This window comes from Alnus glutinosa, chromosome 6 (assembly GCF_958979055.1).
Source record: "Alnus glutinosa chromosome 6, dhAlnGlut1.1, whole genome shotgun sequence".
Classification (NCBI taxonomy): domain Eukaryota; kingdom Viridiplantae; phylum Streptophyta; class Magnoliopsida; order Fagales; family Betulaceae; genus Alnus; species Alnus glutinosa.
Window position 1 is genome coordinate 9,795,486 of NC_084891.1, and position 71,931 is coordinate 9,867,416.

The following is a 71,931-nucleotide window of genomic DNA, read 5'->3' on the forward strand; positions in this document are numbered from 1 at the left end:
AATGCTCGACGAGGTCTGATTGAAGTTGAGAATGGATTTCTTGGTCTTTAATACGGTGATGATTCTGTATGAAGTCCAGTGCTTCAGCTGTATGCTCGTGTGACAGTGGTTTGAGGGGAGTGTCATTGATCTGTTCATAATCAAAGTCATCTGCTCCATGGTATAAATCTCGCTCATCTTCAATGATCATGTTGTGCAATATTATACATGCTATCATAATCTCGTTAAGCATTTCAGGTTGGTGTAGACGTGCAGGTCCACGTACAATACTAAATCACGCTTGAAGCACTCCAAATGCCCACTCTACATCCTTCCTTGTTGACTCTTGAGTTGCAGCAAAATTTTTTATCTTATTTCCTTGTGGAGCATGAATTGTTTTTACAAATGTTGCCCACGGAGGATATATACCATCGGCGAGATAGTATCGCATCGTATAGTTGTGACCATTGACTGAGTAGTTGACTGGAGGTGCACGCCCTGCAACTAGATTGGTAAATACAGAAGACCAGTCTAACACATTGATGTCACTGTCAGACCCTGGTAACCCAAAAAACGTATGTCAAATCCAAAGATCGTAGGATGCCACAGCTTCCAAAATAATGGTTGGTTCATGAATATGACCAGAATACATACCTTCCAAGCATTTGGACAATTCTTCCACTTCCAATGCATGCAATTGATGCTTCCCAACATCCCTGGAAATCCACGGCTTTCGCCAATTGCTAGCAGTCTAGCAATGTCATCCTCGTTTGGTGACCTCAAGTACTGGACGGAAAAAATCGAAATTATCGCTTTAACAAATAGTTTAAAACTATCCATTATGGTAGCTTCTCCAATACGTAAATATTCGTCCATAAAATCTGTCGTTACTCCATAAGCAAGCATCTTAATTGCTGCAGTCATCTTCTGTAGGGAAGAGTGCCCAAGCTTTCTAGTAACATTTCTTCTTTGGACAAAATTTGGCTCATGATCTACTATTGCGTCATGAATGCGGATAAAAAGTTCACGGCGCTTTCGAAACCTCCTCCGAAATTTCTTTGGAGGATAAACTGGCGATGCAGCAAAATAGTCATGCAAAATGTTTTCTTCGCCTTGTAAAGAATTGCGGAAGATAGCAAAAGCTGAAATTATTTCCTACTCATCGTCTGAGGAAGAGTCATATATAAGGTCATCAAGTTTAAGAATATGATCCATATAGGAAAAATGAAAGAAATAAAAGAGAAATTTGGGTTAAAAGATCGATGAAAATGAGAAAGAATGGTTCTATATCTTCTCACCCAGCACTAGAATATATAACAACAGGCCCTTGAGTAGGTTTTATTTTTTTTTCTAAAAAAAAAAGAAAAGAAAAGTAGCTATTGGACTATTTTTTTTTTCTTCCACTCAAACATCCATGCTTTGGACTATTCTCTTTGTTCTATTTAGATAGCCGTTAAAAAATAGCTGTTGCACATCAAACATGAGAGTCAGATATAGACTTTAATAAGTCTTGCATGTGATATTTGAAAACAGTGAAAAGTAATGATAAAATAATAAAGAATAAAAAAGTATAAATAAAAAGTAAGGAAATAATATTTAATTGATATAGGGAAAGGTAAAGAGAAGCTGTTGTGGAGTGTTTTTTCATAAGGAAGCGAAAAGTAGTTTTGTTCTTTATATTTAGGGAAAATGGATGGGAAGGGAAGGGAAGCTGCTAGAAATGCTCTTAGCTTGGTTGTTGATCTTCGAGTTGCAAGTGAATCTTTTCAGATTGATGATGTTTTTCAGTTGGTAAACAAGTTTTATCTATATGACTTTACAAATCTTGAAAAAGAACAATTGAAAATAGAACCTCACCATTATGAGCATAATGTAGTTCGAAATTTAAACCTCCAAGGATTGACAAATATTTCTAAATTGTGCCAATGATTGTCAGCACCAGAAGATCAGCAGTCTATCAACTTATTTTTCAAGCTGTTGTACTTGTGATTACTCTTCCCATTTCTACCACACCCCGATGACAGTTCCACACGACCTTGATGGCGTGGGTTGCGAAGTCGATGGGGGTGTAAGTGTTGTAGCAGGGCATACATAAAATGTGCCCTCTTTGGTGCAATGGGATCGATGTTGGCTACTGGATAAAGGTTGGCTGCAACGGCTCGAAAAATAAGGAGAATGTCTGTTAGGAGATCCTTGGAAGCACAACGGGTATCCGTCTCGGACTGTCTAATCTCCAAACAGTCGATGATCTCGCAATGTAATGGGGCCCGCTCCTTTGTCCAAGGGTACGGAGAGTCGAGAACCTCAGGTGTGCCTATGAGATTTCGAATAAGCGGAAGTGACTCTAAAAATCCTCCATTGGAGCATCGTCTCGAATGTACCGACATAGTAGCTCCTCATTTCACGTAGAACTTGTGCACCAAGGTGGGCGACACCTTGACAACCTCGAATATGTCCACCCTTGTTGGACGAACACCTCCCTGATCTGCGGGTGGGACTCCGTGAAGTCGCTAAGTATCAACCTCCTTTTAGTGAAGATCATACATTTTAATAGTGAATTTGTATATAATGCTAAACCGTGGAAGAGGTTAAATAATAAGTTACCGTCGTTATCCTATTTATTTTATTATTTAAATATGGGTATTAATTATGGGCGCTATTACATTAACCCAAAGGTTTCTTTCTTTTCTTTTCTTTTTTTTTTTTTTTTTTTTTGTAACTTAGTTTGAAAATTGGATTTCACTTTTCCTTATAATGTATTTTATTCTAGTCTAATTTACTTTATTAACGTTTCCAAAATCTTTTAATAAAATAATTAAATTAGGATTAATATTGGAATTTCCTTTAAAAATTATTTAGCTTTTTCTTCCGAAAATCTAAAAATTATTTTTATAGGAGCGTGGGGTAAGAAATGAGCTATTTGGACTTCCTTCTAACTAGTTTAATCATCTCAAGTCTACAACTCACTAAATGGATCTAAATTAGTGTACTGCACTTAGTTAACTTGGCCCAAAACACATCTAAGACTTATTACTTAATAAAATTTGGATTAAACAAGTTCTAAACATTTTCTGGACAGAAACTTTCCAAGTCTAGTAAAAGTTTTTTCTTGATGCAATTTATAAGAAATCACTTATGCTCTGTTTGTTTCAACGTAAAATGATTTCCGTCGTAAAATGGTTTCAGGGAAGTCATTTTTCAGGAAACCATTTTCCGTCGAAAGCATTTTTCGGTGTTTGGCTCGTACGGAAAATCGCAAATATTTTTTTATATTTTTATTCAATCATATTAACTTATAAAAATCAATTTTTATTCACAACATAAAAATATTAATGTAAAATAATATAAAAATCATCGATGACGAGATTTGGTCACTGATTGACAAGATTCTAAGGCAGTTTCGCCGGAATCTGGCACAAAAGGCCAGATTCCGGCCATCTGGCCGAATCCTGGCAGGCTAGCCGGATCTGGCCAGATCCGTCTGGCCAGCCGGCCGTTCTAGCCAGAGCCGGTCGGGAACCGGCCTCTCTGGCCAGGGCTGGCCGGTCTAGCTAGATGGCCGGATTCCGGTCAGATTGGTCGCCGGAATCTGGCTGACCGGATTCCGGCGAAGGTGGCCGGATTCCGTCGCCAGATTCCGGCGACATTAACTAGATGTTGTCGGATTCCGATACCGACAATATTTCGATGGTGGTCGGCTGCTTGAACGTAAAGGTCGACTGTGCCGTTTAAAATAGATCGACTGCGTCTGGCGTCTTCGGAAAACGATTTACGCTTTTAAAAAGCGTAAATCATTTTCCGAAATTTACTAAGCATTTTTGGTCAAACAGAAATCATTTTCCGGTTGACTATTATTTTCGCCCCTATCAAACACTGAAAAATGCAGAAATCATTTTACGCCGAAACAAGCAGAGCATTAATTTCTTGGAAAAGCACCATTTAAATAGTGAGGTTTTTGGCCATAAAAGTTTCTGACCTAACCTAAAATTTATGCTCAAGACTCGTTTTAAAACCACTCTTCGTATCATTGAACAAATATGAGCTTTAGGTATGAGATTCTAAAGTCATTTCCATGAAAGATTCTTATTAAAGAGACCATTATGAAGTTCTTATTTTTAAAGGACAAATAGTGTCAATGAAAAGAAACATATCTTGTAAACAAAGATTTAAATGTTTTTTAGGTCATAGAACTACCTCCTTAGAAAATTATGCATTTTGGCTACTAAATGACTTTACAAGTTTTCATTAAATATAGTGGTGTTCATATATTCATACACTTAGTTATTTACAAAACCAATAGTCTTCTAAGATAAAACTAAAAGTGATTTAAGAAGATGATGTATATGTTAGGTAGGTTTAGCTAACTATTATACATATTTTTATGAAATTTCTTGACATGTGTTTTAATGGATAAGAAAAGATTTAACACTATATGGACTTGGTTAACTAGTAAAGCAATATAGTCGCATTTTCATGGCTCAAATAAAATTTTCACTAGTAAGCAAAACCTTCACATATATAGGTTTAAGCATAACATAACATGTTTTTCAATATTTAAGCAAAACTATCACATATAGGTTCAAGTATAACATAAATGATAACTTTGAAAGACGGATAAACTACAACAATGATGTGATTAATTAGAACACTATGAGAATTTAAAGAGAATTTTCCTTGTTTGGTGTCTTATGAGTTAGTGAAGTATATGATGTGGTTTGAGCTCTTAAGGGTAAAAGTGTACGTTTGAAGGGGTTGAAATGAGACTTGAGAGAGGTGAATAGGAGAAGTAGGAAATGAAAGAATTAATGGGGGGAGAAATGCAAGTAGTGGCTATGTGTCTCTAAGGTGGGAGCGGGGCACCGTCGAATCACTAAGGTCGACTTTTGTCCCTGTTTGACGTCAGATGTGATTCTCTCATTCTCTTACTCGATCAAGATATCCTCTTTGCAAGCCACCAAAAGTTGAGCTTGAAGTCCAATAAAGTTTGTTAGCTTCTATCCCCAGAAGTAGGAGGTCACCTCCTTTTGCTTAGGTTCTATCATGAAAATGAATTTTTTTTCTTTCTCAAAACACTAAATGTTCTCTTGCATGAATGATTTTTTATCCCTCAAGTTAAATTTTTAGTTCCGTCAATGACTAACGTCACATGAAACAGACATGAACACAGATTATGAGCTTTCTCGATCTACACATGTATACATTATAAGGGAAGCTTTCCATCTCCCAAAACCCATTCTCTTTCAAATTTCTTACACCAACTTGATATATTTCTCAAAAGAACCATCTCCTGCTTGGAGAATTGGTTCCAGATGAAATAGTCCAATTAAAAACAAAATTATGGGATTGCTGCTTAATTTCTTTTCTTATGGACATTCTAAGCAACATTGGAGCCCTCTGTTAAATGATGAACATTTGGGATATGGAAGCTTCAGAATTTCTCAAGGTGCTAAATAATTATCATATACTCTTATGAAATTTGTAGTTTTACTTTCTCATTCTTACATGTTTCCCCTTTTTCCCTTTCTCATTTGTAATTTTTTGAGCCTCTCACCTTTAAATTATCCTTTGGGAAAATGATTTGTGTGGGGGACAGAAAACCGTCCCCCATGTATCAGCCCTCTATCCTTTGATCTTCTTGTTTTCAAAAGCTTTGAACTCCCATTTTTATACTTGTTAAATAAAATATTCTCTATTAAATATCTTACTCGAACACCCAAAAGCTGCCTCAACAATATATATATATATATATATATATATATATATATATATATATATATATATATATATATATATATATATATATATATATATATAATAATAATAATACATTCATGTTGATAATGCATTAATGGTGCTTTACGTGGATGTTATTCAAGGAATATCTAGATAAGGCATCCCAAATCCACGGAGAGACCTATAGGATTGCTTAAACGTACCGTTTATGTTTTTTGACGAAATAGCGTCCAGATTCATTGAACCAGACTACCTTCACCTGTTTTTGACTGCAATCTGAAAATTGGAATCACACGTTTTGTGGTTCCCGTTATTTGCTCTGTCAAGACGCGAAAAACGACGGCATTAATTACTTAATATGTCCAGGTTCAATGAACCTTCTTTACCCGTTTCCACACTTCAACCAGCTAGTCTAGTCTGTGGTCTATGACTACTTCATGGCATATTGGCATGTATGCATGCAGGCTGTACCTAAATTTAAGGACTACTACTATTTAATTAGAAAAGTATACAACCAAATGAATATATGATTTTTTTTTTTTTTTTTTCTGAAAACTATATGAGATAGAAAATTAAATTGGAGATTTGTTGGCCTTTTTAAGACAATTAAATGCAAACATAAATAAAGGACAGGAATCAAGAAATAACCTTTAGTGCTTTATTTCAATTTTTTGTCTATCAATTTGATTATGTGAAACCCAAATGTACTTAAATATATTAATTTAAAGAGCAATGCATGTAAAATTTTCTACACCTTCAAAATTTTGAGATGGATCTGTTCATTAAAGGGAGCAGCTCCTCTTCGGTTAAAATGCTTACAATTAGGGATAAAACTAGTATTTTAAGTTTGGGGTGGGTTAAAAAAAACAATAACAAAAAAAAAAAAAACACAGTTAAATATCTGACAAAATTACAAATTGACTTTTAAAATTATAAATTATCTTTTAAAATTATGTATTTTCAAAAAAGTAACAATTTGCACGTAATTTAAAAAAAATATTTTTTTACGTATTTAAATCATAATTTTTAAACGAATTATTTTATATCATTTGGTTTAAAATTATATTTTTATCTACAAAATTGCAACCATAAATGCATCCTATGGCTGCACTTGGTTGCCCCTTTACCTAACGTTCTTTTAGTAAGGAAAATGTTTGATTAAATTTGTTCAAATATAATAAATTAGTCAACGGACCACCTTTCTACTCACTAAAGTTGGCCGCCACTAATACAGTTTGTACAATATGCAATGAATATTAATTTTGGCCTGACCACTACTTTTTTAGGGGGGGGGGGGGAGGGCAGACCTGACCACTACTTTGTTAGTTTATAAACGCTTTTTGTTCATTAATTTTTTTTTTAACAAAAAAATAAAAAATAACTCAAAACATTCATTAAACAAAAAAAAAATATTCAAAACTATTTTAATATAACACTTTTTTAATAAGACGAAAACAAAATGTTCCATCTAAAAAGTTTTGCCGCTACTATTGACTGTGCCTTTTTCGGTAGCAAAAATCTCAATCTTAGAATTGTCAATAGCATTGGCTATATTTGGTAACCCTTCTCCACCTCACTTTTTTTTTTTTTAAAAAAAAAAGTCAATTTTAAAACATTATATCTTTTTTTCATTTTTTAAACTCATTGGATTCCGGCCTCTTTTGGATCTCTTTTTTTATATGTAGGTCCTACATATCTAATAATTGATTTTTAAAAAAATTATTAGAGTTGCACAAAAATTATATAGAAACCGTAAACATATCATATTTCTTTTATATTACATCAATCACTTTTTAAACAAAAAAATCAACTACAATTTTTTATTTTTTATTTTTTTTTTAACTTTTTCTTTAAAAACTTATTTATACTTTATATCACATTAATCACTTCTTACTGCTACTGAAAAAAAAAAAAAAAAAAAAAAAAAAATTCCTAATTTTTTTTTTACCAAATACACCCATTATCTTTAAATTAACATCCCAATGTTATTCTTTTATTAGATGCGATACTTATTGATTTATTACTATTTTTATTTTGTTTGACCTAATTCGTTTTTTATATTTTAATGATGAGTTATTATTAACACAATTATTATTTTTTCCACGTCGCATGAAGCATGCTATGGCTCATCGATTTTAAATTAAAAGCATGTATGAGGCAGGACACTTATCTTTCATGGGTCGCGTAAGAATATATAATTATTTCATTGAATATACAAAGAGAAGAAGAAGAAAAAAAACAGTTAAAAAAGGAGAAAGGATGTCATCCAATCCACGTATGTAAACATGAATTTTACATACATACACATACATGGGCAATTGGGCATCTTCCTCACGCGTTGGTTTTCAATTATAAATTGCCCCCTTCCTTCAAACCTCTATCTATCTCCCTTGGAAACCAGAAGAGAGAGAGAAAGAGAGAGAGAGAGAGAGAGAGAGTAGAGAGAGAAACAAAGGTAAACCCTAATTGCTGAAGCTAAACCATATCGTGTTTGGCTTTGTTTCTCTCTTTGCCGTCACATATTTCACAATACTATACGATCTTCATATTTATCGCTTTCTCGTTCTGGTTCAGATCACAAGAGAGTTTCTGTGGACTTTCTCTCTCATTTTCTCCGGAAAATTCGAAGATCTTTTCGTAAGAACTTATTCCTTCGTTTGATTGCTTTTGTTCTGCATGTTATAATGTTTTTGTTGGGTTAATTAGTTGTTTTCTCCTTTGATCCGCTGAGCAATGTCGCTGATTTTGTTTTGGTGCTTTTGTGAATGTGGATTGTGGTTGGGCATTATGATCTGTGCGCTTTGTTTGGTTGCTGAGAAAAACATGGAGAAGAAAAAAATATGAAACTCTCTCGCATTGTTTTAGTTTTTAGATAATTAAAGCTCGACTCCCAGCTCGCATGTTCTCTCCATTTTGGATGTGATAGGGAATATCTCTGAATGTTGATCAGTACCGTAAAGGGGGAAAGAAAATAAATTGGGGTTTTTTTCTGTTTTCTATTTTGCCTGAATTTGATTGTGTAGAAAGAAGTCAATGAATAATTTGTCTCATTGTTCCAAAATTGTTATGCAAATAATAAAAGAAATTAGCTTATGTAAGCAGTTGTATTTAGCCTTTTTTGAATTGACTTGGACTAGGTCAACTTGGTGGGGGAAATGTACACATCTGAGGTTCGTGTGTAAACTAGACGAAGATCGGTCAAAATTACCCAAAATGGATACATGTCGTTCAGGTTGATTGTTTTTGCAAATTTATATATAGATGGGGTAATTTAAGTCAAGAATTTAAAGGATTAGCGGTCAAAACTTCTAGTTGATCTTCCAGGAGTATTTGCTTGACCTAGTTTTGGGCGATTTTATGTTTCTATGGGGTGGGGGAAGTGCCGATATGGAACTGAAATGAATTGCGATTTGGTTGCAAACTTTAAAAAAAAAAAAAAAATTGCTTAAAAATCTAGAGATACAGCCAGATTGAGGACCTTAACTTGGTTAATATGAACCTCTGATTTCAAGTTCTTTTCCTGACTATTTCTTGAGTATATTTGGTATTCATCAAAAAATAAAATTATTGAGTAGATATGTTAGTAATTAAACTTCTTTTGCCAGGAGTCATACAACCATGGTATTTTGGGTTTTCGGCTATGGTTCACTGGTGTGGAACCCAGGATTTGAATACGATGAGAAAGTGATAGGCTTCATCAAGGACTATAGGCGTGTATTTGATCTTGGTAAGTTTCTTCTCAGTATACAAGTGTTCATAGACGTAATATTCATGAAGTCATTAGTCCGTTTATACCTGAACACTCAATTATAACTGTTTCTGCTTGTTCCATTTGCTCTTCGCCAGCTTGCATTGATCACAGAGGTACACCTGAACACCCTGCACGAACTTGCACATTGGAATACGAAGAAGGAGCTGTATGCGTAAGTAGAACTTAACAATGATTATAACGTATGTTAGTATATACTGTAGTTGTGAGGATGGAGGCATGTGTGTGCCATTCCTTACAATAAAGATTTTGAATTTTGGTTGATTTTCTGACGTTAAAATTATTTTGTCAGTGGGGTGCTGCTTATTGTGTTCGGGGAAGCCCTGAGAGGGAAAGATTGGCAATGGAGGTATGTCTTTTGAAATGTAGCTTGTTTAGATGTGGAGTGTGCTAGTTGTACTTGGTATTGTAATTTGTTTTTGGGTTAGTTTACTTGCTTTGTTGATACAAGCGACAACCCAGGCAGAGATAATTGTGGGGTGTTTTCATTTTAAAAGAAACTGAGCACTCAGAAGGCCTTTTACCTGCTTCATGTCAATTGCAAAAATTGTCTCATTCTATACTGGGAATTTCTTTACCCCACCTCCAATACCCTCTTGCTCCTGTCCTTTTGGTTTTTATTTTTATTTTTTGGGTTGCTTGGTAATTCACTCGCACACCAGACAAGTGAACCATACGTACCAGCCCATACTAACGGGGGATGGAAGTCCCATTAGGTTCAAAGGCCATTGGCAACATGTCATCTCTCCTCTATTTGAATAAGTTGGTTAACAATTGTCATTTTTTATTCAGACTAATGTTTATTGTATAAATAAACTAAGTGATCTTTTCAATACAGTATTTGGAGCGGAGGGAATGTGAATATGATGAAAAGACTCTCGTAAACTTCTACAAGGTTAGATTTTGATTTTACTCGTGTCTCTTGCCGGGAGTTGTCAAGTTCATACTTTCTTGTTGTTCACACTTCTGTTTTTGTTCTTATTTCCATTGCATGTTTTCTCTTTTAATCCAGGAAGTGGATTCCTTTGAGCCTGCTTTAACAGGAGTCATAGTGTAAGTAATCTTGTTGTGTATCTCTTTACTTTCTCTCCTCTTTGTTTCGTATCATTTAACAAAAACAAAGAGCAATGGATGGAATCTGGAACGGTTCTTTTTTTCTCCTCTCCCTTTAAAATACAAATTGATATCATTCGGTGAAGCTAGAGATGGTTTGTATATGTATCTTCCTAACAGAACTTCCGTTTTTTTTTCTTTCTCAGATTCACATCCACTCCAGACAAAGAATCAAACAAGTACTACCTGGGGCCTGCTCCATTGGAAGAAATGGCCAGGTAAAGCAGTCAACATTTTGTTTTTCCCTTTTTTTTTTTTCTTTTTTTTTTGTTGTTGAATGTTTCACACTGATTTTTCATTTACTTGTTCAGCCAAATTGCAACTGCATTTGGGCCCTGCGGGAACAATAGAGACTACCTTTTCCTGTTAGAGAAGGCCATGTCTGATATTGGTGAGTTTCCTTTTCTGACACCAAGCACAAGAATATCAGAAACCTTTATGTTTGCCTTTTAAATATAAATAAAACAAAGGGACTAGGTTTTATTATAGTTATGATATTTGATCATTTGTGAACAGGCCATGAAGATGACATGGTGATAGAACTTGCAAATGAGGTGCGGAAGGTTCTTGGAATCGTAGGGAAAGGAATTCCAAAGGAGAGGAAGTTGGTCGGGCCATCCCACATCCCACTCAAGTCCCATATTCCCACTCTTAAAGTCCACCCACTTCCAGAAGCCATTGCCATGGACTCTTAACAAGAAGATGTCAAACTATAGGAGGAATTGGATACGTTGCGGAGCCTGCTAACCCCACCACACCATTGATTACTATCTTGTTTTTTACCTCTTATTTAAGATTTTCCCTACTAGAAATCAGTTTTTCTGTTGTTTTTAGCAGCCTACTTTGACCTTAGACACTTTTTGCCCTTTTACCCTTTTACCCGTGGTTTGGACTTAGAAAGAGTGACTTAAACAATTTTCAACACGAAATACAGGATGTAGAACACGCAGATGATGTTAGTTTCAGTTTCAATTTTCAAACCAAGAGAAAATCCGTCATTACCTTGCAGGCCGCCAATTACTGTTGAATGGTAACAGAGACCTGTTTTTTTTTTTCTCTCCATAAAGTTGATACAAATGTCCTGCGGATGGAATATAATGTTTACTTATATGCCAACTATGGTTATACTCATGTCTTCGATTGTTGCATTTTAATTTGATTCGAGTTCCTGCAAATGAGTTTTTTAATTGCGGTGAATGGTTAAATGCTTTATCAGTCCTTCGATTTTAACTTTTTTTTTTTTTCACTCAGGTTTCATTTTGTATCATAGTACCTTGCTTAGTTATGGGTAAATACAGAAATACTACTTCCTTCCATCTTCCGTAAAAAAAAATCTAGCGGATTTTTATATCAAACCAATCAAAACTTACCATGTGTCATATGTTTCATTAAAAATATAGCTTAATTTTTTTTAAAAAAAAATAAAAAAATATTAAAAAATAAAAATGAGAGTGGCCATGTGGGGCTACCCTTTTGGGCATATGGGAGTGGCCTCAAGGCCCTTGGGGCGGTTCGGCTGCCTACAAATGGCAAAATGAGAGTGGCCAAAACCAAACTTAATGGGAACATAGATTCAAGATCTGATTTATTTCCATCCTTGGGCTGCTGTGCAATTAGTGCAAGATGTGATTCTTTCCTCAGCTAGACCACCAAGAAAGTACCAAAAAGACCTTGCAAGCTCTTTAAATATCATGCTTTGTTCTTCCGAAAAAGAGCAGAGGAGCGAAGGAGCACAGAAGAACATAGAGACGCCAAGTTGAAACTTTATTTTCTTTGTTTTTAATTTATGTTTTGTACTTTGATTATGGAATTTATTTTCATAACCATGAGTGGCTAAACCTCTAGCTAGGGTTAGAGGTGAAGCCTAATATTTTTATTATGTATTCTTGAGACCATGTTGTTTGTTCTTCATAGATGAATGATTAAATTGTGGGGTTGATTTTTTATTTGAAGGTAATTTAATGGGACAAGTTTATTTTGATTCCTTATTATTTTTGTTTATATCAAATGCTTACTTTGTTTGATTTGTTATAATTCGAAAATATATTGAATGCTTAATTTATTGTTTCATGTTTTTGAAATCAAATACTCAATCAACCCATGTTTAATCTATTTTATATTTTGTGTCTCATGAATATATAATAAAATACTAGGTGAATCCTTGAAACCCTAGTCTTTTTTAATATCATCTTCAAAATCAAATTTATTTATTTTAGTTTTATAGTTTACTTTTTAATTTAAATTATATTCCTCTGCTCCACTTTCGAGTGGAAACCAAAAGCAAAATTCCTATTTTTTTTTTTTTCTTTTCTGCAAAATAGTAAAAATTATTCTCTAGTGTTTAATCATTCCTTGTGGATCGACCTCGGACTTACCGTGATTTATTACTTGCGAAAACCTACACTTGGGTTTGCACCCTTTGTGGTCCAACAATGTTAAATAATGATTACGTAGTATTAGTGCCGCATGTGACACATATGTTATCATATAGTGTGTATTTATTATGTAAGAACATGTTGTTCATATTTATTTATATTGAGGTATTTTAGACAAGCTCTAATGTGTTATAAGAAAATTGTACCTCTCGTTCAAAAAAAAATATATACATATTTTTTCACTGCGAGATTTATCATATCTGATGTAGTAATGTCACATGATCATTTAGATATAATCACTTACGTCTTTTTGTAAAAAATGGGGCATTACAATCTCTTTCTCGGTGTTCAATAAATTAAAAGACCGAGAGTTATTTCTCTGCATACGTTGACATACCCAGTGTTGGGACAAGCTTTTCCTCGACATAAAGGCAAATGCTAAGATTTTTTTTTTTTTTTTTTTTAACATTCTCGGCATTCATTTTGCAACATTTCTTATACATTGATAAACATTTTCGGCGTTTTGATATATGCCAAGAAATCTTGAAGACAATTCTCTGTATTTTTATATTTGCAGAGAAATTTATCTATGTACTGGTGGATATTAAATGCCAATAAATGTGATTTATGGGCATTAACAAGTGAAAACATTGAGAAATTTGCATTTAAATTTATCGGCGTTTTCTAAAGAATCTCTCTCTCTCTCTCTCTCAAGAAATGGGGTGGGTATGTAGCACTGCAGATTATTAATAAGATTAAGTAAGGTCTTAATTGAAAATTAGACTTGTGACTTTTTTTCGTTGACCGAACGTTCGCTTAGAATCTTGAACAATCGATTGCGAACGATCGATTTTCTCATTGAGAACTTTTTCCACCATGAAAACGTTAGATGACGCGGTGAATTACGTGTTAGAAGGTAGATCCCATGCCTTTGGTATATACGACAAATCGTACATCCAACGATCTTTTCGTGCCACGAACATTCGCAACAGTACACGAACGTTCGATAGGTGGCAAAGTAACTCATCATTTATTCTCTACAACTTCTCCCCTATAAATACCCCACCTCCCCTTTGTTTTATTTTGCTATTTTCCGCCCTTAGAGTTGGTGTTACTTTAGTGAGAGTATGTGAGAGTGTTTTGGTGTGAGGAAGGCGTTTTTGCACTAAGAAAGTAATGCCCTTAACTTAAACTCGTTATTTTGTAGCCGTTATGCTATCGAATTATCTTTATAGCTTTTAATTATAGGTTTAATCCTCTAGTCGTTACTATGATCTTAATTTAGGTGTAACGTTTTGATGTTTTAGACATTGTGATTATTGCATGATGGGTTGATAAGGCTTAGAACTGTATTAAGAGCGTTGTTATGATCCTAAGTCTTGCTTAGAAGTAGTTCAATTTTGTTTGGAATTAGGTTTCTACTAGGAGCAAATGTTTGATCTCCCTGGTCGAATGTTCGATCCTCATGCTTCAAACGATCATTCCTCATTAGTCGAACATTTGACCATCATATGCCGAACGTTCGAACATGTGTCCTGAACGTTCGTGGGTTAGACATAATACTTATTTTGAACTTGTTATAGCTTATAATTAGTTTTAATCGAGATTATGACTAATGGTAGGTTTTTCTCAAATTACGAGGTTGTGGAGCCTCATGAGGACTTTACGAAGGAGCCCACGACACAAGTGCATGGATATTTGTTATTATTTTCCCACATAGCATGATTATTTTGTGTACCAAACATGCATGTTTACAACTCACATGAAATGCATTTTGATTACTGTGAACTCCATTTATGTAAATGAATGGTGATTAACGGAATAATAAGACGAATGAAATTATAAGAATATGCATGTAAAATACAGTGAAAATTAAATTGCATCGTATGACATGGTACACCATCTCGTGCGGGATAATGACTATGAGCTTACTATTATATGGGTTTTTCTTTATGGTGACAAATTTATGATAATATTATGATGTGCCTTGGATCCAATGGTTGTTTTGTGGCCAGTGTTCCATGCTTGAATGAAGGCCACGATTATAGCTTTGCTAGTAGCATGGGCCACCTGAGGTCGGACTTGGTCGAATTGCTAGTGTATGACGATATGCTTACATATCTAGAGTACCGGTGTTGTATTACAGGTCTCAGGGGACAGCGCCAACCCTACTGGGAGGGGTTAATATCCTGGATAAACCATGTGGAATTGGACTATGATATGATCCATTTGCTATAAGCATGTAATATATCTATACTGCATCCATGATCATCTTAAACTGAGTTCGCCATATGATAACAGGTATATCATGCATATTATTACTAATTAAGTCGTGGACTTACGCTTGTATCTTTCCACCTATGAAACATGTATTATTTTATATATATAACCCTGGAGAGATACTTGATCCTGTTAGAGGGAGTGCTCAGGATAATTTTTTAGGAGTTAGATCTCGTTTGGTTGGCCGGATGCGGAAAGGAGGCAATGATTCTCGCCTTGATATGATAGATATCATCTTTATGCTTTATCTTCTTAAGTGTAGAAATTGACTTTTGATGTTGTTATGACTATGAGATTTTGGGTTCTGGATCTGTATTATATTTAATGACTGGTCTTTTGACCGTACGTTGAGAGATTCGACTATCTGTATTATAGTGTCTTAGTTTTACTCTAGTTAATCTTATTGTGATTGTGGATTTTAAATTGCTATATTTTTTTTGAGTGAAAGTCTTCTGCTGCAGATTCTTTTCGGAGAGGATGAGATCCTTGTGGTCTTATTCTTCCTAGAATAAGACTGGGAGACGAACCATGGAGTTAGCTACTAATTAGTTAATTTTACTTGGGCTTTTTAGGGTAGGTTGCATAGGGAGGAATGGTGCATGAAAAACGTAGGGGATGAGAAGTATTTATAGGGGAAGGGGAGTGGATAAGATTGAATGAGTATAATTTTATACTTCGGACACGTTTGAGTGTTTGTGACGTACTTCAAATGTTCCCAGAAACGACACGTCAAACGTTTTTCAGGAGCATCGAACGTTCCCAAAGAGGATAATGATAAGGGTTGCATCAGCTAGGGTGACCATCGAACGTTCTGGTGAGGGTTATGAAACGTTCGTGCTAAGGTTTCTTCGAACCTTCCAAGGAGAATGGCGAACGTTCGAAGTGACTAAAATTAAAAGATTATATATTTTTTTGTTGGAATTTAAGTGAGAGTAATTGGGTTAATTCATTTTAATTTTTATAAATATTGTTGTTTAATTTATGCGGGGCACTACACTCTTACAGCTCACTACTCATCATCAACTAAACTGCAACCTAAAACCAATTTTTAAAGCCCAAAATGTAACACCAAAGAGAAAAATAATGATTTATGAAATTATTAAACTTAAGAGGAAAGCAATAAAATGTAGGCCTATAATATGTCATGAGTGATAGTAAGTTAAGTGCGGATAGGTCTGCATGCTAATGGGTGGCTAGGGATGAAATATAGGCTTAAAGACTTAGAAAGTTTTGGAAATCCATAATGCCCCGTTTGAACAGAAAGGTAGTCCTTTTCAAATGAGACACAATGCGACATGTCGATAGCAGTAGCAAGCGCGGAAAAACGAACGACAGAGATTAAATCTTGGATGAGTGCGTTCGATTGGAGGAAATTGTCTTTCGGATGACAGAGCATCTCCTCGTGTAAAGTTTAGGATAAAAAAGTGTACTCTGTATAAAAGAAAAATTGGTAGAGAATAATGATTCATAGTGACATCAACAAGCTCCAAAGAGCTTTCATATTTTAATGGTATAGATTTTTTTTTTATCATAACCTCGATAACAATTTACAGAAAACTACAACTTCAATATACATTAAAAAAAAAAAAAAAAAGCATTTAGCCACACCACCCCTCCCCCCCCCCCCCCCCAAAAAAAAAGTTTCCCTACTTTTTCACTTTTGCTTCAATGTTTAAAAGGTAGCAATGTCCACTCCCTAAGTTTCTGAAATTGTCATATGGGGGGCTACCCCAAACGATTTTTTTTTTTTAATTGTTTTTAAGGGGTATTTTGAGGATATTTCTCCTTAAAAACCCATGTGCAACGCACGTGAGTTGGTTTTCATTAGAAAAGATGGGCTTGGCTAACATATGCGTTATATTGACAATTTCAGAAATTTAGTAGGTAAACATTGCCAATTTTTAAATGTTAGAGGTAAAGTGAAAAAGTTGCGAAACTTTTAGGAGTAAAATGTATTTTTCTCAAAAATAAATTAGAACGAAACTCAAATAGAAAACTTGCAAAAAAATAAAAAGAAAAAGGAAAAATTAAGAGATCAAAGAAAGGTTTAGATTAGTTACATCAAAGAGAAAAATTCTCAAATGGCACGAACAAAAAAATGTAACAAACAAAGAGAAAGGAGTGACTGTAAAGCCAGAGAAATGCTAGAAAAGGTTTCTATTTTAGGAGCTTAAATAGAGAGAAAGAGAAGTTGAGGAGAGGGATTGGTTTTGTTTTCTCAATGTTGAGGGTCTTTTGTTGGAAAGACTAACCAACGTGTTATTTCAACTAGAGAGGAAGAGCTATTCCTCTGGGTAATAACTTCTATGGACAAACTAAGTCTTTTGTACCCTCCATTGCTCCAATACCCGTAGGTCATGGAATACCAAAACAATTTAAGATGAAAACCCGGATCACACATACCATCAACCAAAAGAACAAGAAATATGAAAACCAGAGAACACCGCCCACCGCCTCCATTCTTCCTCCCCACGGAACTCCATTAAAAAAAAAAAAAAAAATTGTTCATTTTCACTTCCTCGAGCATCCTTAGAAAAAATAAATAAATAAATAAAATTATCAAGGCCCATACGCAAAGAACTAAAGCTGTACTGGCCAATGTTCCGACCTCAACAGGCTTTTTCAAGCCCAATTACCTATCCATCACCCCTTTATTTCTTACCAATGGACCCACTAAATAGCCCACCATCCTCTTTTGCCCAATCCCACACCCATGGGCCATGAACCCACCAGGCCCATATCAATTTCTACCTTCATCCATCATCTCTGAAAGAACACCTCGACAGCTCCCTCCCCTGAAAAGAAAAGAACTTGCGCAAGAAGTCAGTACTACATATAACTCAAACCAAAGCCCCTCTCCCCCCACTCTCTCTCGGGTCTTTGATTTCTCTGCATTTCTTGGAGCCCATACTTTCATCGATCTTCACATTATTAGGGTTTGTTTTTTCACTAATTTTTGAGGACATGGATCTTATAGAAGCCGATCTAAGCGCCCCTCACTCCATGGGCACGACCATCATCGGCGTCACTTACAACGGGGGCGTTGTTCTCGGAGCCGACTCTCGGACGAGCACTGGTATTTTCGCTTTTCTTCTTTTTCTGTTTGGTTACCGAGAAATCAATTTTTTCTTGTCTTTTTCCGAAAAGCAAAACCTAGCTTAGTTGTTTCTGCATCACCCGCGATGGGGAGAAGACGAGAGAATACGCTATCCGAATCTCCTCGTCGTCTTTATCTGTAACTAAAAAAAAAAAAGGGACCCCGATACTTGCTTTAAGGAGTCTCGCAGGGCGTCCGATTTTTCGGTGACCTGGCCCGGTTAATGGCCGATTACGGTCAACGCCGTTTTGGCTGACTCAGCAAGCCTCTGTTTGCTTCCTGAGAAAATGTAGGACTAGGAAATTATTTATTTATTTGACATTTTTAGGGATCTGAGATACGAAAAGTATTTGGCTGATTTTGTGATGTCCTTCTTTCTTTTCATTGCTGGGGTTTCTCGTGTACTCTTGTGGTGGTCACTGGTGTATGCAAGAATATTTAAAATATGAGTGCTGCTATAACAATATAATAAAAGAATAATGAAAAATAATAGTTAAAAGAAAGTAGAGAAGAGAATAAAAATGTAGCTAAATTTGAGAATTGCACTTTTTGGTTAGGTATTTTAGATAATACTGTTGGAGAATTACAACGCTTTTTTCTATAATTTTTTTAAGTATTGTTACAGAAATATACCATGGAGGTCAATAGATTGATTGAATTTTAGAAAAACTAAGGAATTTTCTCTTAGTGTAACGGTGGTGATTTATGGTTGATTCGATCTCATTGTTGTTTTGGTAGGAGTGTATGTTGCTAACCGCGCTTCTGACAAGATTACGCAGCTAACTGACAATGTCTATGTTTGTCGCTCCGGATCGGTATTGTACTTTCTCACAACTCACATTCCTTGTGGTTCATGAGCTTTTTATTATTTTGGTTGCCATCCTTTCATGTGTTGATGGTTATAATGCTCTAATTCTAATAACCATTCTTGATTGGTGAGTTGTTATTCATAATCATCATTTGGTTATGAGTTGGTTTCGATGTTGTACTTTTCTCTTATCTTGTTGTCCAGACATTTTGATGACTGATGAGCATATGAAGGCTTTGATTACTTTGTGACTGTGTTTGTGTTGGACTACTTTGGGTTTTACATGTTTAATAAACTAAGGATTGTGTACATCTGGTTAACTATAAATGCTAAGCCACTGGCAGATACTCTTAACAGTGTTTTGGTGACTTAAATGACAAATTATCCCAAAAGTTTAAGCTTGTAGGAAATTTGAATTTAATTATTTAATTAATATTTAACACTCATGTATGTGGCTATGTGCTCAAATTCTCTCTCTCAATAAGTGAGTCCAACATATGAAATATTTAACTGAAATGAGAGATAAACTAGGGAATCAAGATTTGAACTCGGGGCCTCTTTTCTAATACCATGTTAAAACATCAATTGTCCAAAACATTGAAGTGATAGGAAATGAAGAATTTCATCATTTAATTAATACTTTACCAGTGACATAAGAGATAAGTGCTAAGCCTCTAATGCATGATTACTTTTTTGCTTCCATGTATTATTAACATGTCTTCCTTTTCAGGCTGCGGATTCACAGATTGTTTCTGACTATGTGCGCTACTTCCTTCATCAACACACGTAAGTGCTTTTGTTCCTGGTTGTTTCCTTGACCATTTTGATTGTATGATTAGTTTGGCATTTTGGATCTCTTGGATTGTGATACTTTAAACAAATGGCTGTGATTTTTTTACTTGTCCTACTTGTTGGAGTTTGTTACCTTCTGTGTTTCTTTTAATTTATTTTTATTCTTTTGTTTTTCATAAGTTTAGTTAACCCTTCCATCATTAGGAGTGTCTGCTCTTGTGGTGCTTTCTTTGTGTTTAATTTTCTTCTGTTAAGTGGTGTTGGTTCTAAATCATGTTATTAATTTTATTTCTAGGAGTCAACCATAATTCACTTTATAAATTATTGACATAGTTGTATTGAAATTATGAGCTTAATAAAGTTGGGGAGTCTTTTAACCTCATTTGAAATTGAAATCATTGCCAAACAATCATTAGTTTGTTTGGTTGATGTCATTGCCATGTTAGTCAATTTTCTCAAGTTTCAATGTACTGACATCTTTTTGATCAATTATCTTTGTTTACAGGATACAGTTAGGGCAGCCTGCAACTGTCAAGGTTGCTGCAAACCTTGTCAGGCTACTATCCTATAGTAACAAGGTCTGGGGTTACTGCTTTAGTTTGCTTTGTTCGACATGATTGCTTTCTTGCTTTGGACAGATTAATATAAAAAAATTTGCTTGCCCGTAGTTGACTATTTTGGTTTTCTTCTTGTACCTAATGCATTTAATCATGTTTTACACTACATTGAGGATCTAAATAGAGTTGATTTTGACGTTTTTTCAGTTTTAAAAACCAAGTTGGGGAAGAAGAGGGTATAAAATCAATGGTAGAATGGAATTTTTTTTTTTCCATAATTAAAATATGCTGCTACGTATCAGAAAAAAAAAAAAAAAAAAAAAAAAATTATGCTAGTATTCTGCTTTCAAATGATTTTATTTTGCAAATAGAAACATAGATAGGACCATGATAGTGCTACAAGAAATTTCTATACATGCACACGTATAGAAGTATTTGCATCCTTATACATGCTCTGTCTTGGATCCTTATACATGCTCTGTATGGTCAACAAGCATTCCTACTCCAGGTTTAACTTGCTAAAGGCCTTCTTTCCCTTGGGCTTCTGAGCACTATTTGGAGAGCTCTTATTTAGTATGTGCTATGCCAAATTATTCATTTAAAAAAAAAAAATCTATATCAAAATAAGCCATTTGTGGCTTCTTCATATCACTTACGGCAAACGAAAGAACTTTAATTGTGAAGGTTGAAACAGTATGTCTCTGTGTTTGTGTTTGTGTTTTTGTTTTTGTTTTTAGCCCAGTTCGTTTTTTTGTTTCTTTGTATTAAAGTACTTATCAAAAAGTTGTATTAAAGTATTTTTAGTGTACTTATGTACTTGGCTTTATCATGATATTTGGACTTGGCAGAACATGTTACAAACTGGCATGATCGTTGGTGGGTGGGATAAGTACGAAGGTGGTAAAATTTATGGAATTCCTCTTGGTGGAACACTAATAGAGCAGCCTTTTGCCATTGGAGGTATGGTTTACTTCTGTTTGTCTAAATGATTAGTAAATATACCCTTCCACGCTAATGGCTTGTTTGGGATTGTCTTCTGTTTTTTTTTTTTCAAAACTTGTTTTTAAGACAAATATAGAAAAATGGCTGCTTTTTTTTTTCTTAAAACAATGTGTTTGATAAACTTTATTGAAAATGTTTTTTAAATAAAAATCACAGTTGATTAGATATTAACTTCATTTTTTTAAAACACTTTCTTTTTTTTGCAATTTTACATATCGTAAGATTCAGGCATGCATTTTTTGTTGTATGTTACATTCAACATCCTTGTGTAGTAAGGGCCACATAAGATTTTGCATTAACTGCCACCTGGCAATCCTTTACTAGTATATGTATTTTCAATAGAGCTGAGTCATATGGAGTTCTTTTCTTCTTTATACTTGTCCAGACAAATACTGGACTAAACTATGATTTAATAGGAAATTGCACGCACTGTATCTTGGATTATACATGCAAAGAAACAAAACAAAGATGTTGTCCACACTAACATTTATTATTTATAGAGATTACAATACAAAGATTAACATTAGCTAGCCATATCTATCAACAAGATAAAGCTAATCACAACTCCTATATAAGATAGATTAGTAAAACAACCGAATAAGATAAAATTACTCTTAACAATACACGTGACATGAAATTTTACAGCTTAACCACATGACTTCATTGTATATTTTCATGTTTCTCAAGGCATCCAAACTTACGATATTGGGATAGAAGGGAAGCTACAATAGCTAGTCATGTAAGCTGGGCTCGTGAGGCTATTTATTGATGTTCTAGATTTGTTAGAAACTTAGAACAAGACAAGATTTGGAAATGACATCAATACCAAGTTCTGAGCTGATATAAGAGGGAAACAGTGAGTAGCGTTATTGAGGATTTATCAAACGGATGCATACTGGTTATGAAATTTGAGGTCTGCTTGTACCATAAGGTACTTAAGGTCTGGTGGGAGACATTTTTCTTTGAATGAGATTTTGGCATACCTGTTTCCTAATAAAGGTGGCTTTCCCTTTCATCAAAATAGATGGTTTTTCTTAACCATGTATATTTTAATTGATTGTGGTACAAACCTTTATTTATATGCGGAAATGGGAATCAGTGAATCATCTTTTGTTGCATTTTTGGTTGCCTCAGAGCTTTGGTCTTTAGATTTTGCTTTATTTGGAGTATAGGTGCTTACTAAACCTGGTTTGAAGGTGTGGGACTGAGGAGTCTATTGATAGAATTAGAAGATTGGCTTAGAAAACTAGATCATATGCATGATGAGTGGTAGAAAGGAAACATTCGGTCTTTGTAAGGAGTATGCGGCCTTTGCAAGGGGTTTAGTGCACTGTATGCTTTCCACCGTGGGCAGGCATGGTCTGATGGTTTTGTTATATTGCAACTTGTAAATCTAAATGCTCTCTGGCTCCTTATCGTTTGTTTCTTTTGTATAATTCCCTTGTACTTGGAATGCATTCACTATTGGCACTTTATACTAATTACTTATATAAAAATTTCAAATTATCCAATTCGATTGGATTTAGCTTGTATCTTAGCTGGCCCAATTGTTGTTCGCCAATTACATGCTAAAAGCATTCAAATGTGCAGTGCTTTTATACGGTGTATTTGAGAAGTTTTCTTTATGATGTAATCTCCACTAGCAACTTCAGTGCAATATATTTGCTTGAGTATGGCATTCAGAGTTTGAGATGCTTTGTGTTCCACAGGATCTGGCTCTAGTTACTTGTATGGTTTCTTCGATCAAGCATGGAAAGAAGGAATGACCAAGGATGAAGCTGAGGTATGTAGTAGCTCTTGATGTTTTTGCAAATGCAAAATCTGTTGCTGCCTTGTAATAAATCAACCTTTTTTTTTTTGCTTTACTGCAGCAATTGGTGGTGAAGGCAGTTTCCCTTGCCATTGCACGAGATGGTGCTAGTGGTGGTGTTGTTCGCACCGTGATTGTAAGATTTATATTGGATACTAGTAGTAACTTAGAAAATTCCAAGTAGATTTCTAACACTGTGGCACATGCTCATAAATTGACTGAAAACTTTTGGTGCAGATAAATTCTGAGGGAGTGACAAGAAACTTCTATCCTGGGGACAAACTTCCATTGTGGCATGAGGAATTGGAGCCGCAGAATTCACTGTTGGACATACTCAACACTTCCAGTCCTGAGCCAATGAACATTTGATCTCAACGTTGATAGGCCTCTCTCTGGCTACACCGTTTATTTCTCGTTTTGCTACAATCTATGTTTCAGGAACAGGATTTTAATCTTTTTATCTTGGATACATATGTTGGTGGATATATTTATGATTCAGTCTAAATGGGTTTAAGTTGGTTGCTATTTATTCTCTCTCCTTTGGAGTTTGGGCCAATTAGTGCTCAGTCATAGCGCTATAGATATATATATATTTGCACATTCAATCTTTTGGGTTTGATTCCTATATTCATCTGGGAATACTAGGAAAATAAAAATAAAAATTATGTGCATGCACTAGGAAGGAAAATAAGTCTGAACGAATCACTGTACCTTTTTAATTGATTGTGAAAAGGTTATATATGGTCTAGTGGGTAAATTGCTAAGTTTTTATTGCAAAACAGCAAAAAGAAGAAATGGGGAAAAAAAAAAAAAATTGGCATATTAACTATACTTTTAACTTTTAAGATATTTACATATTGAAAAATAGGTCTGGTTTCGGTGCTGTAGTTTTACATTTGCTGTGAAAAAATGGAGAGTCCAGATATATTTTTTCAAAACACTGTCATTTAACTTATGTAAGAATATTAAAAAATAAAACCGGTTGACGTTTTCTACTTAACGCCGTTTGAGGAAGGAGGAACGACGGTGTTGCTTGACTGCAGTACTATGATTGGAAGCATAATATTTTTGGAGTGCCTCGCATTGTTCTCTTCTTAATTGAAATTTGCAGCAAAACAAACTCATCCTTTTTCCCATCAAACTATTTTGCAATATCAAACTCATCAGCAGCCGTCAGCACTCAATGTGAATCCAATCACACATACCCAATATCAAATAGCACAAAAACTAACATAAAGTTCCTCATTTTAGCTCACACCCATTTGGGAAACTCACAAGAAACCACGACTCCTTGCATGCCTGACTTTGACAAATACAAATTTCACATAACCCTCATTGATAATTCCTCACTATAATTCCCATTCACAATTTCAAAAAAGCATCGAAAAAACTAAGGGAAATTAAACTGCAAACCTTTTTTCTCCCTCATATTTTCCTGCATTTTCTCCGTAACCAAACAAACCCTCAAAGAAACAGAAAAAGCAACGGTGTAAAGCTTTCAGCAAATTCCTCCACAACAAAATGCCGACGCCAAAGCTCTCCTCCTGGGACTGAGCGTAGTGCCCCTTGGATTGCAGTCACCACCTGCACTGGGACCTACTTGTGTGACGGCGAGCGACGGACTTGGCCTCGGCGACCTGCTGTTTCTTGTTTCCGTTAGCCCTGGTTTGAAAGCTAGATCTATCTTCCTCAAATGGTGCATGGATGCTGTTCAAGAAACGGACGTTTTATTTTTCAAAAAACAGATGTTTATTTTTCAATTTTGTTACATAAGTTAAACGACTGTGTTTTGGAAAAATAGATCTAACCCTCCATTTTTTTTTACAGCAAATGTGCCGTAGTTTTAAAGTACATCACTGAATCCAGATTTTTTACAGCAGATGTGCCGTAGTTTTAAAGTACATCACTGAATCCAGATCCTTGAAAAATGACACATGTACATAATAAAATCTAGTTTATGAATCTTTTAAAATTTATTAGCTTATTTGAATAAATAATTGATCTTTGGCAACTCTTATTATTAAAATCGAAATGCTATAATTGTCGCAAACCATGCGGGCTGGGAAACTTCTTTTTCCTTTTTCTTTTTTTCTTCAATTTTTTTTTTTATACGAAATTAATTTAAGCCATATATATGTAAATAAAGAAATTAACAAAGTGTCGTTACTCGATTTCGTTATATATATATATATATATATATATGATATTATCAACTATTGACCATACAAGATACATTTTAACCCTAAGAAAAAAAACATATTTGAAATAATAAGTTTTTTATATCAACATAATACAACCAGATACCAATCCGTATGTTACAAAGAGCTAAAATGTCAAGCTATATAGGAAGCTAATAACGATAGGAGAAAAAATTGATAATTTCACTATATTAACTTCAAATCAATTTATACTTTAAAAAGTAATATTTTGACAGCATCATCACCTCCTACAATTACAAAATTTTAAATCAATTGCAAAATTTGAACTAACTGAAAAAGAAAATCACAATATTTTGACAGCATCAACACCTCCTACAATTACAAAATTTTGTGAGCCAGTAAGAGTCGACTGCCTTAAGCTTAACATAAACTCTCTTCAGGGGAGAATTTACTTCAATAGTTTAGCCATTCCACCAGCATTGCCAACATCATGTCCGCCTAGCAATTGCACAGCTTCCTTATCTTTATGCACACACTCTCTCCTTGATGTTTTGGTGAAACTCTATATGGGCAATAGAGGTAAAAGGGGAATAAGCAAATCAAATGAATAACTATTCCCAGATCATCTTACACTAAAAAGAAGTGACCCAGAGGAAGTCACTCGGCTACGGCAGTCCTTTTCTCCATCAACGATTCCAAAAACGCCGAACACAATCTGGTAAGGGGTGGAAGATTATGCGAGGACCCACTGAATATGGTCTCCCAAGGCCTCTCTGAAGGAGCAGATCGGATCAACGAAGTCTGGTTTCTTTTTAAGTTCAACTCTGGTAACTCCCCATAAATAGATGTGTATCCAAATTTCCCTGTTATAAAAATATAATAACGAGCAAAATATGAGAGAGAGAGAGAGAAGAAAAGGGCACAATGTATAGATATTTATTAGGTAGTGAACCAAACTCAAACAGAAGTGTTAATTGTAATCATGCGCCACCCATAAAGCAGAAAACGCAACTGCAGTACTCGATAGTTTAATGAAAGCAGGAACTTGACATGAAACATGGATGACTCAATCAACATGTAAGCATGGCAAAAATAGAATTAAAAAAAAAAAAATGATTTTACGAATTACAAATTATAAAAACCCAACTACTTTTTCTCTGACATAAACAACTAATATTACTCATATTTAGTGATGGAATAAGCTCATAATTGGCCATACTCGTTTTATTGTATATGTTTCTCTGATTCTACTACCCAGAAATTTTATCATAATGCAACAAGGGCGAGTGATATTGAAATGTCACCATAGAGTAATCATCCTTACAACATGTATGCTGAGCAGAACAAGAATGCATCATAAACTTCCAAAAAAAAAATGCGGTATAATGGGCAGTTCAAGTAGTGATTCAATCTACAGACGAGTTTTCAAGCAAACAGAGAGTATCCATATAAACTGGACATCTAATTGTCTTAACTAAAATAGTGGATGTTTTAGTAAAGGAAGCCCCACCTGTCTCTTCAAGCTCAACGAGACCCTCCCGCCTGGCAATGCTAAGCTCATTTGCATCGTTGCCATATGGGTCAAAAAGGACATACTCATGATTGCCATTTATATACGCAAGGAATGCTTGTGGTGCATTCTCATCTGAAATATTCTGTTTCAAGGAAGATGTGTTTTCTCGAAGAAATGCAAGCCCACCTCCCTTGGCCTGCAGTCAAGAAGTACACGGTATCAGAATAAATTGTCATTCTGCTCTAGTGGATTAGATATGAGGAAAATTATGATGTAAGCATTAGGAATGCCAATTACCTTACAATTTACACTAGACATGGCAAAGTATTTATAGAAACAAATGTCTTTAGGCATTTCTTGAATAATAGATTCTGAAAAAATCTGTTGACATTTTTGTCAGCTTTTCATTTACTTATCTCATATATAATACTTGAATGCTGAAGACTAGGTTGCCAAGACTCATCTTGAAGATTATTAAACAATTAGCTTTTTCTTTGTTCTTTCTTGTTTTCAGCAATCAATTAGTTTCTCTCTTAATGTTCTTTTAACTTCTTAGTGCATAGATTTCCATCATCCTTTTCTTTGCAACTAAAGTCTGTTCCAATTGGACTTTTAAAATATATCACTGGTAACACGACTTAATTTTGGCTGATATATTGTCATGATACAGAATATGAAATTTATGTTAAAGGGGCTAAAACAATCAGTAGAGAAACTGAAGTGAATATATGTTGCAAATTAAAAAGTTTATTGCACAGCTTCATTTAGTATCCTTATTGCATAAGATGTTATAGCATAACAATCATCACTACTATAACATTGAACATCACCATTCCGCCAATGATTCAATCAAGTTACATGAGCTCTCAAGATGAGAAATTACCCATTTTATTCATTTCTAAACCCTACCACTAATTTTTTAATGGGTAAATTACATTTTACCCCCACCAAAAAAAAAAAGGAAAACAACTTACACCCCATTTGCACTTTGAGCTCTAAACTACAACTCACTGCAACTAGGACCTACAAACTGCCAAAATGTTCTGAGTTACCCCTGGGTCAGATTTGGCGTTATTTTGAATGGAAAATGTTGCATGTAAGCAGCACTTGTGTCTCAATTATTTTGAAGTTAATAATTTACCTTTAGAGTGAAAAAACCTAATGCTAATAGGTAGGGCCTCTTTTGTAGGAGCAACCACTCCCATCTGTTAGTGGGAAAGGTGACCGCGTCTGTTGGGGCAGGGGTGGCCGCACAGCCACCCCCAGGGAATAGCCAAGAAAAGACTCTAAACAAATTAAAAACCAAAAGAACCGTAGAAACCTTAGCAAAGCAGGAGTCACGGGGGGAGATAGGAATATAGAAGCCTCTGCCCCAATGCACAGCTCACCCACAAGGTCAAACGACAGAATTCTAAGTGGTACAGAGGAATAGACCAGAACGCAAGACAAATACCACCAAGGTGCACTGGTCGGTTCCGACGAAGGACGCGGCTGCAGAACATCTCCAAGACACACAAACACACTGGCCCAATCTACACTCGCATCCTGCAAACAACACACCAAAGGCACAAAAACACCAGAGCCGCTCCTGCTCTGTTGTAGGAGGGGGGTGATCGTGTGCCCCGCAAACAACACATCAAAGAGATAGCAAGATTGGAGTTGTTGTTGCTCTGTTGTAGGAGAGTGGTGGCTGTGGCCACCAACATCTATTGGAAGGTGGCTGTGTGGCCATCCCCATCTGTTGTGGGAGGGGGTGGCCAATGGGCATGGCCACCCTTTTGTTGTGTTTAAGGGGTTGCGGTGCTGTTGTCGTAGGTGTTGTGGGAGACAAATTTACCTCTGTTGTGCAAGACTTTTTGTTGTTGAAGATTTTTTTAATTAATTCTAAAGCGGTATCAATTCAAGACATGGGTAAAATTAAAAAATGCCTCACTATTACGTGCATTCATCTATTAACGGCCAAATCTGATTAGTAGTTTGTAGGTCTAACTTGCAGTGAGTTGTTTAGAGTCAAAGTGCAAATGAGGGGTAAGTTTAGGGGGTAAACTGTAATTTACACTTTTTGTATTTAGTTTCTTTTTGATTGGTACAGATTATACAATTCATGTAATTGTATTTTCTAAAAAATAAATGAAAAGCTTCTAACCCAGTATGGATGTTTATGTCATTGTCAATAGAAATTAAAAGATTAACTGAGTCCAATAATTTTAATGACGTTCAAGAAAGTATCTGTGCAAAAAATTTAATATATAATGATTGTTTGCCGCTAGTTTTTACCAGATTGATTGTAATCAATAACATATGGACTGAGCAAATGGGAAGGGTTGGAAACAAATTATACCTTTCTTACGGACCAGGTAGCAACAGGAACAGGATCCATTACATTGAATACTAAGATTACCCCATCTATTCCATGAAACATTGGTTCACTAGATTCAACACGTGTAGCTGATTCAGGAAGAAGGGCAAGAACTGCAAAAGACAATAGATCCACTGCACATGCTACAGCTGCATATTAAAAAAAATAAAATAAAATTATACATAGCATTGAAAACTTGCCTCCAAATGTTAAAATCAAGTGACATTGGTAGCATGACCTTCATGACAACTAAAAGGATGTCAAGCGAAATGAACAAACAGTGGGCACAAATCATTTAAGATGGGCCAAATCAGGTCTGAAGGACAGAATGTGAAACTTAGCAGGTTAGCACTTACAACAGTATCTTGTAGCCTATAGAAAAACAGACTATTAACCTGAAAACCCAAAATACATTGATTTCAAGCAAAACAGACTTAATAAACTCAAATAAAAGTTTAACTAGCCCCAGCAGTGACTATTAGCCTGATAAACAAACCATCTTAAAATATAATTTTTTTTTTAATAAGTATACATCGCACAAACATTTAAATAATATGGAGGCGTGTGTAACCCTAACTTATAGAATTATTCAGTCAATCAGGGCTTTAAACACCACCCAGATGAATATAAGGAGTAGACTGAGCAAAATTACCCAACTCGCCAATAAGAAAAATAGTTTCAGCACTAAAAATATCACAAATATGAAATAACCCAATCCTTCCTTTCCTTTAACATGTTCTGCATCAGAAAGAGGCATGACTGCTTATACAGAATATTGTGTTTTTAAGAAGTAATTGCAAATTCATTAAAAAGCACAAATGTTCAACCCAAGGTCACTGGAATATACAAGAGAGAGACCTAGCTCGAAGTAGAAAAAAGATCTAAAAAAACATGATAGCTCGAAATACTAAAATCTGAGACAAAAACCCAATGAAAAAGAGACTTGAAGAATAGAGCCTTTAATTCCACTAAGGTTCTCACGGTCCTCAAAGTTCTGATTGTTTCTTTCCCTCTAGAGACAACACATAAGGCAGGGCGATATTATCTTCCAGACTGCATCAAGATGGAACTTACCCCCTGACACTCTCAAACAGGCAAAGAGATTTACCACCCTCCTAAGCATAACCCAAGCAAGCCGTACACTGTTGAAGATAGTATTCTAAAGAGCACATGAAATCTCACAATGGAGTAAAAGATGATTCACTGACTCACCATTATTCTTGCACATGCAACACCACTCTACCACAATGATATATGTCATTTCATTAAATTGTCCATGGTGAGGATCTTTCCTAAAGCGACCGACCAGGCAAAGAAAGCCACTCTTAAGGGAACCTTATTCCGCCAAATCTACTCCATGGGAAATGAGTATAATCACGGGGAACAAGAACAATGTAGTAACATCTAAAATTAAACAACCCTCTCCTAGAAGGAATCCAATGAAGTCTGTCTTCATCACTGTAAACTAAAACAAAACTAGGGTAAAAGACCTTGAGCACTTGATGCTTTGGTTTTGTATTGATGTATATTTATAAGGATTTACAAGTACATATGTTGTGTACACTGTCATTTACATAAGGTTAATAGTCTTTGTTGAGACTATTAAGTGCAGGTTTTGGCTGAGGTATTCAGTGCAGGTTTTGTTACCTTGCTGCAAGCGTTGATACCATGTAAACTAAAACAAAACTAGGGTAAAAGACCTTGAGCACTTGATGCTTAGGGTTTTGTATTGATGTATATTTATAAGGATTTACAAGTACATATATGTCGTGTACACTGTCATTTACATAAGGTAAGAATTATTCTATTCTAGGAAGGTAGATATGGAAATATAGCCGTTGAGGTACAATAGGAAAGTTGCGAGAGAATAATGCTAGCTGTAGGTTTTATATGGAGAAAGTATCCGAGTGTGTGATTGTTGGGGAAGATTGCCTTGATTCACGGCTGATTGATCTAGGGTTTGTGTGGCGGCTGCTAGGGTTTGTGTGATGTCCATGAGTGAACTTGAGATGGTAGATGCGGCTGTTGGCATGGGATGTGAGTTGACTATTATATCCTTAACACCCCCCCGCAAACTGAGGGGAGGGACGACCGGAAGTTTGTCACGCAAGAGGCAGAAGCGATCGGCAGGGAGGCCTTTAGTGAAGATGTCGGCAAGTTGGTCGATGGTGGAGAGATAGCGGAGCTGAATGTCTTTGTTGAGAACCTTGTCCCGGATAAAGTGGACATCAACTTCGATGTGCTTGGTGCGAGCATGAGAGACCGGATTGGAGGTAATGGCAAGAGCGCTGGAGTTATCACACCAAATTGTGGGAGGAGATGGCAAGGGAAGTTGTAATTCTTTGAAGAGCATGCGGAGCCAATAAAGGTCAGCAGTAGTGACGGCCATGGCACGGTACTTGGCTTCGGTGCTGGATCTGGAGATGACAGTTTGTTTCTTAGCGGACCAAGAGATGAAGTTGGAACCAAAAAAGATGCCATAGCTAGTGGTGGAGCGGCGATCGTCAGGGTTGCCAGCCTAATCGAAGTCACAGAAGCCGTGGAGGGTGAAGGAGCCTTTGGTATAATGGAGGCCAAAATCGAGGGTGCCTTTGAGGTAACGAAGAACTCTTTTAGCTGCTGTCCAGTGCACGGAGGTGGGAGCTTGCATGTGCTGGCAGAGTTGATTCACTGAATAGGCAATGTCCGGGCGCGTGAGAGTGGCATATTGGAGGGCCCCAACGAGTTGTCGATATTCAGAAGGGTTGGGAAGGAGGTCACCATCATTCTTGGACATCTTGGAACCAGAAAGGCAGGGGTTGCGGTATGGCTTGGAGTCAATCATGCCAGCACGGTGGAGAAGATCCTGAATGTATTTGGATTGCCAGAGGTGCATGCCAGTGGAGTCCTGGGTGGTTTGAATGCCAAGGAAGTAGGAAAGGGAGCCAAGGTCCTTCATGGCAAAGTCAAGTTGGAGTTTGCCTATAACCGATTGCATGGAGGCGTTATTGTTACCTGTAATAATAATATCATCGACATATACTAAGAGAAAGATGTGAGATCCGTTAGTGTGAAAAGTAAAAAGAGAATGATCAACTTGAGAACTAGAAAATCTAATTTCTAAGAGAGAAGTAGAGAGGCGGGTGAACCAAGCCCGGGGAGCTTGTTTGAGCCCATAGAGAGCTTTATGCAACTTGCACACATAAGTGGGGAACTGAGAGTTTAAGAACCCTTGAGGCTGTTCCATATAAACATCTTCACCAAGGTAGCCGTGAAGGAAGGCATTGGAGACATCCAGTTGTGTGATGTTCCAATCAAACTGAACGGCTAAGGCAATGAGTAACCGAATGGTGGGAGGTTTTATGACTGGGCTAAAGGTGTCATGGTAGTCAATTCTAGAGAGTTGATCAAAGCCTTTGGCGACGAGACGGGCTTTGTAACGGTCAATGCTGCCATCTGGTTTCTGTTTGAGCTTGTAGACCCATTTGTTGCGGACAACATGTTGGTGGGAAGGTCGGGGACAAAGAGACCAAGTGTTGTTGGAGAGGAGTGCTTGGAATTCAGCAGTCATAGCGGCAACCCATTCAGGTTGGGATGCAGCTTGACGGTATGTGGAAGGTTCGGGTGGAAGGACGACAGAGGTATAGGTGAGTAGGGGATGTTTGATAGCATGAAAGGTGGTGAAGTTAGGATAAGTTCGAGGTTTGGAGGATCCGGTTTGGGATCGGGTGATAGGACGGTTGCTAGGGGCTACTAGGTGGGTAGGGAGAGAAGGAGGGAAGATAGGGGAGGGGAGAGGGACAGGGGTGGGGGAGGAGAGGAGAGGGGCAGGGGTGGGGGATGATGGTAGAGGCAGAGATGTATGGAATGCTGGGGATGGAGATGCAGAGGGAGGCAGTGGAGTGGAAGTGTAGTTTGTAGGGTCAGGAGGTGAGGATGTAGGTGTAGGGAGAGATGAGTCGGCTGTGATATGTGTGTTGGCACCGGAGTCAGCAAGCCATTCTTGATTAGTGAACTCTTCATTAGTCTGAGCAGTCATGGCAGCAAGTTGCATTGGTGGGTGACGGCCTTGGTAGGCGTAGTCCATGCGATGATAACAGTCTAGGGCATGGTGGCTGGTTTTGCCACAAATTTGGCAAGGAGAGTACTAACGCGGGGGCTGAGTAGCACCATTGGTGGGGTGATTGCCAAAAGAAGTATTGGGTGAGGGTGGAGTTGGATGTCTTGGGGAGTAGGAATTAGGAGGGGTTGACTGGCGAAATTGACCAGGGGGACGTGGGAAGGGTTTTGGTTTCCTGAAGTTGTTGGGGCTGGGACGAAAGTTGGGAGGACTATGGAAATTGTTGGGTTGATGAGGTAGTCGAAAGCGGTTGACATGAAGGGAAAAGGATCCTGCTTCAGGGTTAAGGGTTTGCTGCTGATTTTGAAGGAGAATTTCATGGCTCAATAATTCATATTGGAAGTCATGAAAGGTGGTTTCACGGTCACGTAAAGTAAAGGCAGTAACAAAAGAGTTGTAGGTAGGATTAATACCATTGATAACATAGGAGATGAGATCATCATCTTCAACGGGTTTTCCCACTGCTGAAAGTTCGCCAGACCAAGTTTTGGCTTGGCTGAGGTATTCAGTGCAGGTTTTGTTACCTTGCTGCAAGCGTTGATACCATGTAAACTAAAACAAAACTAGGGTAAAAGACCTTGAGCACTTGATGCTTAGGGTTTTGTATTGATGTATATTTATAAGGATTTACAAGTACATATATGTCGTGTACACTGTCATTTACATAAGGTAAGAATTATTCTATTCTAGGAAGGTAGATATGGTAATATAGCCGTTGAGGTACAATAGGAAAGTTGCGAGAGAATAATGCTAGCTGTAGGTTTTATATGGAGAGAGTATCCGAGTGTGTGATTGTTGGGGAAGATTGCCTTGATTCACGGCTGATTGATCTAGGGTTTGTGTGGCGGCTGCTAGGGTTTGTGTGATGTCCATGAGTGAACTTGAGATGGTAGATGCGGCTGTTGGCATGGGATGTGAGTTGACTATTATATCCTTAACAATCACCACATCTCACTCTAACAGAATACAACATAAAGAATGAGGTAAAGAGATCCATCTCCCAATCATGAGCCATTATGAGAAAGTTAATATTCTATTGGTGAGAGGCACTAGAAAGCTCCAAATGGTCTCTCACTGCATCATCCTTAAAATGGGCAATGTTAAACAAGTCCAGAAAAGCTATCTTGAGAACTTGATCCCCACACCATACATCATGTCAAAATCGAATTTTGGAGCCATCACCAACCTAGAATCTAGTATGGCTAGAAAACTCCCCCAACCCCTCTTAAAATTCTTCCAAAGCCCCACCTCATGCGAGCCATGGACCTCATTTGAACACCACCATAAAGCCTCTCTCATGAAGATAGCGCCAAAGCCACTTCCCCAGAACAACTCGACTGAACACAAGTAAATTCCGAACCTCCAACCCTTCTTCAAAGATTGGAGTATACACCTTAGTCCAACTAACCAAGTGAAATTTGAACTCTTTAACCATATCACCCCACAAAAATCTAACTGCAACTTCTCTATGCAATTGGCCACACCAACTAGATGGGGGGAAAAGAGACATGAAGTAGGTAGGCAAGTTAGTTAAAGTGCTTTAATCAATGTAACTCTCTCACCCTTTGATAATTACATCTTCCATCTTTTTCAATAATGTCGTCCCAAATAGATTTGGCTTTAAACGAAGCTCCCAAGGGAAGACCTAGGTACTTCATAGGCAAAGAAGATACGATACAGCCCAAAATACTAGCCAAACCTTTGACATTCATTACATTGCCAACTAGTACTAACTTTGATTTAGCCAAATTAACCCTCAAACCGAAAATTGCTTAAAGCATAAAACCAAACATCGTAAATTGCGAAGATGATTTGGATTTGGCTCGCTAAATATCAAGGTGTCATTCGCAAACAAAAAGTGAGAAATGTTGATAGCACCACTACTCCTTGACCCATGAAGCCCAATAAAAGACCCCCATCCATTAAAGCATTAATCATTTTAAGTAACGCCTCCATAACAATAACAAATAGAAAGACAGACAATGGATTTCCTTGTCTCAGGCCGCAAGGACTACTAAAGAAGCCCAACAAAATGCCATTCACTAAGACTGAAAAATGCACAGAAGAGATACAGTATACCATCCATTTACGGCAGCTTTTCGAAACCACAACTTTTAACATTACAAAAGGAAGTCCCAATTGACATGGTCCTAAGTCTTTTCAATATCCAGCTTCCACAGCATACTTGGTTCCTTAGATCTAAGCCTTGCGTTCATTGTCAGTGAGAATTGAGTCTAAGATCTACCTACCCTTGATGAAAGCATTTTGAGGCTAAGAAATGATCTTCTCCACCATAATTTTCAACCTGTTAACTAGAACTTTGGCAACAATTTTGTACACTCCACCCACTTAGCTAATAGGTCAAAACTCCTTAATGTCAACTACCCTTGGTTTCTTCAAAATAAGAGAAATGAAGGTGGCATTGAGGTTTTTCAAACGTACCTCTAGTGTGAAAAACGCATAGTAAACCATCAGGGTCAGGGGCCTTGTCACTGTTAAAGACTTTCATCACCTCAAAGACCTCATTATCCACGAACGGTCTCTCCAACCAATACTATAGGACATAATCTCCATTTTGGTCTCTTGAAGACTTGTAACATCTGCCTTCCACTCTTTGAGTAAATTTCTTATTCTAAGGTGCTTCTCCCCCTTGTTCAATCCTCTTACATTCCATGATAATATTTTAGGCTTCATGGATAAATCGAGATACCCTACATCTTGAAATTGTCATCTTAGGAACTGTTTACTCATTAGAATTTTTCCGAAAGGTTCAAACCATATACAATTGTTACTATGGTGAAATTAAACTAGACAAGAACTGGTCAACTCCCATCTCTTCCTCCCTCCCCCCCGCCCCCCTTGTGTTCTAAAATAAGCTGTGGCACTCAGGCAGAAGTCGAGCTACCACACCAAATTTGGGACTTCATCAAACAAGAAGCTTTTCATCCCAGTCAACCTTATTTGTATTCTATTTGGTACTCGCATTAAGCATTGAAGAGGTCAACCTTATCTTCAGTGGTCAAATGATGTAACAAATTGCAAATTGGTTTGGGGAAATGCAAGTATTGAATTGAGGAAAGCTAGAAAAACTATGCTATTTGCCAATACAAGTACTTTGACCACCTTAATTTCTACATTGAAAATAATATAACTAAAATCATTTGTAATCTACTCTAAAAGTAAATTCATTATGCTTCTTTAGCCAAGCACATTACTTATTTCTTTGTTAACAGAACAAGAAAATTAACCTCTGGAGGTGCTGACAACATTCCAAATGTAACCAAAATTTGCAAAACGAAAGCATTTAATGCAAGGTATTTTTTTATAAGTAAATGCAAGGTATTTGCCATGTTCCTTATTTTTTTTATCAGCTAATCATCAGAAACCTCCGAGGATTCTCTTGTATACATTTCCATCCTCCCTTAGAGCATTCTTAGTAGCCTCACTAAATTTTACTAGCCAAAATAGCTAAAAACTACTTTTCTCTATATTGGTGAGCCACTTTTTTAAAGCACTCTCAGCAGTCTCACTATTTTAACCACTCACTATCACTATTCCATTTAAATAATATTTTTTTTGCAGATTTCTTTATTCACTATCACTATTCAATTTAAATTCCACTTTTCTCTATCAGATCGACATTTCTTCCCAATTCAGATAAGTGATTATCTTGCTAGAGCAATAGAGCTTTAGTTTATGGTTCATACTTGAAAAACTAGAAAAGAACATGGGAAGTACACACATCATTGATTTTGTATTGACCATCATAATGGGAAGAATGTCGAACTAGGCCATGTAAAATAATATTTATGTATTAATCTACATGTAAAAAAGTACAAATTCTAGCTTCCAGGGGAGGCAAGGATACTCTTTAAGAAATCCAAAGAATTGGTTTTCATACCGGTGATGCTGTGCGTTAGAGGCTAATGTGTGGGGGGGGGGGGGGGGGGGGGGGGAAAGAAGAAAAAGAAATGACCAAATTTTTATAGTTTTTTAATGATTTAGTGAGAGAATAGTACTCACTATTGTTGGTGAATATTGTTGACTCACCAAAACTTTTTTGTTATAATAGTGAAGCTGCTGGAAGTGATTTTTGTGTTTTCACCAAACCGCCTCACCAAAATAGCTTTTTAGCTATTTTGGTAAGGCTGCTAGGAATACTCTTAAGGCTTCAAAATTGCAGCGGACTTCCTATTACTTCAAATGTCAAGAACACATCTTTCCACAAAAACATCAATAAACTTTATTGATGACAACTTTGTCCCATGTATTTAGAGATTACACTAAAATCTACAATAGTGAAACAAGAATCTCAATTCTTTATTCACAATTGACTAAGTAGCTGAATTTTTATATGTCTTATGTGGGGATGTTGCGATCAGCAATATTCTTAAAATCATGCAGAAAATCATACTAAGAAACTGCTCTCAGCATGAAAAGAAATGAGGATTTCCAAACCTTCAATGTGAAGCTTGTATGACCAACATAGAGACAATTTTGACATACTCCATACAGCAAGTTGCGGCTTTGAACCCCGGGACACAGATACTAGATATTCTGACTTTCCAGCAAAGGACAGGGTTACAATTGGCTGTAAATAAAGAATAAAATGAAGAATTAATGACACATAGCAATTAATGATAGAAAGAAAATATAATGCTAGCCCCACCAAACAGGGTCTTAAACTATCAGTTATCAAGAACGCATATAACTATTCATGTAAAACAATGAGGGCTCTGAAGAAATATTAAACAAATCACCGAAAAGGTCTCTCCAATCACAGCGACAAGGACATTCTTTTTAGGATCCCACAATGTGATAACAGTCTCTGCCGCAACAGCAAGAACAGAACCATCAGACGAAAATGCAGCAGCTGTCATTGGTTTTTTTCTGCAATTAGGAACAATAATCTATCACAATGACAGAGTTGACATCTTCTATCACCAGATTATACTGCATAAGCATGTTCATATGAATGCCTTTTTGTTTTTCTATTTACCGGTTTTCTGATTCATGTGGTTGGGGACGCGATTTTTTATTTTTTTTGGTGGTTAGGGATGGGTGTTGTTTGTTTCATTACCAATCAACTGGTAAAGCTAAATTGGCATGAATGAAGATGGAGATATGGGCTTGAGTGGGTTATAGGTGCTAGTTCATAATGGGTGGAAAGGTGGCAGGTTGGCAGCAGCTAATATCATTGGTAGGGGAGTGGTGGTTAAAATCTGATTCATGTGGATTTTGTGGTTGATTTGGGTTTGATAATGGGCTTAGCAAAAGAGGTTATGACAGGTTACATGAAGAAATTAATGACAGCAAGGGTTACTTGCCACAATGCCCTAGCATTTCAAGGTTGATTGCTTTAAATTTGAAGTTTAGGGGGAACCTCCACATTTAACCCTATAACTCGGTGACAAAGCGCAATTTACCCAAAAACTATAAAAGTAAAAACTGCCAGGGGAAAAGAAGGTTATATTGTAAATATTTATTTGTTGGCCAACCAACTTTCAAAACTTCACAATTGAGATCTGATCCAAAAGCAAATTAAATAGCATTCTAGTGACAAGGAATGGTTTTGAATAGGAGCAATGCTACACATCCTAAAATTTTTCTCCAAATTTTGATTCCCAAATGATGTGTCACAATCTGACACATCATTTGGGAAGAAAATTTTGGAAAGTCTAGCATTTCTCTTTGAATAATTTTGGAACAGCCTTTGGTTGTTTGTGAATCAAGTCCTCTCTCTTCTATAAGCAGACCTATCTCTAACAGGTAAATTTCAAATATTTATTTTCCGTTGGAAAATAAAGTACCAGCCTATAGAAGAAAAATATGGTACTAGAAAATAAAATGTAGGATCATACTTGTATGACCCAACAGCAAGGCACGCCCAACCGGAATTCTGAAGCATCCAACCTTTCTGCTGAATCTCATCACTGCAAGCCCATATCTGAAATATAAAATTGAGATTGTAAGTTCTACAAGGAAGAGGATCCTCAATTTTAAATTGCCACTCAACCAAGATTACCTTGAAGTCCCCACCATATGATGAGGTAACTGCTACACGACGAGTAGGATGAAAAGCAACTGAAGAAATACCAGCATCCCTATATTACAAGGGACAAAATGTCAATACCCAGGAAACAAGAAAAGGCAAAATGTTCATCTCTGCCATGTAATATATACACAAAGGGAGTACATTCTAATCAGCTTATTCAGCTTCATAAAATGAAGCAAGCATATAACACCCTGGCACATTTACTAAACAACGTGATTCATTGATTCATCCTTGATGCTTAAAATGTTTTTTGATAAGAAATGTTGAAAACAGCACCAGGAGCACTCGATGAATATCACCCTTCCTGAAAAAATATTTCTGAGTTTTCGGGTATATAAGCCAAGGCCAACCTGTGAGGTTCATAAATAACAGTGGACAAGCTGAACTTTTTGTTCTCTGAACCCAGTGCCCAAAACTTAAGACAAACAAGACCTCCTATTCCCTCTTCAGGAAGCTTAACTTCAACAGTACTCATCATAGAGCCATCTTGGGAGATAGCTACTAAAGTCACTAATACCTGTAACAATAATACTCCAAGATTGAGAATAGAGTAGATATAAATCAGTGATCATATCGATCATAAGTAGTTTGACCAAGAAGATATCATTCCGCACTGAAGGAAATTACAAATAAGAAACTTCATACTGTGATTTCATCGGCTGGTTGATGGTTTCTTTCACAGACCTGAACCTGCAAAGCATCAATTTTAGAACACTTCAACTCCCAATTCATCACTTGTAATCAAAAGAACATGCTTACTCAAATGTTCTTGATTTCAAGAAAGGTACAATGTGCATGTGCACATTGAAAGGGGCTGGGACCAGCATATGATGTTTCCCGCCTAGGCGGAGACCATACACCTTGCAATTTATTGTTGAAGTATTTATCCATGTGCGTAGGACCCAAATAGTACATATTTCATTGTATCAAGGCCTCACGTTAGTAAATGGAGTAGATTCATGGATATAAGAAATGCAGCACCTTACATAGAAGGTGATATGGTCCCACCTGGCAGATCCATTAGGCCAAAAATATAATACAAGATAAAGGCAATACAATTTTTGTTTTAACAAAGTTAAAAGGAAATGACTCCAAAAACAAAAATTGAAGACGAGAAATTAATTTACATAAAGAATGATTTCATAGGATTTGACAAGGGGATTATATCTATCCAAGAACAAAGCAGAAAAGAGGTCTTGATTTCTCTACCCCCTGACCCAAACCTCTTTTTCTTCAAATCCCCAATGCAAATACATACACGCAAAACAATATTAAGGAGAACATCTCACGTATTAACTACACAAACAAATGAAAACAAGCATCAATAGTTATGTAAAATTATATATCAAAAAAAAAGTTAAGTAAAATTATAGGCATCTCAACAGAAAAAAAAAAATGCAAATTGCAGGAGAAAAAGACTAAACCATAGGAAGCTCAGTGTAGGAAATTTTTTTTTGATAAGTAAGAGAAATATCATTAAAAAGCGCAAAGCGCAATCAAGTACACAGGAAGTATACAAGAAAGGCATCTAAGTGGAAGTAGAAAACAATACAAGGAAATCATTAAAACTAAACGATAAGGGTGCGAGGAACGCAGCCGACCAAGAGTACAAGGTAAATTAATTGGAACATCAAGCTAAAAGACCTCACCTCATCTATTCCACAGTCATCAAACAAGCTGTAGAATTGGACACTATAGTTCTCTGTAGGCAGTGCAACAAACCCAGTAGAGTAATCAAATGCAAACCCACCACCTTCATATATCCCTGGAAATGAATTAGGAAGCTGAAAAAAAATAAAATAAAATAAACTGTGTAAATATCATCTGAAGCTTAAATTGGTATCATATACCACTGCAGAAAATGCAATCAATTATGTATGATACAAAATTGAAAATCCATCAGACACAAGTGTTACAATCACACAGCATAAACTTCATTACATATGCAAATGGCAGCCTTGGCAGACTCAGCACAAGGTCAGTACAACTAAATATCATTACCTATAACTTCCTAACTGATATTATAAAGGCAAAGTCCTCTGAAGCCACTTTAAGGTGCTTCTCAGGGCAAACGAGTTCTAGTACATTTCAAGCCGTCATTATGTAGAGATATTATGATATCATCACAAGCATACTGCATTAGTCAACAATGCACTTTTTGCATGCTTTGAAGCCCAAGCCACAAGGACTTAGCCTCATGTGACAAGATTCAAAGGCATAGTTAACAGTAAGTTTTTCTCGTGTTTTTACAGCACAGGCAACAAAGGCTACCATATATGAATTGGAAAGAAATCTTAGTAGTATGCGGATATATATGGAACTTAATTATAGGCATGAAGGTACATTGTCATTATTATGAGAATAACTTCTATAAGAGACTTGGCATAAATCAGATTTTTATGCCCTCCAACATCAACGTAGAACACCAAAATGAAAGTTTACGTTCACACCAAATCAAATCTTTCCCATTCACAGAAACCCCTCATCTCAGCGATCCACAAAGAGAACAGCAGAAAACGACGCCACCGCCAACAACAATCTTTAAATAAACAGAATTCGTAATCTTTGAGCAAAAATTTTGTGATGTCTGCCAACAAATTCACCTGCGCTTGGGAATAATCTTCGCATTCCCAATTATGGTACATCCAATTAACAAGATTGTGGAAGCAAATTTAGAAAAGGGGAAATGGGTTTCAGAAGCTGCACCATAATAGTGATTATTCAACAAGAAGAACGGGAAAGTTTGCAGTGCATGTGAGTCGTGCAATTTTGGTGGTTGGCTTGGTGGTCTGCCTCATGCGTACCAGGTTTTGGTATATTAGCCTCGCTTGTGGGAACTGGGAAGTACTGCACTGATCTCATATGTTTTGCTAGCCCCATTTCAGCTAATATTATTTGGTTCTTCTCTGCATTCTGGTAAAGAGCTATGGATGTTTACAGAATCAGAAATCTTCATAAAAGAGATCCATGGATAACCATGAGTACAAGGGAAATTGTCTTCAAAAGACTTGTTTTTCTTTTTCATCTGAGTTTGAAAGTAAAAATGTTGTCAATGTGTACTCTTTTTCTCAATGGCTGTCAGCTCCTTGTAATCAAATCTTCCTACTAGAAATTCAAAGATTGTTGTTCAGTGGCAGCGGAGTTTCTGTATTGTTCTGGTACAGTCATGGCTTAGATGAGGGGTTTTTGTCAATGGAAAAGATTCGATTGGGTGTGGACGTAAACTTTCATTTGGGTGTTCCACGCTGATGTGGCTGGTTGTCATTAGAGGGCATAAAAGACCTGGTTTATGCTAGGTTCTTATAGAAGTTATTCTCCATTATTAGTTCTTGTTCATTAGATGGTCAATTCTAATGATATAAAAATTATAAATAGCAAACAGCACAAATGAGTAAAAAAAAAAAAAAAAGACTGCATCTTCACGTGACTTGATGAAGTAGAATCACCAATTTCACAAGGCAAGGCAATTATAGAATGTTCAAAGGCATCATTGTGCAGAGATCATCATGGGCATCCTGCATACTCAACAATGTGCTTTTTCAAGCTTAGAAGCCCACGGCCATAGGGCCTAAACCTCATGTGATCAATTCTAGAGCTTAAGTCAAGGGATGATGATTCCATGTCTCAGGGTATTAGGAATTATATGCCTAACAAACTGTGAAACCAAGGCATAGCTAACACTATATTCTTTGCATGTTTTTTACAGCAGAGGCAATGAGGCCTACCACATATTAATGGAAATCACATTTTGCTACTATGCTCATTTATATGGAAGTTAAACTTAGGCAGTTCCTCTGAAAATACCCTGACTGTACTGTTTCCTACTCATTAGGTGGTCAATTTCTGTCAATCAAACAAATATGAAGCTTAGGGTGATCACAAATTTATTTAGACAATTAGTTGTTCAAGATGGGAGGCAGGCTCATTGGGACAAACCTTGATTCCTGAGATGGACTTCAAGATCTCCATCGAAGGCATTTTCAGTATATGAATTTGATTATCTGCACAAGATATCTAAAGACCCTTATTTCAGTAAAATTAACTAGATCTGTTTCAGCAGAGACAATGTGTAATTACAGAAGAATTATAAGTTCCAGCTCAATAATATTCTCCTTACAGAGGAAAGTGTTGGATCTGGAGAATCTGTATAATATAGAACTGGGGATCCAATTCTTGGCAAAAATTTGTTCTTCCCTGTATCTAGCTGCCAGACCACAAGAACTCCCTCCTTTCCACCTAAACACCAATAGAAGCATCAGAAACAGAAAAATTACTTTAAACTTGAATTTATAAACAAAATACTACAGGAAACCATGACAGAAAATGGTCATGAATAAGCATCCAGCTCCTTTTTCTGTCAATAAGATATCATGGTAATTAAGATCTATGGACTAGTGGAATTGACCTTAAAACTATTCATAAAGTAGATAATCAGGGAATAGTCTAATGGAGACATGACTAACTCATTCAACAATCTATGACATGCCACTCCGTCACCCAGGGTCTACATATAATATGCAAAGAGTTTACCAGTTGGTTGACCACTATGATTCCTTCATTCACAAAACAACCCATCAATTAATTTCACCCATAAGCATAATTATCTGAGAAATATGGTGTACTACATATCCAACTTTTTTCAAGTCTACAAAACTGTCTGAAGTAGTCCTCCCCTTTGCCCAATCCTAGCTCCAATATATTTTTGTCAAATGTATTACAAGGCAAACAGCACGTCTCATGAAAGGACTAGGCATTATTTGATCATGGAAGCATAGTTTTACCTGAATATAAATAGGCTCCATCAGAAGAGAAAGACAGGACATTCACTTCAACAGAGTGCCAATGCCATGTGGAGCAAGACTCAGCATCATCATTTCCCCTCACCCCAGGTCTTTCTTCCTCTTTATTCACCAACCTTCCACTCACGAGTCCATCACCGATCAAAGGAACTCGATAACCAAATCCCCTCCAGACTAAAATTCTCCCAGTTACATCACCAGCAGCTACAATCCTCTTAGTTGGATGAAATGCAAGCACTGTCAAATTCTTTGTATGATGCAGTGTAATGTTCTTTGCCGCTAAACGCCCAGAATCTTTTTCAGGGACCATCCATATATGAAGCTTGCGTTTGTTTCTGATACCAAAGAACTTTCCTGATGAACTAACAGATATAAATTCTGGTTGTCGAGTCTGTCAAAGAGGGAAAACAACTATCATTCATCTGAAATTACAAAAACAGTTCAAATTTATCACCTAAAGTTTCTCTTGATGAGCGGACATGTTAAGCAGTACAATTGTACAAATGAATATTATCAGATAAAATGTTACTTTCAAAAACTGATACTCATAGCAGACATTCAGAAACACTACAAGAAACCAGATTGATCCTTGCTTTTCATTCTTGCTTGTATTTTCTTTTCTGTTCTCTTTTTATTTTTTGGGAAAACTTCACTTATTTTTTTTTTATGAATAATTCAGATCTTATTGAGAAAAAAAAAAAAGGGTTAAACCCTCATACGCAAAGAGTCAAAAAAAACATAAGGACAAGATGGGAAAACTTCACTTATAACCTCTGATTTTTCGTTACTTTTACAATTAAGTACTCAAACTTTAAAAAGTGTCAATTTAGGGTATCCATCTTTCAATTTTTGCAATTTCAACCCTCCGTTAGAATTTTCCGTTAAATCCTGTCAAAATTTCCAAAATAATTCTCATTTTTTTTTATTAAGAGAAAAAAAAAATTGCAAGGATTTAGGTGTTGGTTAGAATTAAAAAAAAAAAAAAAAAGAAAAAAAAAAAAAGAACATGGGTATTTTGGAAATTTTGACAGGATTTAATAAAAAATTCTAACAGATGGTTGAAATTGAAAATAATTGAAAGATAAATACCATAAATTGACACTTTTTAAAGTTAGAGTACTTAATTGTAAAAGTGATGAAAGATCAGAAGTTATAAGTGAAGTTTTTTTTTTAATAAGTAAGAAAAATATCATTAAAAAGCGCAAAGCGCAATCAAGTACACAAGAAGTATACAAGAAAGGCATCTAAAAGGAAGAAGAAAACAAAACAAGGAAATCATTAAAACTAAACACTAAAGGTGCGAGGAACGCAGCCGACCAAGAATACAAAGAATGAAAGAAAAAGAAAATGAGTCCTCAATGGTTCTTTCTTTGTCCTCGAACTGTCTATCATTGCGTTCCCTCCACAAGCACCACAAAAGGTAACAAGGGACCATCTTCCACACGACCACACTCCGAGAGCGACCACCCGTCCACCAGCAAGCGAATAAATCTACCACCCGAATAGGCATAACCCAAGACAGACTGAAGCGACTGAAAATGGCGTTCCATAGAGAGCGTGCAACCTCGCAATGAAGAAGAAGATGGTCCACAGACTCCCCATTCATTTTGCACATGCAACATCTATCAATCACGATGACACGCTTCTTTCTAAGATTGTCCAAGGTGAGGATCTTCCCTTGCGCTGCCGTCCAAGCGAACAAAGCCACTTTCAAGGGAACCTTGGTCCGCCATATACTTTTCCAGGGAAAATAAATATCCTCTTTGCAAGCAAGGACCTTGAAGAAAGATCTAACATCAAATTTTCCTTTATGAGAAGGAGACCACTAGAGCCGGTCTTCACCATCACCATCCACTCTAGTCAAGTACAGTAAAGAGAAAAAGGAGGCCAAAATATCCACCTCCCAGTCGTGGGCAGCTCGAAAGAAGCTAACATCCCACTGATAGGATCCGCTCCCCACAACCAAATGGTCTGCAACAAGTGCATCCTTGTCACGCACTATGTCATATAAAACTGGGAAAGCTACCTTAAGGGGCACCTCGCCACACCACACATCGTCCCAAAAACGAATCCTAGATCCATTTCCCAAAATGAGTCTGGTATGGCTGTAAAGCAAACTCCCCCCTTCCTAATATTCTTCCAAAGCCCCACTCCATGAGACCCCCGGGGGAGGGGGAGGGGGAGTGTTCACTTTGTAAGATGCCATTCAAAAGACTTCAAATATCTTTATCTCAAATTTGTTCAAGACTTCCATATCAAGCAACTTTTAAATAGCTAAAGCAAGCTTTTTTCAATTGCATGAAGCAAAATAGGGTCAAAGTTTGATAAAGCCCTCTTCATTTCTCTTTTAAGCCAAGCTTCATCTTCTATAAAAAAATAAAAAAAAAATAAAAAAAAAAACCTTACTTTCCACCAAAGGAACTAAATAAACAGGACATACAACCAACAGAAAGGTTGAGGGACTGATTACTTCTGGGCATATACAGGAATTAGACACAGAGCAGCCAGAATCTCAATTAAAGAGATCAAAGCTATAGTTCAGTTCAGAGATGAATTCAATAGACTAGCTAGACTAGGAAAAGCATGAACACTAATAAAAAGGTGATGTACACATGAAATATTCAGCAAAAGCAGTGCATAAGCCTTTGTTTGACTATATGGAGTCTATCACTGCCACCTCAATGGGCGAAACACTTAAGTGACTAGAACTTTTTTAGTCCTCCAAGAACCAAAAAGATAAGAGTGAAAATATACATAAGATAAACATCAGCATAAGTAGAAAACTTAAGCTTATTGACTAATGAAATACAATTTTTTTTTTGGATAAGTAATCGAAATTTATTTAGAGCAATGAAATGCAAAAGTATAGCACCATGTACATCATTATGGATATTGTTAAGCTTCTGATAATAAGTCATAATACCATCATATCTTTATTGACTTTAAATATCTTTACACTTCTCATCATGAAATATAATATCAACATCCCATAGATGGCTTTATATTAGTTGGCAATACATACACTAGTTCAGTTAATATGTTTCGAACTATTTACAGTTAACAAAAGTCAAGAGGGCATAGGGATATGCAGCAAGTAGCAGCTAGGGAAAGCTAGGTATACGGTTGAACTAACACTCAACAAGAACAGTACATAGGAAACTGACACTGCATCACTGTACTCCTTAAGCCCTTCCCAGTGATTCAATGCTTTCAAATAAAATCACGACTTTGTTATTTTCCCTAGGCTCATCGTTAAATGAATCAGGAAATCGCAAGCTAAAAGATTATCTTATTTCATGATTTTGTTTTGCTCATAAAGACATAGTTCATCGTAACTCTTCCTATAGAAAAGATAGCGTTATCAGCACTGTGTGTAGATAAACATGCTCATTCCAACAATTCTTATGCTCATGTGGTGTTTTTTCTAATTTCTTTCAAGTTTCGTTCCACCGAGTCAAATTAATCCTCAACACACCCAGATATTTGGAAGTACAATAACTTAATGCACAGACAAAAAAAAAAAAGTAGTTACAGTTCCACCAAATTGCACCTCTTTCAATATTAATCCACCAATTAAACGAGATGCCGTCAAGTTACACTTCCGGATCTGTCCACGCATAGGTTTGGTCACGCTGTCCTGTTCTTTTGAATCTTCAATAGACAAATAAGCAAAAAGATCGGTTGGTTTCTCATTGCTCAAGGCTGGTTGGCCTAATAAAGATGGAATCACCTAAAAAAATCAAACCAACTAAATAAATGTCACAACACACTTTAATTTTTGGTCAGATAGCACTAAGATCAAAACATATGAAAGAAAAAACAAAGTTATAATTTAAAGCCATGTTTAGGAAACCAAACTCTTCAGCCAAAATCAACTAGATACATAATTAATACACTACACACATCAGTCAACCTAAAGACTTTTATCATTATTCACTGGATGACTTTATAACTTATTACTTCTCATCCTACTACCCAGAATTACAACCAATAAATATTTTTTAAATCTTTTATTACTCAGATAAATAACAACCAAATTCACAAATTACAGGCCAAACTTTCCAGCAAATAAATATATGAAATTACACCGGTTGACTTCTCCAAAAATATAATCAAACTCCAAACTAAATGACATTAGCACATATACATTTGTACATAAAGGCAGGATCACATGACACTACTGCCTAACTTGGGTAGCTTAACGCCACACAATAAATCTTTGGGATTTATATTCTTTCAAACCCATTGGTCAGATGTTCACTACATAGCAATCATGCATGCCAAATCTCAAATGAAAATAATTGTCATATCGGATCCAAAAATCTAAATGGATTGAATAGTTCTTGATCTCCAATTGATTTGACATTTGACAAGTATGATGGTTATAGGTATGACAGGCAGTCCAGCGACGGTTATCAAAAAATGGGTCCCTTCCATACACACATACCTTACTCTTTTCAGAGAAAAGTTGTTTCTTATGAAGCATATTTCAGAACTCTAAGAAAATAATAAAACCAATTTTCTATTTGGCAAACTAAAATAAAAGTGCCTGAACTCTATAATTCCTATATATGTGAGAACACTCTGTTTACTAAAGAAAAAATGAAAATAGTTTTCCACTGTTTAATGAGAAATAAAAACGTTGAAGCTTTAGTCTGTTTTCTTCCTCCCACCTAATATTCCTTCCGAACCTCAACTATTCTGGAAAGAAAATACTGACATTTATGTTCTTTCTCTCTCTCGAAAAACCAAACACCGGAAAAATGAGAATTTTGAGATTGCACTATTCTTTTCTTCTCAAGAGGCGACCCAAAAATAGTGTAAAAAGTTAAAAGCATCGGAATTTCGACCTCCTAATCCAACCGTGTTGCTTCACCGAACCGTGTCCAATCCATGTTCCCTTTTCTTGCTTTTGCCACTCTTTGCTTAAGAAACCAACACAACAATCTTGATAAGATAAGTCACACACACACACGCACCACCCTCCACCTTGTAGTCTTACAGCCATTAGAGCTAGAGCTCATAAGCATAGACAACCAAGACAACCAGAAAAAAATAAATAAAAAATAAAGTGAACTAAGCAACTGAAAACGGATGGGTAGCAGGGCATGAATCTTACCATGGAGTAAACGGGCAGCTTAATATCCACCTTCTTCATCAACTCCGGCACCGAAAAATCCCAATACCGAATGGTCCCATCAAGCGAGGCCGTCCAGCAGTAGCACAAAATCCTACTACTCGGCACCACAATCACCGATGTCACCGCCGCCGTGTGACCCTCCAATGCTGCAATCTAAATGTACAAAAGAGTGAGGATCGTAGTTTAATACGAAACTGAAGCGTGATAGTTTGGCAAACCTGTAAGCCAGTGGAGGTGCTAAAGATGGAGACTGTGTTGCCTGTGCAAACGAGGAGGCGCTTGCCGTCGTTTGAGAAGGCTGGAGGCGAAGATACATAGCTTTTCCCGCCGGTAATCATGTTGCAGAGTTTTGGAGGGAGAGAGACTCAGAGACAGAGGCTGATGTTGGTACCGCAAAAACCCTAAAGGCGGCTTCCTCCTAAACCCCTGCTCCTGCCCTTCGGTTTGAGTTTAAAAACATTAATGCGTACCAAACGAGCCCTACAGAAGTTTTTCTATTACAAAATAAACTCGAATGATAACTGCACCATTGGTCCTTCCGTCAAATGCCATAATTATTTTTCACTTTTTAGGGTTAAAAAAGTGCATGAAAAATCTTTGTGATATGCAATAATTACAAATTGATCCCTGGCGTCAAATTCTATTAAAATTTTTAACAGATTCCGTCAAATGCCACGTCAGCGCCACGTGCCGTCATCTTATTGGTGACACGTGGCGCTGACATGTCCAATCTTAATAGAAATAATATAAATTAATTAAAAAATAAATAAAAATACTTATTTTAAAAAAAAATTAAAATTCAAAAAAAAAAAGAAAAAAAAAATGGGGGCAAGGGGGTGGCCGCGCGCCACCACCCAAACTTGCCCTTTTTTCTTTTTTTTCTTTTTTTTTTTAAAAAAAAAATATAATAAGTTTATTTATTTATTTTTTAATAAATTTATTATTTTTTATTAAGATGGGCACGTGTCGCCAATAAGATTGCGACACATATCGCTGACGTGTAGGGCTAACAGATTCCGTCAAAATTGTGGACGGAAAATCGACCCAGGAAGTAAAACGTAATTATTGCATACCACAGGGATCTCTAATGAACTTTTTAAACTATAGGGAGTGAAAAATAATTATGGCATACCACAAGGACCAACAGTGCAATTATCCCTAAACTCAACGAAGTTTGTGCATACGGAATGCCAAAATACCTAATGAAATTCGACTTTTGTGAAAAACTCGAATTTCAGAAGAACGTGGTTTTAATGAAATTTTTTTTGAACAGACAAAAACTCTTGGATTACTTTCAGGTAATGACACTAATGCCCCTGTATTAGGAAAATAAATGGTCTACGGGTTGTCCATTCGAGTTTACGTGTCGGGTTCACGTTAACTCGTTTGACTCATCAACTTGTTAAGGATTAATCCGTATACAATTCATTTATGCTCCATTTGTTTCGGCGTAAAATGATTTCTGAAAAATGATTTCGACATTTTACGATATTTGGTAGGGGCGAAAATAATGGTCAACGAAAATCGTTTTCAGTTTGACCGTAAAAGTTTCTTTAATTTTCGGAAAACGATTTACGATTTTTAAAATCGTAAATCGTTTTTCAAAATCAAACTCTTCGTTCTTACACGCACGTTTGAAATCCGAATGTCAGAATTTAGCAATTGTCGATCGTCGGAATCCAACCGGGCCGGAGTCCGACATCATCCGGTCGCCGGTATCCTGCCAGCGCCGGAATCCTTCCACCGGCACCGGATGCCGGCCACCATATTCCAGCCGGCTCTTGCCGGATCTGGCCAAAACGGTCGGGATCCTACCGGATTTGGACAGATATGACCTGATCCTGCCATTGATCGAGCCGGATCTGGCCAAAACGGCCGGGATCCGGCCGGATATGACATGATCCGGCCATTTTGGCCGGGTCCGGGCAAACTTTCTAGCCGGAATCCGGCAACGACGACTGGACGTTGCCGGATCCCGGCAACATTTGCCAAACTCTGATTTTTGCATTTTGTAATTTTTTCGTGCGAGCCAAACATCGAAAAATATTTTCGAGAAAATCATTTTTTTTTTAAATGATTTCGTTGAAATTATTTTACGATTGAAATCATTTTACGTTGAAACAAACGGAGCATTAGTTAAACGAGTTAAACACTTTAATCTTGACTCGAATTGCGAGTGACCCGACATAATTCATTTAACCCGTTTAATAAATTGGTCAATCTGTTTGACCTGTTTAGACTCAAAGCGACATGTTTAATCCGTTTAATCATTTCAATCCAAGCACAACTCATTTACACATGTTTAACCCGTTTCAACCTGTATTTATTATATAAAAAATATATATAATTTTATAAAGGGGTCAATCCGCAAGTAAGGGGCTTGACCCCGTGATTGACCTGTTTATATGAAACTCTAGCCCTCCAATATCGTGTTGAATTCGTATTGAATTCGCATATCGTATGAAAGTTGTTGGCCTTGAGTCCTACTCAGCCCATCCTTCATTTTTTGGCAAACCCGAGCGTGTGGTCGTTTGGCAACCTTTTTTTTTCTTTTTTCTTTTTTTCTCTATTCAAAAAAATTAAAAATGTAAATTTTGCTCTTGAAGTTGGTCTAATTTACAAATCACTTAATGTGATATAAAAATTAATTGAGAGGTCCCGTGGTAGACAAAATTGACAAATTATTCCCTTAAGTTAATTTCTGTCCAATACTTGACAAAAACTGTTAAATTGCCACGCCAAGCCTAATTTAAACACTACACGTGTCATTTTTAATAAAAAAATATTAAATATTAGAAACTTAGAATTTTTTATTAAAAAAAATAAGAAAAAAAAAAGGGGCGGCGGGGGGGGTTTGGGTGGCAGCCACCCTAGAAGTGGCTCGCCACCATCCCTTTGGGTTGGGGGTGGCCGCACGTCACCCCAAGAGCATGCTGGGAGTGGGTGTTGAGCCACTCCCAGCCTGTTCTGAGGTGGCTTGCAAGTCACCCCAAATGGGGCTGGGGTGGCGCGTGGCCACCCCCGACCCCTATGGTTGGCTTGTAAGCCACCCTGATACAGGACGAGACAAGAATAAATAGACTATTTAGTTAGTCTTAAATTATTTGTTTTATTGTATTTAATTAGGGGCTCGACCCAAAGTTTAAGTTATTTAATAATGGGCTTGGCCCAAAGTCAGTCATGTTAGTAGTCATGTTCGTCTAAATTATTTGTCATTTTAAAAGTGGGCTTGGCCCTTGGCCCAAAGTCAATCACATTGGGGTTAGGGTTAGAGTTAAAGTGTCTATTTAAGCATAATATTATCTTGTAATAAGACAGTTTATGATGTTATGAAAAATATGTTTGTTTCTCTGAGGTGTGATTCCTCTTCTCTTTTGGTGGTGAGACGCTGCCAAAGGCAGTGAGACACTGGTTTGTTCTTCCCTATTATTTATTTGGTGAGACTCCATGTTAACAACAGATTTATCTCTTTAATTTTTTGTTTGTTTTAATTTATGCTGCGTCAAAGTAGAAAAGATTTATCACTGATTGGGAAGAGATGAAATTCAAGTTGAAAGAGAAGTACGGGGATAACTGTTATATTCAACAACAACGAGATTTCATCCTTATTCATGCTTTTGAACCAGGTACGCCTTTGCATTGCACGGCTAGAAGAAGGTTTCACACGCATTTTTTCTGGCAAACCCCAACAGGCAATCACTGCCGTTCATAAACCACAACAAACCAAAACACAGCCATCTTTGATATCCAAACCACTACCGACAAACAATTGAGTTTTCAGTCTGCCAATCGCTCCACCACCCCCAATCCCCACAAATCAAACAAATACCCAAACCCAAAACGAAACCCCATCAGACATTCCGTCACAACCACTGTGCGCCAACATCTCACAAAAAGGTCCAGACTTTGTAACACAAACACAGCCGCCGTCACAGTCCATCTCCCTCCAAACCACACAAGATTTCCCTACAAAGCAGAAACCCAAACACAACCACAAAGCTCCAAATTTGTAGCACACTCAATACTGTCAACGCCAAAAATCCTACAAACCTCGACCACTCTAGCATCCAGTTGCCCACCAATTCAACATCACAGCACAACCCACACCACAGGCATCTCAGACAAGCCCGCATCCACCCCAACCACCGACATCGCAGTTCACAATGTGCACCACAAACTACCAAACACCCCAATCCACCCCAAATCGGCAATCTCAATCATTCACAAACCCATCCAGACACCGCAAGCCACCATCACACTAGAGTTTTTGTCTCTACCTCATCCCAAATCACCACTGTTACTACCCAAAAACCCAAAACCTGCCACCACGCAAGAGTAAACCAAAAAATCCATACCCACCGTCGAACGACCCATCCCACCGCCAACCCTGTGTCGTGACACCCACAGAATCAACCCATCTCCCTTTCCATGCGTCCCCATCATCAACCCACCATCGTTGGTACCCACACCGCAAAACCCACAACCCCTGCCTCCACCAAAAATTTTACCTTTGTTGTCGGTGTTCTGCGCCATCCACTAGGCCTCCGGTGATCAGCCAACCCAACCGGTCCTCCGACGATCTGCGCCGCCAACAGCCACCCTCAGTTGTGCCAGTCCGCCAGTCCACCGAACCACCCTGTCGGGCTGCCTTCCATCAGCTCATCATTTGGTCTTCAAGAAGCAACTCTGTTGTGCGAGTCGTGCTGAACGAAATGGGGGAGAATTTTTCGTTTCTTATGTATGGTTCAGAAAGAGAAAGAAGAAGAAAATAAAGGCAAAGCAAGGACAAAAGAGAGGTTTTGGTAAAGGGCCATTCAGTTGGTCAGAGAGAAATGAAGCTGGTCAAACGAAGAAAAAAATAAAGGAAAATGCTAGAATTCCCACCCCCATCCCACTCCAATCCCACCAACTCTAAGTGTTTTAATTTTTTTATTTAATAAATCAATTTTTAACTTTTTACACTTAGGGTTGGTGGGATTGGGGTGGGATGGGGGTGGGAATTCTAGCACTTCCCAAAAATAAAATTATTTCACTTGTCTTCAAGGTTGCAGGTGGCTTGAACCGCGTGAAGTACAAAAAAGAAAAGAAAAGGAAGGCGCTACTTGCCCCTTGGTTTGATAAACCGCGTGAAGGCTCTCTGTGTCTTCCAAAGGACACGTGACAAGAGGAAAAAATAGTTGCTAAAAAAAAAAAAAGTGGTTTCAAACCTTAAGGTATCGTCAGAAGCAAGACAAAAAAAGAAAAGAAAAGAAAAAGGGCAAAGGACCTGCCAGCCGGTCAAAGTCCTTCTTTTATATTGTTTGACATATTTCAAATTGCTGGTTTCACGTTCCCAATAGCAAGAACAAAAGACAAAATTTCTATTGGGCCTCTTACAACAATGTTCATTACTTTTCAACCCATATTCAGCAGCAAGTTCGAAAATAAAGGGAAAGCTCGTTTCAAAATTGTCAAATTAGGCTTGGTTCGAAGCATTATCATTTAAACTCAAGGACGAGTTCTTTTTAAAGAAGGGGAGAATGACGCAGGACGAGACAATAATAAATAGACTATTTAGGCCATCTCCAGCAGTTGAAGTTAAAATAACTACTTAAAAAGTACCAATCTCTACTTTTAACTACTGTTTTTCCTTTATTCTCTCCAACAGATTTACTATTCAACTCTCTACTTACATTTAAATATTATTTCTTATTCTTTTTTTATTATTCTTTTTTTTTTCCTCCTCATTTTCCCTTCGGTCTGATCACTCTTTCTTGTTCTTCTTTCTTTCTCTTTTCGTCTAAAACATACCGAGAGAGAGATCGAGGATTTAGGAAGAGACCCATGAGAGGAGAGCTGGAGATGGAGAGACCCGAGAGGCCGAGACTGATCCGAGAGAGAACCACTGAACTCGACGAACCTAGACGAAACCCATCAACCCGATCCTCCATGAGTCGAGCTCCGGTGGCCTGAGACGAGTTCTGGTTGAGCTAGGCGCGGATTCGGCAAAGTCAGAGGTGATTTCCGGTGACTGGTAAAATAGGTTGATTTTGGTTGATGATTTTTAGTTGAACCCATCTGATTTTGAAGCTTGAATGTGTCTCCCCTGTTTCGGTTATGTGTATCACAGCTAAAGCTATATTTATGGTTGATTTTGGTTGGTTGTTCATGGTTGATTTTGGTTGGTTGTTCATGGGCGGCAGAGAGGGACGGAGAGGGGGAGAGAAAATATATTAATAAAAAAAGTGTAAACAGATAAATAGTGAATAGTCAGTGTTGGCTATTCACTGTTCACTGTTAAGGAAAAAATGTTAAAGAAGCTAATCTGCTGGATTGAAAAAAAGAGCAAAAAAAAGTCAATTTTGACTATTTTGGCTAAAGTAGCAACTCTGCTGGAGATGCTCTTATAGTTAGTTTTAAATTATTAGTTTTATTGTATTTAATTAGGGGCTTGACCCAAAGTTTAAGTTATTTAATAATGGGTTTGGCTCAAAGTCAGTCATGTTAGTAGTCATGTTAGTCTAAATTATTTGTCATTTAAAAAGTGGGCTTGGCCCTTAGCCCAACGTCAATCACATTGGGGTTAGGGTTAGAGTTAGAGTGTCTACTTAAACATAATATTCTCCTGTAATAAGACAGTTTATGATATTATGAAAAATATGTTTGTTTCTTTGAGATGTGACTCATCTTCTCTTTTAATGGTGAGACGCTGCTAAAGCCAGTGAGACACTGATTTGTTATTCCCTATTGTTAGTTTGGTGAGACTTCAAGTTAACAAAATGTTTTTCTCTTTAATTTTTTATTTGTTTTAATTTCTGCTGCGCCACAACCCCTCCCAAAGAGAACCCCAGGCCCCCTTTTATTTTTTTAAATAATATTTAAAGTTTTTAATTTTTAATATGTTAAATGTATCGTGTTTTATCGGGTATGATGTGGCAACTTAACATTTTTTATCAAGTTAATGGATATAAATTAACTTTACGAAGTAATTTGTCAATTTCACCTATCTTAATGATCTCTCAGATAATTTTTATAAGAAAGTGAGTGATCGTAAATTAAGAGCGTTCCCCAATTTTGCATTTTTTCATTAAAAAAATCATGTTTTCTCTTTTGAATGGTTCAATGTGGCGAGCAGTGGTTGGGTAGTGGGCCGAGTCCTATGTATTCTCGTTGGTCGAGGAGTCGAAGACGCACGCTTGTTGCGACTGTAATAACTAACGCCTGGGAAAAATAATAGACAGAAAGAGTGCCAAAAATGAGTGCGAGTTGTGTGGGTGGAACTCAGTCTCAGTCTCAGAGCGTTCACAACGTCTTCGTGTACGGCAGCCTCTTAGCGGACGACGTCGTCAAGGTGCTCCTGAAGCGTATCCCTCCATCATCCTCTGCCATCCTCAATGGCTTGTCAGTCTCTCTCAAACTCTTTTTCTCTTTGCTTGATTGGCTGTCAAATTTCTTTCAACTCACGCGCTAAATTGCATCTCTGTATACAATTCCCAATTATGTGGAATTGGTAATTTTCGATCATCAGCCTCATCAATATGAATCCTATCCCGTTATATCACTTTTCTATTGAATATCCATATTTTTCTACCTTTTAAATATTAATGGACCTGGTTTGGTTTTTCAAGTCTATTTCTTGACTTCAGTGGTGGACCAGAGATTTTAAAATCCAAAGAACAAGCTATTGATAATATTTTATACGTGTACGTATTCATATATATCAAAAAATTTATACCCAAAGTATGTCTTAACAACATGGATTATCTTCTCACATATGGCAAAAAGTGTTAACATTTGGGATAGATGACTGTCCATTAACTTTGGATTTTGAACACTTTTCCTCTTAAAATATGCATCCATAGTGGATGGGTGCTTTGAAACCAGAACATGAAAGTTTAAGAACCTATTGTATGGACAATACACAAAATCTGTAAAGTATGAAATTTCGTAAATTATATTGATCATAATTGATATTCTTCAAAAATCGCGGCCAGAAGATACCCACTTGTCAGAAATAGCCCTAAATATTGCTCTAGCTTCAACCTTAACATTGATGGTAAGCCTTGAGTTTCATGGAAGAAATCTTAGGCGTTTCGAGGACTTGGAGAGTTCTATGGAGGATATTTTAGCTTTGTTTTTTCATACTCTGTATCTTTTGGACGATGGCTTTTCTATCACTTCTGTCGCTTAGTTTTGTCGATTTCTTTGCTCATTTTTCTCTTAGGTGTCTCATTTTGTATGCTCTCGGTGTACTTGGGGGCGCCTTATGCTTTCAATAAGACTTGATTTACTTATCAAAAGTGAGCTTTGATTTTTTTTTTTTTTTTTTTTTTTTTTTTTTTTTTTTCTGGTCATTAATTTCTGTTTGGTTTTATTATTTATAAATTTTTATGTAAATTGGAGAAGATGAATATTCTCTTTGTGAGTGTGCTATTTTGTTTAGATATATTGGACTGCCTGCTTCTTATATCTTTATTTTTCTTTACTGCTATTTTTCTCTTTTGTATTGTTGTGTATTGCTGCTTGGTGGTTGGCATGGTTTCTTGGTTGGATGCTTCATTCTGAGTTAGCTTCCCTAGGTTTTGTTTCTGGTTTGGTTTGCTTGGAAATGAAGCATATGCGTACTGATTCCTCGAGTAATATGACTGCACTACCCACCCTTCCATCATCCTAGCGTTGTTGTTATTGGTGGACCGGTGGTGCTGTTGTCATTTTAATAAAATTCGTCTTCTCTTCTTTGATGGCCCTTAGTGTACTTGATTTGTTTGCTGACATTAGTGTTGTTTTTGGATTTCGGTTTTGAACCTGATAGTCATAGATTTAGCATCAAAGGACGTGTTTATCCAGCTATTCTACCTGTGGAGAATAAGAAAGTTACAGGAAAGGTATTTATAATGATTCTTTTCATTTTAATGGCTGCCTTGCATAGTTTTGCTTTGAGTAATTGTACCACTGCTATGTCTGTTAGGTTGAAATCCATTCATGAGCTTGTACATATTTGTTTAAATAATAGCTTTAGAGAATTTAGATTACATTATACATTGTGTGTCTGAGTAGGATTTCTTTTTGTTGAAACTGGTCAGTAGAGTTTCTTACAATGTATCAAAACTATAGCTGGGTATTTGGAATTTTGAGTGGATTATATATGCCTTCTACCAAATGAAAAAAAAAAAAAAAAATTGAATATGCCTCTACTGAATCAAGAAAGGAAAACTATATCTTTGAAGCTGGAAGTCAAAATCATATCTTTCTAATCAATGTGTAGACTGTACTCCACCGTGCCTAAGAATTGGGATTTCTGGGTGAGAGAGATTTGTTAATTAGATGATTTAATCTATTGAAGCAGATAAAGTAATGAGTGCTAGCTTAGATTCCAGACCAACTTCATTGATCTCTTCAGTTTGTTGAAAGCATTTGTTATCAGATTGTACAACTTTTCTGAAACAAAAGGGGGCTTCTAAAATTCATTAGGTTAGCTCTAGGATTCCAATAGATAGTACGAAAAATTTCCAAAAAAAAAGTCAGTACTATCTGGTGTAACCAATAAGTTCGTAGTCCCATATCTAACTGTTATACCTGCTATTCAAAGGCATAATCAATCCTGTTTAGCAATTCTTTAGGTCTTCAGTTTTGATTCAATTGGGTAGAGCCACTGGAAATAAGAGGAAAGTGAAAATCTTTTTTGGCATCAGCAAGCACCTTGGAAGACAGTACAGGCCCAAGTCAACAACAGTATTCATATTCTATCAATCTGCAGTATCGATTCTTTGATTTGAAATATGGTGCTTTTAACTTCAAATATTTCTTCCTTTTCTTTTCTTTTTGGGCGAGACAACATAATGAAATGGATTGGAGTATAATACAACTGATAATTGTTGCATGATGGGCTGGCCTTGGTGATAGATGTGCTTTTGTGGGTACTTCTAGCGCAGTTCCTAAATTAACTGGGAAGCTTGCTCATTCCAGAAAGTTCTAATTACTCCTCCATTTTCAATTGAAATATAGTTAACTATATTTCATTTGAATGATATGAATGTGCCCATTCACTTTGTGAGATGTTTCAGTTTGACTGTCACTGTTCCCATTCTTCTTCTGCTGGCCATGATGCTACTTGCTCCATTTTAAGTTGGTTTGTCTAAACAGGAGCGGAAAAGCTATATGTTTGAGCACAACTTATTGGCGGTTACTTCACATGAGTTTTCTGCCACTTTTGTCCCAAAATCCCTGACTTCTTGCCTGTGTCTTGTTGCAACGAACTTGGTATAAAGCAATATGTAGTGAAGGAGAGAGGAAATAAAGATTAATATCTAATGTACTACAAGAGCATTTATCAGAAGACTGTCTAGTTGTGTTTTACTACACATCTGTCTGGGAATGATATTTAAATTGACTTCACAAGTCTAACACATATTAATGAACACATTTAGTTCTGAAATATTCTTGTCCTTATATGATAACAATACGTAATAATTTATTGTTGCATTCTTGCAGGTCTTGTTTGGTATCACAAATCCTGAATTAGATGTTTTAGATACTTTTGAGGATGTTGAGTATGAAAGGAGAACTGTTGAGGTTTTCGTGACGGTGAGTGTACTTTATGGCTCACACTTCAAATCTTATGTCTTTCCTTATGAGGGACAAAACACCTCACCTAACATTTTTGCTTTTTAAAACTATGCTAATGACAATACCCACATGCTGTTGTGTTTGATGGACACCATTTGGTAGCTAACCTGCCTAACATGGAGAAGGTAAGCTACCAATTGGTTTACTCCCAAGTAGAAATGAAAGCTTAAACTAAATTCAATTTCAAGATGCATTTTAAATGCCGGAAGTGCATGATTGATTTCAGTGGGAAGGGTTAATCAGGCTCTTCAGTCATTGTTCCTGATGACAACAGAGAATAATCGTGCCATTTGTCTTCCCTTAAAAGGTTCATGCTTTCTTGAGAAGTGCTAAAAAGGAGGGTAGAAAATTTTGCAGGATAATTCTGAGAAGTTACAGGCTCACACATATGTATGGAGTGACAAAAATGATCCAAACTTGTATGGAGATTGGGATTTTGAGGTAAACTTTTGTACTCAATCTTTGATCTCATAGATGTTTGTAATTATTGACTTTATGCCATTGAGCTTCGCAGTTTTTGTTTTTTCTTTGGATAAATGCAAAATTAGTCCCTATGGTTTCAACTATTTCCAATTAGCTCCCTAGGGTATAAAAATTTGTTAGAAGCTCCCCGTGGTATTGCAAATAGCTGAAACCACAAGGACTGATTTTTCGTTTTTCTCTTTTTTCTTTGGGAAGGGTGGGGGAGTCGTATATTTCTTTGGTATTTGGGGATGGGGTTGGTGGTCTACAAGATGAACTGTGAAACTGCTCATTTCCAGTTTGAAAGTGGGATATTCTAACCTCAAATACATGCATATCGGTAGGGGCTGGGCATTATACAAGCTTTGTTTGATATGTCAATGCCTCTCAATAGTGAACTGGCCGGTTTCATGATTCTTGCTCTGCAATCTCCCAGTGCATGATTTGTTTCACTTCACTTTCCTATTCTGTCCATTCTGAGCATGGTGGACAGTGGGTTATTTAAGTTTGAAGTCAGTTATCAATACACACACACACACACACATAACTTCAAAAACATTTTTGGTGGCTAGAAATATAATTGCATTGTAAATTTTGTTCTAGAGATTTTAAATTTCTGTGCCAATTTTTTCTGGAATTTAGTAGCACTAAGATTTTTCTTGAGGACATTGTCAAGCTTAATTTTGTTGAGTGTGGGGCACATTAAGAGATCACAAAAGGAGTATGCATCTTTCATTTCAGTAGTTTCTAGGCTGTTTTCAAGTTAATAAGACAAACTGGTCTTTGTCCTTCTGGTTTAGGGGGAGGAAGTATGGAGACGTTATAAACTCGTGATGAAAATAATTGTTGTGATGCCATCAGGGAAAATAAATTAAATTGTCACTATTTCATGAGATGCATAGCACCTTAGTTATTAGGTATGGTCTTGTTTGGTGTATATTAGATTTACTTTTCCTCGTTAATTGTTATTTGTTTCACTCTCACCCCTCGCCTAACCATTTTTCTCCAATTGACTTATCCTATTTATTCAAAAGGAATGGAAGCGAGTACACATGAATGATTTTATCAAGATGACCACTGAGTTTGTGGAAGAATTGGAGCTGCCTGAATCAAAGCCAAGAGTTGCCACATACGAATCCTTCTATAAGCAGGATGGTCAACATCCCCCCGCCTCTTAAACACTATTCTTAATTTGTAAATCTGAACTGTGTTTACATCTTTGTGTCATTCTACCATTGCCAATGTTTTTATTATTAAAGTATATTTTCATCCATTTTACTCTTTCTCCAGAATTTGTTTGCAAATAAAAAAAATCAATTTATTGCAGAGATTCTCAATTTCATTTATTTCTTCATCTTTACATGGAAAATAGTAAAATATAGTGCTTGGGAATGATATGTGCATTAGATGCATTCTATGGAAATATGGTGCCCATTTGTAGTTATATTGTAGGTGTATTTTGCCCAATGGTAGCTAATTATCATGGTTAATAGGTCTTATACACTCTTCTATTCTTCAAATTATTTAGCAAAAAATAAAAATAAAAAGCCAGCATGCCATGGGTTCGGTGCTATCTGATGGCCAAAAGGAAAAGAGGAAAAATCACAAATTGCAATGACATTTAAGGGCATCAGGTTTATTGTTATTATGGTGAATAAAATATCAGAATACGTAACCCCACGTAGTGAGAGTCCTCTCTCCTTGTGAGAGACCCCCTGTATCTTTAGTGAGAATCTCCTCTCCCCATGAGACTCCCCTTCGCTTCGTGAGAGAGTCTTGGGGAGAAGGAGCTCCTCCTCTCTCTCGGTTTCTTTTCTTCTCCCTTCTTCTATTCTTCTCTTTTTCTCTTTCTTTCCTTTTTCTTCTCCTTTCTCTCCATTTTCTTTTTCTTCCTTTTTGCGTCTACCTCTAAAAGTAGTTATGGGCCGGGTTATTTTGGGAATTTTTGTAAGATGTAAAAAGATTGAAGAATTCCAGTATTTATGTCGTATATGGCGATGCATCATGTGTGACACTTTGTGTAGTCATTAGATTTAATTATGTAATGATATATAAAAGTTTTAACAACATAGATATTTAGTGTTAGCTCTGTGTGTTATATGTAATATTATTGTGTAGTTGTTTCTGCTGCAATGTTTTGATATATGATGTAAAATGCTTATGTTATGGAGGAATGATAGACTGGGATCATTCGCTGTCCATGTTCGGCACTTTTCACAAAGAAAGTGTATTTTATTAAAAAAAGAAGAAGAAGGAAAGAATACACTTTCCTTGTAGAAAGTGCCGAATAGGGATGATTAATGGTCTTCTGTTTGTCATTACTCTATATTATGAGATGTTATTAGGCAAATATAGATTATTGTGGTGACTGATACCTTTTATTGAATATAAAGAGAGTTGTTATGGCGATGACTTATCAACAACGACTTGTCGCTAAAAGTCATTAGCGACGACTCTCAAACTTTTAGTGACAATAAAATATTGTGGCAATGTTAATAAGGTTATTAGGAATGTTCTAATATTTTTTTTTGAAGTTGAAAGACTTGTTGGTAAAGCCAAAAAGCGGCAATGACTAAGAAAAAGGAAACACTCATATATAATAGTCTACCATCAACTGTTGTTTTCTTTCTTTGTACTATTTTAAATACAGAAGTGGATTCCAAAGCATCCTTATTTGTGAAGAGATGGGAATGACAAAAGATAAGTCTATGTTCTTTGCAAGCCGTCATGCCATAGGAAGTAAAGAGGATGTTCTTTTTCAAGGTATGATGCATGATTGGCGGTGGTCTGATTATTTTAAAAAGGGTTCACATATAAAATAAGAGAGGTAAAGACAGTTACAATTAGCGGTTATTAATTAAAACTGTTAACCACGACCGCTGGATCATAAATCTGCAAACCGCCTGATATAAACCGCCAACTGCTATTATGTTTTTTTTTTCCCGACCTTTTTGCTGTTGGTGTCCAACACCGATCGTACAACAAAGATCCAGATCCTTGACCACAAAGATTCAGATCTTAAAAAAGAAAAAATATAAATAATAATAAAAGCCTTGTTTTTTATATAAAAAATGGATAATTACACCGTTGGTCCCTGTGGTATGCCATAATTATTTTTCACTTCCTATGATTTAAAAAGTTCATGAGAGATCCCTGTGGTATGTAATAATTACAAATTGATCCCTGACGTCAAATTTTGTTAAAAGTTTTAACAGATTCCGTCAAATGCCACGTCAGTGCCACCTGTCGTCATCTTATTGGTGACACGTGGCGCTGACATGTCTAATCTTAATAAAATAATATAAATTTATTAAAAAATAAATAAAAATATTTATTTTTTTAAAAAAATTAAAATTCAAAAAAAAAAAAAAAAAAACAAAAATGGGCCACCCCCAGAGGCCGCTTGGGGTGGCGCGCGGACACCCCCCAAGGGGTGGCCCAGCCACCCCAAGCCTGCACTTTTTTCTTCTTCTTCTTCTTCTTCTTCTTTTTTTTTTTTTTTTTGTTTTTTTTTTTTTTGTTTTTAAAAAAATAAGTTTATTTATTTATTTTTTAATAAATTTATATATTTATTTATTAAGATGGAGGTGACACGTGTCGCTGACGTGTAGGGCTAACAGATTCCGTCAAAATTGTGGACGGAAAATCGACTCAAGGAGTGAAACGTAATTATTGCATACCACAGGGATCTCTCTTGAACTTTTTAAACCATAGGGAGTGAAAAATAATTATGGCATACCACAGGGACCAACGGTGCAATTATCCCTAAAAAAAATGATGAGGTTTAGATCTAGTTCCTGAGAGCAAGTTCATGGAGAGATTAGATTACGAAGCTATATCCGGTTCATGAGCAGGGATGATGAAGATTTAGATTTTTCCACCGAGACCGAAGCCATGTCCTTCCAGAGGCCACCATTGGACTTCAAGAATCTAGTCATCCTTGTGAACCACCTACCGTTCGAAGAAATTCCGAAACCAAGCCAGGTGGAGTTCAGCATCTCAGAATCTATCGGCGTGGAGATCTTCGGTCTAATTTTGAAGAATCTGAGACGGGCTGCGAATCTACTGTCTGTGATGAACGTGACGCAGAAGTTGGTGGTAATATAGACTTTGAACTCGTTTGTGTTTGGCTTGCGGCAACGATGGCGTTGGGAGGTTAGACGCAAAGTTGGTACCCCCCGAGCTCAATCATACACTGGGGTGTTCATACAGAAAGGAGAGGTGAACATTTATTGGGCTGAATCGTGTAGAGAAAAATAAAAGATAAAGAAGAAAGATGGTCATATGCATTAAAATTGCAAGCTGGGCTGCAACAACTTTCATATATATATATATATATATATATATATATCTACTAACCCAGGTGATAGTAATGATGTATTCAGTTAAATAATGAAGATAATGAAAGATAATTTAACAAAATAATTCAAAAACATGAACATAATATAAATGAGAATCATTTAGTGAAGATAAAGACGAAGTAATAAACATTCTTACTTGGATATATTGATTCAAAGTAGAAATAGATACAAGCTTCAAAGCCTTGATGCAGAGGTTGAAGGATACAAGAAAAGGAAAAGAAAGGAAAAGAAGATACTGGATACAAGATACAAAGGAAAGGTTGAAAGGCTAAGGACGATAGACACTCAAGTTATCTCTCAAATTACCTCTCAAATGGCCTCTGCCTTCTAACATATCTTATAAGCCTTTTATAGGCTAAAAAAAAAAGGAAAACTCAAATATGAACAGTAGTAAATATTCTGCATATCTTTTTTTAAATAGTAAAAGTATCAATAATTCAATATTCCACATGTCTTCTGAATAGTAAAGGCAGTAATAATTCTTGGGTCTTCTGAGCAGTGTTGATTATTTTGTCTTCTGAGCAGCATTAATTATTTGTCTTTTGGGTCGGCGGATATAGTAAAGCTGATAATGATTCATAAAGTCTTCATATCATAAAGTCTTCATTTTGTCTTTTGCGTCGGCTGATAATGATTCATAAAGTCTTCATAAATGCTTCTTCAAAAGTCTTCATGCCATCATTAAGTTTGTCATAATGCATCGTTACAAAGTCTTCATGTCATAATGTTTCTTCATATAACACCCCTTAATACAATTCTTTCTGTTAATCGTTACTATAATAATCATCATATAAATCATAATCATGATCAGTGAAAGTAGGTTGCCATTCATCTTCTGGATAATTACATATGAATGTATCATGCCCCCATTCATTACAGTATGTGCAATATTCTAACCTTTCTGTACCATTTGAGTCTAATGCAATGCTTTTATCTATAATATCTGTAGGACTCATGTCTGTCTGATTCCCCCACTTCTCATTCTGGTAAATATATTTGTTTTGACGAAGAAGTTTTTCCCAGATTCCTAAATCAGAAATATCTTCTCCAAAAATAATAATCTTATCATTCTTTGCTAAGACTTTTCTTACTGGAGATAATTCTTGGACAGCATTTATCATAGCTTTTTTCTTAAAAATTCGCCATAAGTTCATAATTCCTAATGGATCATGCAATTTAAGAGGAATCATTCCCATTCTTAATTCAGCAACTTGATCACTACTAGAAGGGTTGATTAAAATGCAATGTTGAGCTGGTTTGATTTCCATATAATTTTCTAGATCAAATTCTGGAACTGTACTCCAAATTCTTAAGACAGTAGATTGATTAACATTTATACCTGGATGCTGTTTCTGTTAATTCTGTCGTATATTTTTACAATATTACGGACTATGGGAGGAAAGTCACGTAATTCTTCATTATACCTGATAGGATAATATGATAAAAATCCTTCTTCAAAAAGCTGTGCTCCTAATTCAGGATTTCCTATTTCATAATGTTCCCAATCTCCATTCATACTTTGCTTGGATATACCATAATCTTTTTTAGGAATATAAATTAATCCAGGAAAGCTACAATGAGGTTCAAAGACCCTAAGAGACTTTTCACCATAGACTTTCTTATATTCTATATCTTCTCCATTGGCAATTATCATCATTCTTTGAATCCATCTATCAAAATATTCAGTATACGAAGGATTATGAAAAATATGACTTTGGATCTTGCAAGGAAGGTCAAGAATTCTTTGTCGGGCTTTTCCCATTTCCTTAGGACTAATTCTTTGGAGTTAGTAGATCTCAGTGGGAGATCTGACCCGATTAATAATCTTCACCGCTGGTGGATTATTATAAGAAGCAATGGATTGTAACAAAATCTCATTGCAGATTAAATGATACTCGAGGGCTTTCATGGATTTTTCATGAAGATTTATGTGTTTTTTTTAATGAAAGCTCGAGTTAGATTATCCAATAGTATATAAATATGAAAATGGTAATTATTGGAATTATCCCCTAAAAATTTGGCAGAAGTTTGAAGAACTTCTTTCAGGATGATACTATTAGAGTTATCCGGATTAAGAAACTCAATCCGTTGAGGAATTTTCTGTTAAATTTCCACTGGAAATTCTTCATACTCATTCACCTTAGCTTTTCCTTTCTCCGCTGGAGTAAGACGCTTAGGATTTTGAATTCTTCTGGGTGTAATTATTCCTGATATAAAGAACATATCAATTATCTGCAAAATTAAGTACTTGCCATTTAAAGTGTTAGTTATAAAGTTCATACTTTCTAAATATTTGCAGAATAAAGTAATTCTAATAAAGGAGACTATTAGTCGAATATATTTTGAAAAGATTAAAACATCATTTGAAGATAAACTGGTAAAAGGAATAGAATTAAAATAATTTGATTCATAATTTTGTTGTGTAGTATTCCATATGCCCGAATGATAACCAATGATTCTAAGATTTTCATAATAATCAGAAATATAATTTAAGCTTCTTAGAAATCTCTGTAACTGATTTTTGTCTTTTATTTCATCAGGAAATTTATCTGCAAATTGTAATGATCTATTTATAGGGGTAATAGTATTTTGAACAATATTATGATCAAGAAATCGAATATTATTCTGAAATAAACTAATTTTAGTTGGTGAAACTACTAATTCATTATTTTTTATGATTTGGACAAAAGTATGTAAATGTTGTTCAATTGATTTGGAGAAGTTTAAGACATCATCTATGTATACAATGGAGAAGTTGGTAAAAGGAGTGAAAATATTATTCATAATATTCTGAGTGAAAATATCATTCATAATATTCTGAAATTTACTGAGAGCATTTTTTAATCCAAATGGTATGACATTCCATTCATAATGTTTAAAAGGAACTGTAAAAACAGTTTTATATCTATCATTTTCATTTATTTGAATTTGTCAAAATCCACTTTTCATATCAAATTTTGAAAATATAGTAGCATCATATAATCTTGAAAGTAAATCTTTTTTATTGGGAATTTGATACCTTATCCATTTTAAAATTTCACTTAGTGGTTTATAATTTATAACTAGTCTAGGGGCTCCTCTTTCTAATTCAGCATTCTTCTGAACATAAAAAGCTGAACAATTCCAAGGTGATTTACTTTTTCTTATTAGACCTTTTTGTAGTAAATCTTGGATTTCCTTTTTGCAATATTCTAATAATTCTTGATTCATTTGAATAGGCCTAGCTTTTGTCGGTATTGTTTTCTCATCAAAGTTTGATTCATAAGGTAATTGGACAACATGATTCTTTCTATGCCAAAAAGCATTTGGAATGTTAGCACATATTTCTGATTCTATTTTTTCTTGAAAATTTTTAATTTTTTGTTGTAATAATGGATCCTTTAATTGTTCTTCTATTCTTTTGTATTTTAAGTCTTGTTTTAAGAACATTATTTGTTTTTCTTTTCTGTTTCTTATTTGTTTGGAAATAACATTAATATCTTGAAATATGGAAGTATCTTTTAGTATATTAATATCTTTAGTCATCGGTGATAAAATAAATCTGAATAAGATTTTCTTTCCCATAATTTCAGTACTAATTCCTTCTTCTGTTTTATAAAGGGATCAAGTAATGCTAAAAATGGATTTCCTAATATTATTCTAGAAGTAATATTTTTTACTAAACTAAACGTAGTCTTAAAACATATTCCATCATTACATATATGGGCATTATGTATTTTATATTCTATATTTAATCTTGTTCCACTAGCTTGATGCAATGTTTCAGTTGTTTTTTCATAATATTTTGTAGGTATAATTCATTCTTGGATACAATTCATATCTGCACCTGAATCTAAAAATGCTACAGTTGTAATTTGAAATTCATCATTAATTATTAAAGTAACTTCAACATACCATTTTTGAAAGATTATTCTATCTATAAGATTAATGAATAAATCATTATCTACTGACTTTTGTTTGGTTTCATCATTATCTTGAATCTCTTTGATTTTATCATCTTGTAAAATTTCCTTTGTTTGTTGTTTTTCTGATTGTAATGTTATAATTTCTTGTACTAATTGTTCATTAGAGATTTTAATGTTATATTTTAATCCTTTTATCTCTTGTTTTATACTATTTATTTCAAATTTTAAATCTTGAACTGTAATATGACGTTTTTCTTTTTTAAATCTATTAGAAACATTAGTAAAATTATAATTTATTCCATCAATAATTATTTTCTCTTTTTGACTAATTTGTGATAAATACTTTATTTTTATTTCTGGATCTTCAATCTGGTCTATAAGTTCTAATATTATTCTTTCTTCTCTTGTTAAAGTATTTATTTCTTATCTACAGGTACACATATTCTTATTCTTAAAGAAACAAAATCCTATCTTATTTTCTTTATTCGAATCAGAATATTCTTTTTGAGATGTAATAATATTATTATCAATTTGTAATAATTCTTCAGATTCTGTATCAGATTCAGATAATATATTTGAGAGTTGAGATTTATCAATATAATGACTAGTTTGACCATATACAAGTTGTTTCCTATTATGCTTAAATTTATTAGAATTTTTTGTAAATTTGTATGATTTCTTATATGGTGCTATCAAAGGGGGAAAACTATATTGTTCATAAAAAGATCCTAATTATTTTTTAACATATTTCATATCTTCTTTTAATTGATTTGTTAGTTTTAAATCATTAAACAAATTGAATTCTATATGTTTTATTATAAATTCTCCATAATTATTGTGACCATTATTATTTAATTTTTTTTCTAACCTTATAAGCAAAATAATTAGGTAATCCTCTTATAAATTTTTCTTTCCAATAAAGGGCTCTATTATTCATTCTGATTAATATTCTTGAAAGAAATACATCTTTATACCACCTAAAATGTTCTAAATTATCATAAATATTTTTCCTATATACTGATAGATTTTCTACGACATATTTTAGGATTACAAATATTAAAGCATCTTCTACAGATTGATTTGCTACTTGATCATATGATCTATTAGCATCTTTATAAACATTTGCTAATATCATTATTTCATGTAAAATATTCAAAATTTCGTATTCTGATAAACCATTCAGAATTTCATATTTTGATAAACCATCTATATTTCACTCATACAAAGCATCAGTTGTGTAAGCAGCTCTTATTTCTAATTCTCTTTCTTCAAATTGTATATCTGGAGGTTTAGGATACCAATTATGAGTTATAGAAGTATGTGTTACATATTTTCTTTTGTAATTATTCTTAGGTATTTGATCATTTCCTGAAATCATTTTATTTAGATCTAAATTTTTGAATTGAGATTGTAATTCATTAATGTAAGATTCAGTATCTACTTCTGTTTTAAAAGTATCAACTCTTTTAGAACTTTCTTCTAATAATTTTGTATTATTATTTTTTAAAGATAATTGTGAATTTGGAGGAGTTTCATATAATAAAGGTCTTTTGGTTTCTTTTTCTTGATTTTCAATTCTTTCTAATTTTTTATTAAGAGGTTTTATACATGTATTTGTAAAATTATTCTGCTGTATGATATTATCATTACTAATACTTGCTTTTTTAAGAGGAAATGCAACTAATTGTGATTCTTTATGTGTAAGGCTTATTGAAGTATTCGGAGGGTATTCTTTATGAATAATTTCATTAGTTTGTAATTTTATCAAACTATCACTTGAAGTATTAACTTCTTTAGTGTTAATTTTAGCATAATTATGTTCAAACCAAGGGAAGAAATATATATCTGTTCTTGTTTCATTCATATGATTATACCATCTAGTTCTTATGCAATTTTGCTCTATTCGTGAAAACGTATTAAAAAAACCATGTTCTCTTATATTCATATTCAGGAGACATAAAATCTTTTCGTAATTTTTCTTTATTTATTTCATAATTTCTATTTATTTCATAATCTCTAATTATCATCATGATTTGTGAATATCTCATAATACTAATTTCTTCATTATTTATGACATTATCACTACTATCAGAAGAAGAAGGTATATGAGATCTAGAGGAAGAGCTCCTAAAGAACGAATCCATAATTTGCTTTAAAACTCTAAGTTTTCAATAATCAGTTTCAAACTCTAACTGGACCACTGCCGGGACCACCCTAAACGCTCTCCTGGCAACCGGGTTGACCAACAGACTCACGCTAAACCAACGCCCGGGAGAAGAGATGAGACTTGGGAAATGGAAGGTCAATGTTGACGTAGTGTAGTAGTTAGTATGCGCATGGAAAAGAGTGTTCAAATGATAGGCAGTGCAAATCTCTATGTAGCATGGCATGGCATGGCATATGGGGCAGGTGGCTCAAGCAATGAAAGACAGTTGGCTGAAAGTTGGAAATGATGGAAAGGATTAGGATTCATTGAAATTTTCTTTTTCATTTGAGATCTTAAAATTTTAAATCTTAACCATCTTTTACATCTAACACTTCACATTCAACATAAAATAAATTCAAAACAAACTCATAAAAATAGAGACGAAAATGCCCTTCGAGTTCTACTGCCTTTCACCATCTCTGTCTTCCCACTACCAGTTCGACCGCTCGTCAGATCTCGCCGATCGGGACTCCAACCACGACCTCGACCCCCTGACGACCGACGAACTACTGATAGAGACAACGACATGGATTCCGGCCGGATCTCTAGTTTCTCTCTCTCTCTCTCTCTCTCTCTCTCTCTCTCTCTCTCGCATTGTGCACCTTTGAGAGATCCAGCCGAAAACCCATGCATACGGTGTGGGTTTGGTGGGTCGGGGTGCGTGTGTTTCTAACGGTGTCAGGAGCTCACCGGTGGTCGGAGTCAGAGTTGTGCTCGGTTGGTTTTCAAACGGAGATGGTCAAGGGCAGTGAAACTCGAAGGGCATTTTCGTCTCTGTGTTTATAAGTTTGTTTTGAATTTATTTAGCATTTATTTCATGTTGAACGTGACCTGGTAGATCTAAAAGATGGCTAGGATTTAAGAATTTGAGATCTCAAATGTCAAAGGGAATTTGAGGGGATCTTGATCCAAGACAGCTACGGCGCATTACAGACTTTTAGAAGGCAGGATCA

General features: G+C 35.9%; 4 protein-coding genes and 1 non-coding gene across 6 annotated transcripts; 3 read left to right on the plus strand and 2 right to left on the minus strand.

Annotated features, from left to right (window-relative positions):
• Positions 1–8,074: 8,074 nt before the first annotated feature.
• Positions 8,075–11,748, plus strand: LOC133871278 (gamma-glutamylcyclotransferase 2-1-like). Its single transcript, XM_062308686.1, has 10 exons — positions 8,075–8,167; positions 8,287–8,349; positions 9,318–9,439; positions 9,559–9,635; positions 9,774–9,830; positions 10,320–10,376; positions 10,494–10,534; positions 10,741–10,812; positions 10,906–10,985; positions 11,111–11,748. The coding sequence occupies exons 3-10, from the start codon at positions 9,331–9,333 to the stop codon at positions 11,287–11,289; spliced, it is 672 nt and encodes a 223-aa protein (XP_062164670.1). The 5' UTR covers positions 8,075–8,167; positions 8,287–8,349; positions 9,318–9,330; the 3' UTR covers positions 11,290–11,748.
• Positions 11,749–16,697: 4,949 nt separating this feature from the next.
• Positions 16,698–16,786, minus strand: LOC133872138 (small nucleolar RNA snoR116). The gene has a single exon (XR_009900981.1). It is a non-coding gene; the product is annotated as a small nucleolar RNA snoR116 (small nucleolar RNA).
• A 1,236-nt stretch (positions 16,787–18,022) lies between these two features.
• LOC133871915 (proteasome subunit beta type-6) lies at positions 18,023–23,840 on the plus strand. Its single transcript, XM_062309380.1, has 8 exons — positions 18,023–18,325; positions 19,085–19,161; positions 19,885–19,940; positions 20,452–20,524; positions 21,352–21,463; positions 23,215–23,288; positions 23,377–23,451; positions 23,553–23,840. The coding sequence occupies exons 1-8, from the start codon at positions 18,214–18,216 to the stop codon at positions 23,682–23,684; spliced, it is 711 nt and encodes a 236-aa protein (XP_062165364.1). The 5' UTR covers positions 18,023–18,213; the 3' UTR covers positions 23,685–23,840.
• A 1,835-nt stretch (positions 23,841–25,675) lies between these two features.
• LOC133870693 (uncharacterized) lies at positions 25,676–49,894 on the minus strand. Its single transcript, XM_062307875.1, has 16 exons — positions 49,658–49,894; positions 49,419–49,592; positions 47,850–48,029; positions 44,282–44,690; positions 43,618–43,736; positions 43,437–43,514; positions 41,150–41,284; positions 40,146–40,190; positions 39,851–40,017; positions 39,471–39,549; positions 39,307–39,392; positions 38,206–38,335; positions 37,904–38,036; positions 29,329–29,495; positions 26,985–27,183; positions 25,676–26,337 (listed from the first exon to the last, which is right to left on the minus strand). Exons 1-16 carry the CDS (start codon positions 49,775–49,777, stop codon positions 26,132–26,134), a joined length of 2,427 nt encoding a protein of 808 aa, XP_062163859.1. The 5' UTR covers positions 49,778–49,894; the 3' UTR covers positions 25,676–26,131.
• Positions 49,895–56,545: 6,651 nt separating this feature from the next.
• On the plus strand, positions 56,546–61,852 carry LOC133870170 (AIG2-like protein D). Of its 2 annotated transcripts, none has more exons than XM_062307230.1 (5): positions 56,546–56,819; positions 58,231–58,303; positions 59,910–60,002; positions 60,390–60,485; positions 61,541–61,852. In XM_062307230.1, exons 1-5 carry the CDS (start codon positions 56,674–56,676, stop codon positions 61,682–61,684), a joined length of 552 nt encoding a protein of 183 aa, XP_062163214.1. In that variant the 5' UTR covers positions 56,546–56,673; the 3' UTR covers positions 61,685–61,852. The 2 variants fall into 2 exon arrangements, with proteins under 2 accessions (XP_062163214.1, XP_062163215.1); XM_062307231.1 differs by having other exon boundaries at positions 56,557–56,819; positions 60,402–60,485.
• Positions 61,853–71,931: the final 10,079 nt, after the last annotated feature.

Excerpts from the sequence above, each read along its gene's own strand:
- LOC133871915 (XM_062309380.1), top strand. The coding sequence starts at position 18,214 with ATGGATCTTATAGAAGCCGATCTAAGCGCCCCTCACTCCATGGGCACG. Across the intron at positions 19,941-20,451 it reads TACTTCCTTCATCAACACAC|GATACAGTTAGGGCAGCCTG; the intron begins GTAAGTGCTTTT and ends CTTTGTTTACAG. Across the intron at positions 21,464-23,214 it reads GCAGCCTTTTGCCATTGGAG|GATCTGGCTCTAGTTACTTG; the intron begins GTATGGTTTACT and ends TGTGTTCCACAG.
- LOC133871278 (XM_062308686.1), top strand. The coding sequence starts at position 9,331 with ATGGTATTTTGGGTTTTCGGCTATGGTTCACTGGTGTGGAACCCAGGA. Across the intron at positions 9,636-9,773 it reads ACGAAGAAGGAGCTGTATGC|TGGGGTGCTGCTTATTGTGT; the intron begins GTAAGTAGAACT and ends TTATTTTGTCAG. Across the intron at positions 9,831-10,319 it reads GGGAAAGATTGGCAATGGAG|TATTTGGAGCGGAGGGAATG; the intron begins GTATGTCTTTTG and ends TTTTCAATACAG.
- LOC133870170 (XM_062307230.1), top strand. The coding sequence starts at position 56,674 with ATGAGTGCGAGTTGTGTGGGTGGAACTCAGTCTCAGTCTCAGAGCGTT. Across the intron at positions 56,820-58,230 it reads TCTGCCATCCTCAATGGCTT|TCATAGATTTAGCATCAAAG; the intron begins GTCAGTCTCTCT and ends TGAACCTGATAG. Across the intron at positions 60,003-60,389 it reads CTGTTGAGGTTTTCGTGACG|AAAATTTTGCAGGATAATTC; the intron begins GTGAGTGTACTT and ends AAAGGAGGGTAG.
- LOC133870693 (XM_062307875.1), bottom strand. The coding sequence starts at position 49,777 with ATGATTACCGGCGGGAAAAGCTATGTATCTTCGCCTCCAGCCTTCTCA. Across the intron at positions 40,191-41,149 it reads ATGACTGTGGAATAGATGAG|GTTCAGGTCTGTGAAAGAAA; the intron begins GTGAGGTCTTTT and ends GATGCTTTGCAG. Across the intron at positions 39,550-39,850 it reads GTTATTTATGAACCTCACAG|GGATGCTGGTATTTCTTCAG; the intron begins GTTGGCCTTGGC and ends CTTGTAATATAG.